General features: G+C 43.6%; 2 protein-coding genes and 1 long non-coding RNA gene across 3 annotated transcripts; 1 reads left to right on the forward strand and 2 right to left on the reverse strand.

Annotated features, from left to right (window-relative positions):
* Positions 1-2,243: 2,243 nt before the first annotated feature.
* On the reverse strand, positions 2,244-10,548 carry PFDN4 (prefoldin subunit 4). Its single transcript, XM_019726055.3, has 4 exons — positions 10,307-10,548; positions 5,522-5,629; positions 4,457-4,597; positions 2,244-2,640 (listed from the first exon to the last, which is right to left on the reverse strand). The coding sequence occupies exons 1-4, from the start codon at positions 10,328-10,330 to the stop codon at positions 2,509-2,511; spliced, it is 405 nt and encodes a 134-aa protein (XP_019581614.2). The 5' UTR covers positions 10,331-10,548; the 3' UTR covers positions 2,244-2,508.
* A 5,024-nt stretch (positions 10,549-15,572) lies between these two features.
* Positions 15,573-27,405, reverse strand: LOC141568256 (uncharacterized). The gene is made up of 2 exons (XR_016018145.1): positions 27,226-27,405; positions 15,573-16,055 (listed from the first exon to the last, which is right to left on the reverse strand). It is a non-coding gene; the product is annotated as an uncharacterized LOC141568256 (long non-coding RNA).
* Positions 25,971-43,290, forward strand: CYP24A1 (cytochrome P450 family 24 subfamily A member 1). The gene is made up of 12 exons (XM_019726108.3): positions 25,971-26,718; positions 26,922-27,112; positions 28,297-28,390; positions 30,253-30,349; positions 32,576-32,667; positions 33,345-33,456; positions 34,550-34,695; positions 38,009-38,175; positions 38,973-39,051; positions 39,519-39,716; positions 39,814-39,934; positions 41,794-43,290. Exons 1-11 carry the CDS (start codon positions 26,461-26,463, stop codon positions 39,922-39,924), a joined length of 1,545 nt encoding a protein of 514 aa, XP_019581667.2. The 5' UTR covers positions 25,971-26,460; the 3' UTR covers positions 39,925-39,934; positions 41,794-43,290.
* The last annotated feature ends 28,799 nt before the right edge of the window (positions 43,291-72,089 follow it).

A 72,089-nucleotide genomic window follows, 5' to 3' on the forward strand; every position in this document is an offset into this window, starting at 1 on the left:
AACTCTACGTACCAGGCAAAGTGCGGTAACATCTGGTATCTCAGCCTCCATCTCTTTGTAGTAAAACCCACCAAACCAGCTGCCAAATTATTTTCAAATACGGCTCCAATCATGTATATCGCCTTCCTAGTCAAAGCCCTTTAGAGACTCCTGTGGCCTCCAGCTGTCAAAACTCCACCCCAAATGGCATTCCCGCCCCTCCTGCCCCTAATTAGTCATGCTTTTGACTAGAGCTCTTACAGCTTGGGACAAGCGAAGTGGTGGTTATGGAGCGGGAAAGACCGTCTGCCGCTCAGCATAGCAGCTCGGTGGACCCTAAGTACAGAGCAAACTGGCTACTGCCGCTTCCCACGAAAGCCTGGACGAGATGGAGCAGATTGTACACCCGCGTTTGCAAACTGGCAGCTTCATGGTCCAATGTGTTCTACAGCTACCTGTGATTTAGCTTGCATTGCTTTAAAAAGCAAAACAACAAAAAGTTGCACTCAAAATAGCGACTGTACATAAAAATCAGGATTCCTGTCCCCCCAAAAAGAAAGTGAGAGGCAATTATTGGCTGAAGTTGCGTCTTCGTTACCTCTTCAGAGGCTGTGTACCAGTCTTCACCGAGCCCAATAAACTTACTAGGAACAGAAATAAGAAAAGGCTGAGGGACACTTTAGAAATAAATGTAAAGTGAGAATCAAATATTTCTGATGTCCTAGAATTTCCCAGGCAAATTAAGAAAAAGTATAAAGTAATAAGCAACAATGTATAATGTATTCCCCCCCCCCCCATGTTTATTTTCTTGTATTAGGCTTACTTGCTAATATGCTGATAAATGTTAAGTCCCGGCCAGTTATACAACATAATTCAGTTTGTGACACAGAAGTCAGATGAGCCTTCATTAAATTCCTACCCAATGGTTCGGCTGTAGTCACCCTCCTCTGCCAGCTCTCCCAGTGGCCCCTCCAGACCCATACATTCACCACCTTCAGGGGCCCTGAAAATCACCGACTTGTATGGACTACCTCCGAATTCCAGCTGAGTTTGGCCAACAGTGACCACCAGCTGGATTCTGGAGTGATGGAGAATGAAGTTGGGGTGACCAGTCTCCCAGCTCTGTCACTGCAGGGATATCACAGGCGAGCTGTGTCCCTCCCCAAAGGCCGGCTTCCTGGGTTCCTGAGTGAAGGGGGTGGCTGGCTGCCCGCTCCCCTGGCTTCTGAGGGTACAAAACCCTCCACCTTTGGAACCTTAGCTAAAGTTTTCTAAAATTATTCTAATTTGAGTGTGTTATGTATTTCCTGCTACAATCTGACTGGTATATCTCCCCAGTTTCACTCCTTTAACTGAACATTAACGAAATGCATGCAAGAAAAAATATCCTTTTCAGAGTCATAGTCTAGGAATTGATTATTTGGGAAAATTTTGCAGCAATTTAAAAGTTGCCTTTATGCCATGAAGAATTTTAGAATTACATATTCTATCTTTAAGCCTGAGTTGTTTCTAAACAGCATGCAATGTTTAGCCTTGAAGGTTAAAAAAAAAAAAAAGACATTTCCTTTTAAAATTATGTATATTTAATCCTAACAATATCCTTATTTTTTTATTACGATCCTTCCATTGGCATTTTGACATATCAGTGCCATCTGCTGGAAAGTTAATACTATTAGGTCTCCCAAATCTCAAAACATAATGTCTTCTGGGGGGCTATAGGGGATAAATGGACTCTTTATTTAAGGGGGGGAAAAAAGCCTTGTTTTTAAATACACAGCTGCTTAATTTCTACATCATTATCAATATAAACCCCAATTAATTACAAAGCACTAAGATAAAGTCTAGAACAGAATTTTTTTAAAAACCACGAAACATTTTTCTCTATTGATACATCTCTTGGTTTTTAAAAGATTCTTCTGTTGCTCTGTTCTATGTTTGTATGAAGCTCAACAAGTCTCAGCATTTGCCGGTTCTTTTCCCGAGATCTATAATATTGATATGTATGTAAGAGATGTGAAATAGATTAGATATAATATACTGCATATATTTAAATAAAATATATACATATTTCTCAGTATACGACAAAGCTTCAGCTGTGAAATGAGTAAAGCAGGCATATGTAGGATTCCATCTTTCTATATGGTCCTTTCTCCATCTCTAATGAGCTACTAAAACAGACATTTATAAAACAACATGACACAACTATTAAATTTTCTTATAAAAATTGCAACAGATATTCTAAATGATAATATAGAAACATAAAAGATTGCTTAACTGATTTTAATAACATGACATAAAACCCCTATACTTGATATAATCGTTATGCAAAATACATAGATGAATACTGTCTTCTTTTAAAAATATAAAATAAATAAGCAAGACATGTGAAAATAGGCAAGTTTCCATTAAATAAATGAAATTTTTTTAAAAAAAGAAAGTTTTGCTTTCCATATCATTTGAAGAAGGGAAATTATCATTTAAACAATATTCAAGTTTATTAAACAAATTTTAAAAAGTATTATAAAATGTTTAACTTTCGTCAGCTTCAAGGTTTATGTTGCTCCCAAATTTTGCATATAACTGAACTTTCAAATCTGCTAACACCTGCTGAATTGATTCCACTCTGGATTCTAAGGCGTCAATTTCTTCTTGCAAATTTTTCTGGAAAAAAAAGTGTTTAAATTAATTCTATTCAGCTGGATGATTGCTGAGTATCTGTGGCTGAAAAAATATTTGGGAAAACTTTTAGGTCAAGAACTTTCTAAACTTGGACAGGCAGCTAAATCCTACTGATAATTAGATCTAAACCAAAAGCCTGAATGTGGCCATTTTTAATTCGTGGTCTGTATTTGCTTATAACATAAATCAAGCTTGTTTGCTCAGTTTTTGCTGATTTATAAAAAAAAATGTAGATCAAAGAAAAATCATTTCTAAATTATCATATCCTAATAAAGAAAGAACCATACATAAATACTTCTGGCATTTCTGGTAAACAGTTTATCACAGATATGGCTTCTGACACAGCCTCTTCCAAACTCCCACAAAAATAACTATGAAACTAGAGGAAATGATAAAAATTCATACTACCATGGATAATGAAGAATAACAACTTATAGTCAAAATCTGGCAGAACTTTTTACTAATTACATGGCCTTTCCATCTTGATTACACTCTCTGTGCATGCAGGGACCAGGCATGTTTTGTCGTCCTGTATCCCTAGTACATGGTATTATGGAACCTGATACACAGTAAGCACTTAATGCTCTGGAATGAATGAATGAATGAATGAATGAATAGCAAAGTAAAGGTTCAATATGGGGGGGGGGGGTTTGGGGAAGGGGAGTGTCCATAATAGTGACAAAAACTTATCTTGAAATACTTCCAAGAAGGGTATTTTAGGACGGTTAAAAAAAAAGAAAAAACTCGAATTACAAATTTTTACTATGAAAGAAAAGATTTAAACATAAGACATACAATGCTTCTGCATGGAAAGAGCCAGGAACAAGTGTTAGTTTTTTCCAAGGTTTAATAAGGTGGGTTTAATTCATGAACTGTTTTGCTTTCTATGAATTTAAAGAGGGGAGACTAACATGTTAAGTACTATTCAAGCTATTGAAGCAAACACTGAAAGAATTAGAAAACATGTAACTGCCATCGGCTCTCACACAGGATGCGACTGTCCCTCTCGTACACAGAGGGAGGCTTTATGCCTCAAACATCATCAGTGAATCCATACTCTGACCCAGTCATTACACCTCTCTGATGATTTGCTTAAAAGAATTTCCTACATGTGGACAAAGGTTTGGGTATAAAAATGCTCACTGCAGAATGACTGTAGGACAATATCAGAAACGAGTGACATTAGTGAGCTGATAAGTGTCCACCGACACGACAGGAAACGGTCATTAAAAACGATGTTTTTAAAGTACGTGTGCCTGGCCCAGGGGAGGTGCCCAGTGAGTCCCTGCTGGATAAATGAACACTAATGGAACGAGGAGATACTCCTCCTAGGATATAGCTGACTAAAACACACAAAGAAAGAGAAGGAGAGAGAACACAAAAGAAATTCATGAAAATGTGCGTTATGGATGATGATCCTGGGTAGTGGGATTACGAGTGGTTTTCCTCGTCTCCTTTATCATATTCTGCGTCTCCCAAATACTTTTCATTTAGAGCCCACGTGCTGGAGTCACGAGCTCATTCCCTCTGCCACTGTGAGGAGGTCCCGTAACCTCTCTAAGCCTCTCTTCTTCAAGTCTGATTGGGACTGACGGTCCCTAGCTCACGGAGTCACTGTTAGGATGAAAGAAAACCACGCTTGCAAAGCACTCAGACCACATGTGGGACATTGTGAGAACCCATTAAATATCAGCTAGCTTCCATTATTTCCCTACACCTGCAGTCACGTGTTCTTTCTGACGACACGAATCCCAATTTAAGAGTTAGACTTCAACACCCGGGCAAGACATCCAAGTACCTTTGCTTCTTCTAACATGTCTTGTGTTTCTTCTTGAGAATGGCTAATGAAAACATCACCGATCTGGTAAGGGATCATTAAACAGTCGTCATCTGCGAGCATGATGTCTTCACAAGCATCTTCTAAATTCTGGAGTTGTTTCTGTCAACGCACAAGGAAACGGCAATGAAAAATGGACTCAATTATGGAATTCCACGATAAAAGCTAAAAGCCAGTTTTAATCTGGGGACACTCACTCAGCGGGACCTGTTCACAAACGTATTAGGTTGGTGCAAAAGAACTTGCGGTTTTTGCAGTGATTTTTAACCTTTTAAACCGCAATTACTTTTGCACCAACCTTGTATTATCACACTAACGTTCAGACTTTCTTACATTTTTAGATGGCATTTCATAGGGAAGCATTTACGAGCTAACTAACACGCGTCCTCTGGATATTTCCAGATTGCTACAAGCACCCTGGGGTACACAGCGGGTATCCGAGGCCACTCAAAGTATCTCCTACTTTAAGTTTCTCACATTGTGAATTCTGCCTTCCTGTAGGGGAATTAAAACAAAAACAAACCTACACTTCTCAGCCATGCTTGATGACAGGATGCAAGCAAATAATAACTTAAATTCCACCCATCAAAACGCACTTGACTGGACTTCAGCTCAGGACAGGTGCATGAGCCTCCAGAGGCTGGGCACAGGCATCTGATTTATAGGGCTGGCAGAGGTGCCAGGGGTGGCAAGGACAGCAGGAGCAGCGGCCCAGAGTTCCTGCGTCTGAAGGGGCAGCTCCCTCTCTGGGACCAGTGGCGACAACAGCAGTTCCATCGCCTGCCAAGTTCTCTGACATGTGGTCCTGCGACCTGGCTCCTGGGAAGAGCCTAGGGTCACACCCCTCAATAAGCCCTAAGTTATTTCACGTCTCTTGAACAATGTCTTTCTTCCTAAACTAACTAGAGTGGATGATGTCATCTGCAACAGAGTCCAAGGAGACATCGTCACAAAGTACTGAATTCAGTTTTAAAACGCTACAGTATAAAGAACTTTTATTTTTCTTAAGATACCTATTTTTAATACCTTTTTTACATCTATTTCCTCCTTCAGCTCTGTGATTCTACTTGTATTCCGTGCAAATTTGTTTATCTTTTGTTGATCTTCGAAAGTAACGTTGACATCTTCTGCAGCCTGAAAAAAAGGTAAATACCAGACACTTATTTCCCGATTTATAAAACAGGGGTGAGAACACTGGGTTATCATTTAAAGCAGGAAAGATATATATACATATGGTTTTAACAAGACCTGCTTTAGGCTCTTTTGCCAAGAACAGTAATGGCTCACGATAACCACACACCCTCCCCTACCACCTGGTCTCCCGTGACCAGTGACGTATGTACACATGGATTGCTCCAGAGTCTTTCCCGAGCGATTTGGAGCTCCGTGCTCAGAATATAAAGGCAGACACCTAGACTTTAGCCCTCCCTGTCCCAAGCTTTCGTCATCTAAGTTTTGCATGCACCAGGCCCATCATCAAAGCCCCAGAGGACACCTTGAAAAAGAAGACCCTTTCCACCATGATATACATAGCTTTGAATGTTCACCCTTGTGTGTCATGTTTATGAATGTGGAAGTGGGGAAACAGTGAACTACACTACAGAAACCAAAGGAAATATGTGCAGATATCCTAGCATTTGAGTCATTTTGCTACGTGAGAATTACCAATTCCCTAAGAAAATAGGGAACAGAATTTTAGGGTTCCCGCTTGCCTGCAGAGTTTAAATGCAGAACCCCTGAAAGCCTGAATCCATATTTATAGATGCATTTGTCATTGTGAAGCTTTAATGGGGCAATCCACATGCTCTCACCCAGCACCGGGCTTGCCAGACACACGACTGAGGCTTAATGCAAGGCTTCTGAATTTGAATCTCAATCACATGATCAGACTGACCTGTACACGGTTTCTGAAAAGTTGTCCCCAAGCTACACCGTTTGGCCCCCGCTTTCTATCTTTCCCAAGCAGGCGTTTCCTCTCGTAGCCCCAGCAAATGGCAGCCCCCACATGCGCGGCCCCTGGAGTTCATTTCCTTAACAGCGGTTTTTCTCACTGGTGTTATGAGCTCAGGTTAGTGGGGGAGGCGAATACGCACTGACTACACTGCGTGCCACCCAGTGGAGCGCTGTTTATGGCAGAAAAGGAAGAAGTCCACACCTTCGTGACTAGCAGCAATGGCTTCCCTTTCAACCTCACGGAGGTAGGACATCCCTACATTGCTGGAAGCTTCATTCTGGCAGGCAGGGAGGGGGTAATTCTTCACTGGGGGCAGGGGGACACTGAGAGGTCCATCTTCCCCGGAAACTGTATGCACAATGGCATGCATTGTATGTGCATCCTCCTGGAAGGGGCCTCATAGTTTTCATCAAGATTCTTAAAGGGATCCACACCCCCAAAGGTCAGGAACTCCTCTTTAAGAGAAGCCACATGTAGTTACCACGGCTCACCCAGCCCTAAGAATCCATGGGGGAAGGAGTTAGTTGGTAGTATTTGAGGCAGCACAGAGTGATGGGAGTAGTAAGTGATGCAAATCCAAGCGAGCAGGGACCATGGCCAAATACTCAGTTCTTTGGAGCCACCTCAGGTTTGTCATCTGTAAAATGGGGGAGCTATTCTTACCTATTCCTGCAGGGCTGGTAAAATGAGCCCCTGGAATAGGGCCTGGAAATGGAGTCACCTCTCAATAAATGATAGCTAAGTGCTTTATTTCCTGAATAACGTTTACCAGAAAATTCTGCTAGGCCTAAGCGAAACATAACTGCTCAAGATTCAAGGTGAAAATCAAAATTCCCTGGACCTCAACTATCCCCTTTTCTTGAGAATCAGTACCTTATGGGATTACGGGAGGAAACTGAACCACACTCCATGATGTCCACACTGAGTTTGGGTACCATCAGCAGAATCTCAACTGACAACTGGGTCTCTCATTGTTCTAACAACCTGGGAGAAGGAAATTCTGGCCAATTTCAATCTGTTTTTAGTTTTGTTTTTCAAAAGTATCTCCCAAGTCTCTATGATATAAAATTTTGCTTTGTATTTTTATTCACCTTTCAGGCATATATTCATTTAATAATTATTTAATGTTTCCTGTGTGCCAGGCACTGTGAAAACAGAGCTGTAGTCCTACCCTCATGTATACTGGCAAGTTTAAATTCTGGTGGAGGAGATGGGCAAAGAACAAGGGTGTTTTTATTAGATGGGGATATACATGACGATGAAAGTAGAATAGAGGTTGAAAGTGTTGGGGGGCTGGGGAGTGAAGGGGGCTTCTTTAGATAGGAAGGTCAAAGATGGCTTCTCTGAGGGACCCTGGGCAGAAATCTGACAACAGACCCCTCGTGGCCAACAACCAGTTCTTAGAAAGCAGAACCTTGGAGACAAGAGCACTGAATCATGTCCTCCAAACATTCTCACCAGAAAAGTCATGACCCGCTGGGAAGTAATGCGCTACAAATGTAAAGTACTCCAAATTGCAAACAATTTGTATTCAATTGGAAGGGCTATTCCTGTGATATTTCACACTCACTCAGTGGCACGCCCACGTTTTCTCCTAGAGGGGTCAGAAGGGGAAAGTGTACATGTAGTTGACGGGTCAGAAATGGTTTATAGCACTGGGGACGTCTACAACATGCTGCCATCTATCGTGCCAGTCTTACTAAGATGAAGAAAATCCTTCATGTTTCAACCACCACCTACCTCTCTAGGTTCTACCATCATGGTTCAATCTTTCCCCCTCTTCCCCCGATTCTCTGCCATCCTGGCCTTCCTTTTACTAAATGCACTCAAGGTCTCGGCAGGAGAAATTCCCTCTCTAGAATACCTGCTCCCTTTCCAGCTTTTTCTTCCCCTCCTTATGTAATCTGATAGATCACACCTTCTCTGATCACTAAACAGACCTTATTCCACCTTCATTTCACAAGTACCTTTCTTTCGTAGTTCTTATCGGAGCTGGACATTTTACAGTTTTCTGTATGACTATTCCATTAATGCCTGCCTCTCCCCCAGGGCATACGTCCTACTATGCTAGGAGGATAAGGGAATAAGAACGTCCTTACTGCTGATCATTTTTATCTCCGTCACGTAAAACTGAGACTGTGCCATACGACACACTCAAAAAGCTTGAGGAATGACTGAAAGGAAAAAATGTTGGTAATTCAGCAATTTTGCAAAGTCCAGGGTTCAAATCATTTTTTATCATTTCCTCAACTCCTTTACTTCATCTCTCTGCACTTTAGTTTCCACATCTGTCAAATGGGGCCAAACCACAACTACTATCTTCCATGGCATTAAAGGCCGTACCTAACAACACAAGGCCCAATTTAAATACAAAATAGAGGGGAAGTGAATCTCACAAAGTGTCATACTTGTCTGAATCACCGTGGCCCTGGACCCCACACTGGTACGCTGTAATAATTTAATGAATGACAGACCAACAGAGAGAGCAGCTCATCCTGGTTTGCCTGGGGCTTTCCCAGTTTGAGCTCTCCTTCAGTCTCACAGACAGGGATGGTTGGTCACCCTACACCAGGCGCAGGTGGCACAGGTGGTGCAGGTGGCTCAGACTATGCAGTGCTGCAGAGGAGAGCAAAGAAAGCAAGTTCAAGTGGCCCTTGAAGTGGAATGAGAGCAAACCTGCACAAAACCTCGAAGCAAATCCCTTCAGCCTGGGGACTCTCTTCAGACACCATGGAGTCAAAACACAGGCTCTGGAGACCCGACGCCTGTGTTTACTTAAATCCTAGCTTTGTCTCTGCTCCGGCTTGCATCAGATGTAAAATAAAGATAAAAACAGTAACTCCTTAAAAGGGCTGTAAGATTAAACGATATAACGTGTGCAACACTCTTAGAACTGTGCCTAGCACACAGTAAAGCCTTGATAATGAGCAGATGTTATTATTTCCTTGCCCTCTCCACATTTTCTTTTTCTTCTATCTAGGTATCTTTAAGCATCTGGGTAGACTTATTGGATTAGAAACCCTAACCAGGCGTTTAGCTTGCTTAGCAGGATAAAAGGTGTGCTTGGGGAGGGAACACCTGAGTTTGAATTCTAGCTCTGATTCTTATTAGCTGAGTCACTTTCAGGCCACTAACCGCTCTGTGTCTAAGTTTCTCCATCTGTCAAGTGGGGAGAAACCCATATCCTCGCTAAGTTGCTGGGAGGATCAGAGATAACCAACGCACGGCTTCTGGACCCTGACCCGTCGTCTCCCCTGTGGCCTGGAGGACGCAGGGACATCAAGTGTGGATGTGGGACACTCGGGGCTGGGCACTGGGCTCTGCGGCCACATAATTCAAGGATGGAGGGTCCTGCTCTGCTCCTTCCAGCTGCGTAACCTTGGGAAGGTGACTCCACCTCTCTGGGCCTCAGCTTCCTTAGCTGCAAAGGACGGTACCAATACTGCCTAACCTTGTGGACCTGTGAGGGTTAAATATGGTAACTCAGGTAAAGCGCCCAGCGTTACGGTCAGATGCAGGCAATGGCACCTTCGCTTCCCACGCTGCAATGACAAGGCCTGGGCCGCGGGACCCTGAGACTCTCCAGGGCCATCCTCAGCCCCGCGAGAGGCAGCCCGGAGCCCTCCGAGGGTCGCAGTCCGTGCTCCCAGCCTTGGTGGGCCAGGGGCCTAAGACACCGCCCAGGGCGCCGGGCGTGGACAGGCCTCACTGCGGGGCCGTCCTCAGGGCCGGGGACCGGGCCCCCGGGCCCCACGCCAGGCTTCAGAGATGAGCACCCCAGCACCCCTCTCCCGGCCCCTCCGCGGCCGGTCGCCCCCCGCAGCCCGAGCATCCCGCACCGCGAGCGCTCCACTCACCGCCTTCTTCATGGTGGCCGCCATCTTGGGACTGGACGACCGCGCGAGGCGGGGAGGGCGCAGCGGCGCGCTTCTCCCCCCTCCCCTCGCTCACTCCCTGTTGGCCCAGAAGTCCCGTAAAATACAACACCGTCCCCACATTCCCTCGTGTTGGATCTCCGACGAAGGGGCTCTAACGTCTAGGACTCATGGAGGAAATGCAACCTGGAAGGAGTTGGTACATGCCAATTAAAGGGACAGGCAACTCCCCGTGGGTCGACACAAACTGGGGGGTGTGGCGAACGGCCGCGGATCCAGCAGCTGACAGCAGGGGGCGCCCGGAGCGGCGGGGCAGGGCCTGGGTTGGAGCCGAGCCGGGGGGCGGGGCCGGGCCTTGAGGAGATGAAAGGGAAATCTTTTCCATCAAGCCCACAAAGGAATGTGAAGAAATCTACCTACCTAAAAAAGTGCTAAGAACTAATGACCTTGGCAATAGGATGTGCAGTTAATATGCCCTGATAATTCAGATGGTATTAAGGGGGAAGTACTCCTACTTATTTATTCAACGACATTATTGAACGATTACGGTCTGCTCTGACATTTGTGCCTCCCAATTCTTTTTTTTTTTTAACCAGCAAAAGAAAGAAGGCCGGGGTACAAATGGAAACAACTGGAGACTGCTGATCAGGAGGAAAATCACCAGGAACCACTTGAAAGTACTATCCCCGCTGAAGGGATGGGAACGGGGATGGGGGATGAGCACATTCCCCTACATCAGGTTGAAAACCAGCCACCTACTGACTGGATCCAAGCCATGTTTTTGGTTTTGTTTGTTTTGTTTTTGTTTTTTGTTTTGTTTTGACCCACACAGTATTTTTCTTTACTTGAACAAACATATGAAAATTAGGAGCTTTCACTCCTCAATATCCGATTTTTTGTTTTGCTTGTGCTTGTAAAATCAGAATCCTGGTGACTTTGATCCTACATTTTTGCACAACAGCAGCTGTTGTTGCTGATTAGTCATGGCCCATTTAGCTAACAGACCCTCTCCAGGGCCCGGCAGATGCCCACCTGCCTCATAGTGTGCTTACCTGTCAGGTGTCCAGGTGTATGAACTTGTCACCCCAGGCTTCTGTTCTAAGGCATTGAAATGAGGGGGTTCACGGTGCAATTGTTTGAAATCTGTACCATGCTAGATGCTATTGCGAAAAGAAGGATGAATTAGATGTATCACCCCAAATCATCGCACCTGAAGCTGCAGCCCTGGGACAACTGCTGAGGGGTCCCCAGGAGGCTCATGTCTGGCTGGAGTAGCCAGTGAAAACTCTGGATTGCTGGCATGTTAATTCGATCAAGAAGGGCATTGGGACTACAGTACAAATAGAATAGACAAAATTCCCTGTCCTCGTGCAGCTTACAGTCTAGTGATGACAGATCATAGTCAAAACACAGAAGTAAATTCTTCAGTATTAGAAGGTGGGTATTATCAATATGTATTATTAATAGCTATAACAAGAACACATACAGTAATAATAAAAGACTGTAACTACCAGCATGAAAACTCTATGAAAAAGATACAACTCTATGAGTAAAATGCTAAGTATGTTGACTGGAAAATGGAGGGGAACAAAAACCCTATTTGAACTGACATGTAAGCTACAATATTGTCCAGACATGTCCCAGCTTAATTTAGATTCTGTCACAAAGCACTAATGAGCTCACCGCATTATTTCATAGTAGTGTGTGCATGAGTTCCCTCCAAAACCCGCAGCATCTGCACCAGGCTCCCGGTTCTAAGCCTTGAAAGGAAAGTCTTTTTTGTTTTTTAAATTAAATTTATGGGGGTGATGATGGTTAGTAAAATTACATAGGTTTCAAGAGTACATTTCTATAATACATCACCTATATATCACATTGTGTCTGTTCTCCTGAATGGGAAATCTTGGTAGCATTACCCTTCCACTTTGGCCATGAGCAATCAGGGACGCGGAGGGGCCCACCCCATCACTGCGTGGTCATTTGCTCAGTGCCTGCAGGGGGCGCCCAAGGACCGCGGTAGTGTTCCACAGACCCCAGCCTTTCAAGTCCACCTGGATATTTTGCTAAAATATCAACAGAACGGTTATTTTCTTAACTTAAAAACAAATCTATTTTAAAACATAGAGTAAGTATATTTTCAAAGGACATTTAAAATCTCTGGTTTAAAAGGAAAACCAGTTTCACTTGCTACAGAAACAGATTTTAAGGGGTTTAAATAGATCTCCACTCCCTCCCAGAGGAAACTGTTTCAGCTGAGATTTGTTCAAAAGGCGCAAAGTAACAGGCCGTGGAATGGGGAGCAGGGCCAGGTACTGCCCCTTGCGGTCCCCCTTACATGTGCCTGGCTCTAGATGCCTGTGTGCTTGACCCTAGTCCCGGCCCCAGAGGGAGGGAATAAAGTGGAGGGAACCTTTAATATCAAATAAAGGTAGGCGATCATGGTGTACTTAAAGAAATGGAAGAAAGGGGATGAACAGGAAAGAGAAGAAGGGCAAGAGATAAAGCTGTGGAGAAGATAATCCTCCTCCGCTGCCTCCCACCGTGGGGGAGGGGGGAGGGGAGGAGTGGAGAGCGGATTCCAAGGCCTGCAGGGGCCGGGTAGGAAATATAAATGAGTGATGGACGTTATAAATGAGGGAGGGACTGTGCGCCATCCGACTGACCGTATCCAGTTTGGGCAGCTCACCTCCAGCAGCTCCTCACCTCCAGCCAATTGTTGCCATGAGGGAATGGGGACCCAGTGCCACTAGAAAGTCCCCTTTTTTCCTAGAAGCCAGTAACCCGGATTTTTTTTTTTTTTTTTTTTTTTTTAATGTGAAGTCTTGTGATGTTGAAACCACTGAAATTTATTTTAAAATAAATTCTAAATCTACTGTGTATACCAACTAGATGGCGCGCTCAGGGCATCCACCCATGTGTGATCTGTGGTAAACCTCCCCAGGTGCACATCTTCTGGAATGTTCTTATGACCAAGTTTTTCATTCCTAAATGAAATGGGGGGGGGGGATCCCCTATGTTTTCTGAAGTAAACCTATGCAAATCAGGGGCTCTCTAATGCAAATCAGGGACTCTTACTGAAAAATTTCCTCTCTAGGCTGTCTGATTACTCTCCCATATTCACCTCCTTCCTGCTCTAGTTCCATGATCACCAAAGTTGCTTCTGTGTCCCTTCATGACTCAAGATTTAATCTGTCCTTTAAAGAAAGCCTTCCTTGGTTATTTATTGGATGAAAGACTTTAACCTCTTTCATCTTTAAAGTCTGCACTTATTACACAGTTGGTATTTTTCTAAGCTACCATTGCACAAGCCTTCTCTCTCGTAGTTCTTTTGAATCTTATTGTGCTGGATAATAGAAAATAGTGTCAGTTTGCATTTGGCTCAACAGTTTTGTAGATGGTTTTATCGTGGCCCTAATTTGAAATTCTTCGTTGTCTTCCCATGCATTGCTCAAAGGTATCATTTAGATTCCTGGCCGAGGTGTAGCCTCCCTCTCTGACCTCATTTCACTCCATCCCTCCCCTCTCGCTGTGCTCCAGCCCCTTGGGCCTCCACTCTGTGAATGTTGCCAGCTTCCTTCTGCCCCAGGGCCTTTGCACTTGAGCAGCTTGCTGTCCTTGGTGCCCCTTTCTCCTGTTTGTTCACCTGGCTAACGTCTACTCCTGACACCCAGCCATCAAGAAAGCTTTCCTTAAACACACCCACCACCCAGAAAAAGCAGCACCCCCCTTTCAACACCCTTAAAGCCCTCCACAGCACGTTTCCTTTTCCCACCAAGGGAAATACACCTGTTTCATCATCTTTGTAATCACAGCACTAACATGGAGGTAGATGCTTCACAAATATTAGCTAATGAATAAATAAATGCATGAATGAGTGACTATGTATTTAGGGATGAATGCAGTAATATATAATACAATATAGCTGTGGGTGAATTAATTCAATAACAATGTGCAAGAGTCCATAGCGCATTTCCATTCACTCCCCCCCCACCCCCCCGCTAGATCGAGTACTACTGTGCGTCTCACAAAAATTCTGATCTTGTGGACTCATTGGCAGAGCAGCCCTTCCTTTCTTCACCAGGTGGCGCTGTGACTCCAGAATCTGACATTTTACTGTCCTTGGGAACTGTCCACGTTCTCTTCTACACTCTGCAAAGCAAGATGGCACAAAATCAAGGAAACCTCTCTGGCTTTGGGCCAAAATATCGTCATCTTCTGCTTGTTTGAATTCTTGCCTTAATTTTTACCTGGCAAAAGGCAAAGCATTTTCCAGAGCCCTCAAATGTACACACTGATTTTAGGCCTTTATAAAATAGACCGTTAACCTGTTTACTGCAAGGTACGTGCTTATAGCAATTTCAATACTGAGAATGAGTCAGAACTTGTTATATGGAGCAATCGCAGCATATCTTCGAATTCAAATATAAATTTCCTAGTGTGATTCATTCAACAAGGATTTCCTCAGAACTTCGTATGTACCTAGCAGTGAGCCAGGCAGACTCTTTCCCACAGATGCCTCTGCTCATAAAAGGACCTGTTGGCAGTGAAGTGGGTATCTTATATATTTGTGATCCCCTAATGTCTGTTGAATACTTTTCTCTATATTTGAGGACACTTTCAGGTCATGAGTGTTGCCATTCCTTTCTAGAAGTCAGAACTCAATTCCCTGGCATCCTTTAAGCTAGGATGCAGGCCACAGGATCTAGGCCCAGCCAATCAGATTCACCAGTAAGAGTCCTGGTCTGAGAGAGCAAGAATGGGAGGTGCCAGGTGCCAGGGGGAATCCATTCCCGTGATGTGGGCAGCCTGGCAGACAAAGCTTGAGTCCCTGAAACAGCAAGAAAATCAGTGCTAGTCGGAGGCCCTGGCCTTGGGGACTCAGGCCCAGAGGTGCCGAGATCATAGCAGCAAGCAGGCCTGCAAGGTCATTTCAATGGCATTCCTAATTGTTTGTCTCCTCTGTGGATTGCTCAGCCCTCACAAAGGGTTTGTGCACATTCCGTCCCCCTTTCCTTGAACCTAGCTACAGGCAACTACATTGCTTGACACAAAGAGCCCAGAAGAGATGTCATTTGTAGAGAAATGTTATTCCTTTGTCATCGTAAATCCAGCCAAGATGATCAGGAAGGGATGGAAAGACAAAATGCTGCTGAACATAGCTGCAGAGGTGAAATTCTGTCTGAAGCAAAAAAAATCCTCCTTGCTACGTTGGCATGGTACACACCAATTACGACTATGGACGCTAAGCTGATTTTCAATGCTTTATATTTTATAAATCACGTCCTCTAACCCATAAGTTACATTTGTGTCAACTTGATACAGACCTTCATGAAGAGACATGGGCTGAGGATGCATCAGAACCACAACAAAGCCAACAACACACCCAAAAACCAAAACAAACACCCCCCACCGGATAATAATCAGCTAGGAGGAATTACACATGTGAATGGGGAAAAAAGCAATCAGCGGGTGAGAGAAATGGCACTGAGGTCTCAGCTGCTGCTTGATGCTTGTAAAGCCTCAAAAGGCATCCTGAGTCATCTCTTTGGAGAAATCTGGTTCATGTTTTTGGCGATAAGCAAAGGGTGTGATCTAAGACGGCATGGGAACCATTGATGTCCATCATTAATGTTTCTATGGTCTTTCTCTGAGCAGAATACCTCGCAGGCACTGAGGTTGAAGAGGGAAATTAAAAAGCAGCCCCCCTGTCTTCAGGCTCACGCTCTACCACCTGAAAAAGAGATGGATGTGTAGAAAGGTTTAGAAAGCAGATTAATAAAATGAAGAAACATTTTTATTGTTTGGAGATTAATTTTCTTTCTGGACATCTAGTCTGAGGAAATAGATCTAAAACCAGAAGTACTCTTTATACAAGAGTGCTTATTAAAACAGTGTTTATGAAAATTAAGCATCAGAAGCTCAGGGTCCGGCCGAAGAGAAGAGACGGGGTTCAGTGGCCCAGAGATCCAGCAATAGGCATTGATCACTTTGCCAGCTTTGAAAAGTAGTAACGTGGGGAAATATGCTGAAAAACAGGTAGGATGCAAAATCAGTATGTCAATTTTGTTTTTAGAAAACATGTTAGCACCAGGTAAGGAACGCAGACTCGGGAAAAGGTGGGACCATGTCGGAGAAGTCAGTTTGGGGAGGGCTTGAAAGCCACAGGAAGCAATTTGGACATTAGTATCCAGACAAAGGGGGTAAATTGAAGGTTTGGAGGAAGACAGTGACCTTGGCAAAGGACACCCTGGCACACTGGGAAAGATCAAGCACCAGCCCCAACTAGTTCTCCTGCAGTAGGGATGGAGGGCGGGTGCTGCCGGGTGAGGTGTGTGGGGGCTCAGGTGCAGGTAAGACCTGCCATCCTGCGATCCATGACAGGTGTTGTTGGTGAAGGTCTTCCTGTACCTACCCTGCCATGGGCAACACTGTATACACTACAGGAATTTGTATTTCCTATCTCTGGGTGCCATGAATTACTCTTATCATATTCTTATCTGTAAGCACTTTTACTTTAGCGTATGTTGTGATGGGTTCAAGTTAATGATTAAAACCATAGGCATCCTCCTCTGAAGATCTTAATTCTGAAGGAGGCATCTCCTTCTGCTGGAAATGCTACAGAGCAGGTCTACTGAAAATGGAAGAAAAGGAAAAAAAGTGGAATCCTAAGGTACATTTCATTTTTAAAAATCTTCACTTCATACTTAAAGGATAATCCTGTATTGTCCAAGTTTACGATACTGAAGACAATCCGTGATTAAGTAATAGACCTTTGTTTTGCATTTTCAAAGTGATTCCTTTTCTGCATGTATATTACAGTTCAATCAATGTTTTCTTTTTACAATGAATCCGGTGAATCCGGTCTTTTTTTTTTTTTTTCTCGGTGGTATGATTGCAGGAGATTTGGGTTGGCTTGTTGTTGGTGTTGCATTTCCTAACTGCCAGGGATGAGCTGCGAAAGCTGTCCTTCTTTTTCTGAGTTCCATGTAAGACTGTCTCCAAAACCAATGACCACGTAATGAATATTTTATGGTACAAACGCTATTTACCTGATGCTTTAGATCAACTGCTCTTCAGGTCGGAAAGGAAATGCCCACCTGGTCCCACACACTGAGGTAACATTATTCTCCTGAGCAAAATAAATCCAACAGTTTCAAAACCTTCCAAGTTACCCAAAACACAACCAACAAGTCCAGCTGCGATCATTTTAAAAGAAAACCGCTTGCTCATTATAAACCTGCTTCCATTCAGTTATTTCTCTCTGTCTTGGCTCCCTAAGAAGTTTGGAGAAGACTCAGGGGAGTTGAGTTCTGTGGGGTCCTTGGTATCCTTGGTATCCATCTGCCCAACACCATTTGTTCTGAATGAGAACCAAGGTGACTTTTGTAAACAATCTTGGGTCTTAAATTCGGGTGGCCAAGAAAGACACCAAAAGGTTAAGTGCACCCAGCTGTTTGAGAAATAAAAATGCCTAAGCAATCTGAACCTTAAGAATTTGGTAAGCAAGAATGTGATTCAAATATGCTGCTGATATTCAAGTGAAACCTGCCTAGTGTGACCCTGGGTGACAGTGTCCTGCAAGGCTGTGCTCACGGGGCTATAGTGCTAGGTTTCTGTTTTGGAATCCTGCCACGTCCCAATCTTGGTCATCCAGCCACACTTTGACAACCCTCTGCCAAATGCCACATATATTCCCTTATTGATTAGAATAGCCAGGGCCAATTTCTGTTGCTTACAAACAAGAGTCTATATTGCTACAAAATTCAATAGTTCAGTCTTCACCAGGAAGCGCCTGCAAATGGGAAATGTTAGGCCATCAGGACCCTCGCTTCCTCTCTCCTCTCTGCTCTGTGCTCAGCTGTTTCAACCTTCTTTATCTCTGAAAATGTCCTTCCTCTAGGGCTTCAGTTCTGTGGGGGGCAAAAGACGGTCTCCCCATAACTAGTTTAGAGACTAGTTTACACTGACAAATGGGCTACTTCCCAAATTCCGAATTGATGCTTCTAACTAAGAATTTGAATGGCCCACTTGGGTCAATTGTCCACCCCTCCTGACGAATCCATGAGCAGAAGCTACTGTCATGTTGTGCCATCATGCCTGCCACGGGCTCCGGCCTGTGGACTGAGGGAGCAAAGCCAGTTCCACACAACGGGGCAGGGATGTTCCCCTTCACAGCCTGGGCAACACTGCTAAAGAAGTGGCTTCATCCAAGATGTCATCGTTACCTTTATAATGAATGTTTCCTGTGATATTCCTGCTCCAAAATGTAGCCCCAGAGAACGTCTCTTCCTTCTCACATTCTACCTCCAGTTTTCCCATGTTCCTCCTAATCCTGACATCTTCATCAATGCAGTTTAATCCCTTCCTGCATTTGTAGAGCTTCCATAAGTGGATTGCTCCCCTGGGAGCATTTCGACTGCATTTAACATGGTTTTTAACAGGGCTCACTTTTCTGTCTTTCGACCCGGGCTTCCTTGAGCCATGGTACTGGCAGGCTTTGCACTGGGGTTGTGATCTCTGTCTGGCACCTGGCATGCACACTCTCCGTGTTTCATCGGGTTATTAGTCAACGGAGACCATAAAGTTCATGGTACATAAAATAGTAGGGGGTAGTCACTTTACAAACTGGCCTTGGTCTTTTGTGCCTTCATTTCATTGTCCTCATTAAAATGTCCTGGTTCATTTTGCCTGATCCAGAAAAAAGGAATTGGCTTATTTATATTTCCTGGGCCGTGGGTATTAAGGTAGCAGAGGGGCATAAAAGAATATTATAGTTGGGGATCAAAGGGAGAATCATTTGATACTGATACAAGTAGTTCTCAAACATTTGAATTTCACATCCCAATAAATATTTTAAAATATGGTATTATCAGAGAGATGCCAACTTACTTTGCTAAGGAAAGATAGGAAACCAAAGCCTAACTCTAAAATCAGCAACATAAAAGCAAAGACTTTACCAAAAAAGAAGGAAGGGAGGAAAGAAAGAAAAGAGAGGGAGAGAGGAAGGGAGAAAGGGGGAGAGAGGGAGAGAGAGAGAGAGAGAGAGAGAGAGAGAGAGAGAGAGAGAGAGAGAGAGGCAGGAAGGAACAGAATAGAAAACAATCCTTCCCAATAAAGTAGTACTGATAAAATTGTTCCAGGTTTTTAAAATCCCAGGACACGGAAGCCATAAACCTCCCATTAACCCTTTCTGGCAAACCTGCATTTGAAATCCACTCCAGAACACGGTTTACCTTTCCAGAGTATTAGTTTAAAATGGAGCCAAAGATAACATCACTTCATTAGAATTCCTCTTTCCTACAACCTAGGTTTTCTACCGAAGTGAGGGCATGTTCTCCCATCCGAGTATGGCATCCTCCTGTGCCATGAAGTTCTAGCCAGCAGCCAACAAAGTCTTATGCGACCTCCTTCCCATCTGCCAGGCCCTCTGCTAAGTGGTACCTCTACGACCACCCACATATGTAGCACTATTCTCCTTTCCACCCACGTGGAAGCCACGGCTGGGAAAGGGACTGTCACCTGCCCACAGTCACAGAGGCTGACCTATTCTGGAGCTGGGCTTTGCACCCAAGCACATCTGGTACCCATGTCCACGTTCCAAACCATCACTTTTCTCCTTTCAGATTCAAACAAGGATTTTGACAACCGAGACACACACACATTTTTGTTTTAGAGAAAAGTTATTTTACGAAACAACTCATTTTATCTTAGACTCCAGACTTGAGATGTCAGCAAACATTCACAGCCCTGGTGCCTGAGTCATGGTTGTCATCTTGCTAAAGAACAAAATATCTGAGTCACTTGGACTTCATGTAGGAAAAAAAAAAAAAAAAGAACAGAAAACCCATGAGGAGCTTTATTTGTGATTGAACGGTTTTGAAATCAAGTCACAAGCTTGGGCATGAGGCTGACATATTTATTTATGCTGGCAAGATAAACCGATTGAGTTACATAAGTAAAAGTGAATGGGTTGACACCCCCAGGGACAGGGTTCATGATAAAAATATGGACTCGTTGATCACAAGACTCCAGAGTAGGACAGGGGAGCCTGCTTGCTGCATGCCAGAAAATGGCTATTGATCTCGAGGAGGAAAAAGTAATTCCCTCCGCCCCCTCTCTTCAGATCCCTCTCAAAGTCTGAATTTAATTCCTCTCCACGCACATGTAGCTTTAACCTCCTCTAGGTGGCGCTCTCATTGAGCTCCAAGAGTGGAGACGTTTCCGCCCCTGAACACACCCACTGACGTTCTGCAAATGCCTCAAATTCTCTTCCCAAAGACAAAAGGACTCTTCTAGAGTTTTCTTGTTTCAGAATTGTTCGCTGGGCCGGTGCCAACCCCCTACAGACGTGTGGGCTTGAGGGGTTCATATTTAAGCTCTGGCAAAATACAACCAGAACTCCACAATGCCCTTCCATGATGAAAGCGTACAACCAGAAGTTAGCCACCCAGAAGAGGCACCCTCACCCCACCATGCTGGCACCCTGATCACAGCCTTTCAGCCTCCAGGACTGTGAGAAATAAATTTCTGTTGTTTATAAGCCAAGAAAAAAAAAAAAAAGAACTCCATAATGCTTCATTTACGTCAATAGCCAAAATAAGATATGTCAAGGCAGGTTCTTGACTTACAGGAGCAAAGCAGAACATACTTTGGGTCCAATATAATTAGTAATAATAATCCTGTCCTGGAATTTCCCTGATTTCCCCCCCGATGAATTAGCCAAGTTATATCATGCAAGAAAACCCAGAACAGGTATCTATGTTGACGATATAATTTTAAAAGTTAATTATGAAACATATAAGGTACCAAAGGAATTTTTCCAAATCAATGGATTTTTTTTATTAGGCCAGTTTAACTTGGCTCTTTATCTTCCAAAATTATTATTAATAACAACTAATGCTTACTGAGTATTTAGCCTATAACACATACTGTTCACAATATTAACTGATTTCATTGATTCGCTCCCTTTTCTGGTGGAGGTATGTGGTTGGTTACTCTACAGAGGGCACAGCTTCCTTCTCCAGACCCCCATCTTCCCAGACATGGTGAAAAACAGAAATAAAGTGTTCCTTTCTATATAAGGTTTGTAATTAAACACATCTTTTGCCAAGAACTGCGTTTTCGCTAGAAACCACAGAATCTATCAAATGGAACAAGTACAGTCCAGAACAAGGAAGGCATTTAACCTCTGTTATTTTGCAATTTTTGATTTGGTGAGTATTTATTGAGTACATAAATTGATCCAAGCATGGTTAAAGGTACCAAGGATGTAGCAGAGAATAAGTATGTAAGACAGACTGTCTTCCTGCCCTTGGGTTGCTGATACCCTGAGGCAAGTTAGAATTCAAGTTACAAGCCTATAACTATAGACTATTATTATAAGTATCATATTCAAATATATGAGAACCACCATTACTCTCATTTCATAGATGACAGCAATGTGAACTGAGTCAGAGTGGAAATAGGCAGCAGGGGAGATTCAAACGCTACAAGAAACAGGTTTTCTCCCCTAAAATGGAAACTAATACTTCCCTTGCAATATTGTTGGGTGGGTAGAGGCAGTAAAAATACCTGGCTCCCCAGTAAGCTACAATTTGTAGTGATGGCAAAGTGACGCATCGACTCATGGGTACACGCTCTATTATTCACGTCCTTCGAAATGGAACACCCCTTTTAATGGTGAACCTTTTCAAAAGTTCTCCACGTGTAACTGCACTTTGGAGGATGTGAGATATGTTTTTCCATAATCTATATAACTTTAACTTGCCAACATGACTGAATTCTATTCAGAAATGATCAAGCAAGTACAGGAGCCAAACAGATGTTTGTGAAAACAATGGTTAATGGTGTTTCACGTGAGGTTTCAAGTCTCCATCTGAGCCTTTCTCACATAGGCACAGTAACCCCCAATGTTATGACTAAGGAAACTACGCTCAGAGGGGTTAAATAATAACTTGCCCCAGGCGACGCAGCTTCAACTCAAGCTGCCATTGGGACCCAAACTGTTGTTTTTGTTATAGAGAATCGCTTCCTATATGCCGCACAAATAAAACCCTCCAGGAGTGACCAACAACTTCTTCCTCAGAAAACAAAGCATGTATTCATGCTGATCGTTCTCTTTTCACTGGAGAATGAGGAAATGGTCAATAATCAATTGCCTATTATTTGCGCTGTTGGGGACTGGCCAAGGTAAACAGCACTGTCTCCTATGCTCTAGGAGAGACAAAAACAAGGAGACAGTGTCCAGAATTTCAAGGCTTTTGTCTAATTAGGCAGAGGACCCCAAGACACATGTAAGAGAGACGATGACCTGAATTATTTGAGACCCCAATTCCTGTAGCTCATAATAGACATCAACAGTGACATGTTAGCGCCTGTACTACATGCCAGGGACTTCCAAGGCTTTGTCAACCACAGAAAAACCCTCCTGGGTGGGTACCCTCGTTATCACCACTTTAAGATGAGGTACCCGAGGCTGACAGATCGGTAAGTTAGCCCTGGTTTCTCTGGCTACTATTTCTTTGCTAATCTTCCTTTGGCTTTATCCAATTATACTGTTTCCTGAGTCAACATGACAACATTAAGTTGAACACAAGGTATAATAGTCGAGACATCTAAGTTGCCTCTCTCATATATAGTTTGCAAAAACCAAGGCGTGTGTCAATATGGTCGCACTTTGAAGTGGTGTTTACTGAACATTCCACCGTGCTAAGAACTGTACGCACGTTGTTCCCACAGCAATCAGTTATCCTTACTACTCCTCTTCCCACGAGCTTTGAGCTTTACTGTGAGGTTGCTTCCAACACTGTCCGTTCGACAGCTGTGGAAAGTAAGTACCCCAAGTTTCCACAATCAGAAGGCGGGTCTAGGACTCAAACCCAGGCTCAGCCAAAGCTTGGAAGCACAGAACTATATTCCTATTTGGTATCTATGAAAGAGTTTCGTGTTGTTCAGCACAGAGAAAGCAGCCGTCGCCCGCCGAGGGACTCCTGCAGCCCATCCTCATTACACATGTAAATGCACACACACTTTGTCATCCGTGGTAGCTTGGTGTGAGGTATAATTATCCATTCAGGATCTGGTAAGATTTCCCAGAAGCAAACAGAGAGCCTGGGCCTGTCTCAGTAATGATGGGGGGTACTTACAAGGCGCTTCAAGCTCTCTCATTAGTAATTCCCAGCAGGATCCCTGTCAGGATGAGTCACTAAGGAAAGAGCAAGGGAAGTGGCCAAGTGAGGAAGAGTGACTGAGCTGCACCTGGTCAAGGATAGGTGGGTTGAGGTCTTGCTTTCCTCTGCAACCCACTATGAAAATGAGTGGGGGCTGTCTCTGCTGGACATGAGAAACCCATTTCCCTGAAATGGGAATTGCCTTGCTGGCTGTGACGAGACTAATGATTGCCTGAACGTCCACGTATCTACTTGGCGTTTAGAAAGCAACGTAGTGCTCAAACTCATATGGAAACCCAGCAAATCTGAAACGGTTTCCCTTTCTTTCTCAGCACACCTGCAGAAAGAGACAGAAAGAAATAACAAAGGGGGAGGGTGATAACTCAGCAGGTGGCATAACAATAGGAGTTATGATTTATTGAGCATTTATTATGTACCAAGCAATATACCGCAAGCAAGGCACACACGTGGTGCACTAAATGGATCTTCTATTGGGGGCTGTTCTTTTTCACCACCATGAGCACATAAAACAACATTTCCGTCCATCGCACAGCCCCACACATGCTGATTCCACTCAACTGCCCTTCTGGAGATATTCCCATTTAAGGAATATTTCCAATACTCTGAGATAATCCCGGTGTAAGAAGAGGTGACGTAATGTAGCATGTTGCATATCGATGTATAGATGAAAGGCCCAGGTTAGAATCAGAAAATCTGGGCCTGAATCCCACATGAGCCAATAGTAAGTAAGGTCTGTGACATTGGGCAAATTATTTAACTCTCTAAGCTTTAGTTTTATTTATTCACTCATTTTTTGTCATTATGCTAACTAAATGGGAAAATTTATGTAAAATGTCTAGCTAAGTGGCTGCTTTAGCATAAGCCCTAGAAAGCTCTCATTTGTATACTATGTAACATGTTATACAAGATATAGTGTATATTACATATAGTATATAATCTATGGTATGTGCTATATAATATGTACCACATACTGTGTATATACCGTGTTTCCCCAAAAATAAGACCTACCCAGACCATCAGCTCTAAATGCATCTTTTGGAGCAAAAATTAATGTAAGACCTGGTCTTATTTTACTATAATATAAGATCGGGTCTAATATAATATGATATAATACCTGGTCTTATATTAATTTTTGCTCCAAAGACACATTAGAGCTGATGGTCTGGCTAGGTCTCATTTTCGGGGGAACACGATATAAATGGATACCTACATAAGTAGATATGTACATTACATATAAGTACATTATATATAAACTATATTAATATATAACATATAGCTATTACTTTTTATTAACATTAACAGTAACCTCTCAGGACAAATCTGACAGTGTTCAAGCTCAAGTTGGGCTGCAAAAGGTTTTCAACAAACAAAGAGTTTACAATAAAGTCACCAGGGAAAGCTTTGCCAACACTAGGGTCAAAAAGACCCTGCCAAGAGACTGAAAAGCCGGGAGAGGAAACAGAACGTCCCTCAGCTCCTCTCTGGCCGGCGGGAGTTCCTGTATCGGTTCAGAATGAGAGACAGGAGCCAGTTTAAAACAATCAACGAAAAACTCCAACTTCTCTTCCCGAATTAGTAAAGCGAGTTCTACTATTGCCAGCCATGATGATGATAGAAAGTGTGTGTGTGTGTGTGTGTGTGTGTGTGTGTGTGTGTGTCCCCAAGCTTGCCTAGGATGCAGTTCATAGGGGTTGGTGGGGATGCTGCCGGCCGTGGTGCGGAGCTGCGTGTGCCTATCCTTTGCCCAAGGTGGCCCCCCAAAAGGGAGGGGAGTGATGGACATGGGAGAGGTAGCCCAGCCCAGACTCAACGGCAAGCCAGGCTTCCACAGCTCACCTCCTAACTGCCTGAAGAGGTAAGTTGAGTGCTGACTGTGGACTATGCTTTGCCAGCATTAATGCATTCAATCTTCATGACAACCAGAATGGAGTAGCCAGGGAGGACATTCTGTGCATTTAACTGGCCCTCTTTGCCCAGGACCCAAAGGTGAAATCCCCTTTGGATGCATTTCAGTAGTCTCAACCCGTCGCCACCCTGGGAGGCGCAGTAAGTCAACCTTCCTCCCAAAAGAATTCCGTCCAGGCTAGCATAAACTAGCTTCCCGGAGGCGCGCGGGTTCCCGAGGCCCCGGCAGGCGTCGGCACCCTTCCCGGGCCCGCACTCGGAGACCTCGCCCGCCCAGCAGTGCGATTGTGCAAGCGCGGGGCTACAGCCGCGGGGCTGCCACTGCCGGCTCTGCCCGCTGGGGGAGGGCAGGGAGGCGCGCTCAGCGCACACCCGGTGAACTCCCGGCACAGCGCGCCACCCCGGGGAGGGTTATCTCCGGGGTGGAGCAGTGCACCGGTCACCCGAGTCCCGGACGCCCTCGCTCACCTCGCTGACACCATCCGATTTCCAGCCCCCCCCGCCCCGCCCCACCCGGGTCCCGCGTCCCTCCCGGACAGGCCAGCCAGGGCCCACTCCGCCCCACTCGGCGTGCTTATTGGCCACCCAGGGCCTGCCCTGTCTCCATAAATACTTAGTCCGCCGGCCTGGATCATGGAGAGCGCCCGGAGGACACTCAGCTCCCGCAGCATCTCTCCTACCCTCCTTGACACCTCCACTTCGCGGCTCCAGGCCTGGAAGTCAGACTTGCTGACCCACAGGCGGATCCACATCCCTTCCCTTCTTTCAAGAGACACCCAGCCCCCTGCTGCCCTCCTCCCGCCCCTGCGGCCAGCGCTCGGCGGGTACCGCGCCCTGAGGGTGCTGCGCGGTGCAGCGTCGAGCATCCTCGCCTAGGTCCTTTCTGCTCTCTGTCCCTCTTCCGCTCCCTCCATCACACCTGCTGGTCCTCTTTGCCTCTCTTTCCCAGAATCGTCCAGTCCCCAACCCGGCCGGCGCCACTTGAGCAACTCGCGCTTCCCGGTCCCCGTGCGTTCCCACGCGCCCGGTCTCTCCCGCACCATGAGCTCCCCCATCAGCAAGAGCCGCTCCCTGGCCGCCTTCCTACAGCAGCTGCGCTGCCTGGGACAGCCCCCCAGACCCGTGACATCGACGGCGTGCGCGCCCCCTCGGCCGCGGAAGGTGCCCCTCTGCCCGCTAATGGAACGTGGCGAGGCGCAGAACGCTGCCGCCCTGCCCGGCCCTACCAACTGGCCACTGCTGGGCAGCCTGCTGGAAATTCTCTGGAAAGGGGGGCTCAAGAAACAGCACGACACGCTGGTAAATGCCTCGTCGAGCCCCAATTCCCTTTCCTTTCCCTGCCCTGCCTTCCAAACCCTCCCCGAGGCGCGGGGCTCCGGCGCACAGTGCGCTCGGGTGTCCGGGCAGCAGCGGTCCCCGGGAGGAAGGAGGCGGGGGGAGGAAGAAGCGCTATCGGGACTTGGGATGCGCGCTGACTTTGCACTCTGCCGGGCGGGCTGCAGGCGGAGTACCACAAAAAGTACGGCCAGATTTTCCGCATGAAGTTGGGTTCCTTCGACTCGGTGCACCTGGGCTCGCCGTACCTGCTGGAAGCGCTGTACCGCACCGAGAGCGCGTACCCCCAGCGGCTGGAGATCAAACCCTGGAAGGCCTATCGCGACTATCGCAAGGAGGGCTACGGCCTTCTGATCCTGTGAGTCCACGCGGCAGGATGTGGGCCGGCGGCTGGGGCTGATTCGTTTAAAAATGGGGGAGAGGTTCCCTGGGGTTGGACCCTTCTTATGCAGGGAACGCGAAAGCCCTTACCCGGTGCAGTCGCGAACTCTTGCCTAGATGAGAGGGGTTTGAACGACAGCTGCACTGCGCACCCAACGCTTGCGTTCTCTCTGGCAACTGGGCTGGGGCCATGCCTTTCCATCAAAGAAATGCCAAACAGCATTATACAAATTGGGGTGTTCAGACTCTTGGGCAGGAAGAGGTTCTGAAGTCGGCGTGCCAGACAAATGAGTTATACAAACAAAATTATCTCTTAAAAGTCCCTGTTACCGCTCCCCCCACCCCCACAAGCTCCAACGCCAGAAATGAACTTCCTGAGCTTTTGACAGGGACCTCTCTTTCTGGGGGGGAATGAAAAGTTATGACCTAGGTGCACCCAAAGGTGGGATGGGGGGGGGGGGGCGTTAAGGTTGCAGACAGATAAATGCTATACTCTGATGTTATTCCTTTGCTTTTTAAGTGTTAGCATTTAACAAGTTCACACTTTTTTTTAACCTTCAAATTGTAATGCGTAATAGTTGTATTCTTCAGGATATAATTACTGGAATTAAAAACCATATTAAATGATGGTGCATCACAGGCTGTGTGGCCAGCTTTGGGGCAAAGGCAAAGAGGTGCCTGATGGGAGGGAACCGCTTTTTACAACTCCAGTTCATCTTGACTGTATGTCTTTATTGGGAGGTATTTTGTGAATGTGACTTTCAACCTAAGGCAATGGGTTGCAGGAAGACAAGCTTTTTCCTCAAACAGATCTGGGTTTCTGTGGAAGGGAATGTTCACGGGCCCACGCTCACTGCTAGGAACTGAGGCGCCTGGCCTCCCAGCTCAAACCCAGCAAGAACACCTCCACAGCCCTGAATCCAAATTATATGGATGTCACCTTTCTGGTGCTTTCTTTGGCTGAGAGGAAAGATGCTTTATCATCCTATGGTCAAACCAGCCCCAAATATCCCAATGCCAGTCGTCTTTGGACATGTCTCGGCATGATTCTCCGTGTTCATTGCATGATACAGTTCATGCAGTGGAACCGCTGGAGGTCTCTCTGCTTCTGCCTTCCTTTCTTTTCAATTTGCTCTAAATATACTTCTGCTTTCCTTCCAGGGAAGGAGAAGACTGGCAGCGGGTCCGGAGTGCCTTTCAAAAGAAACTCATGAAGCCAGTGGAAATTATGAAGCTGGACAACAAAATCAATGAGGTTTGCGGGCTGGGGCCAGCTTTCCTGGATCTCTCTGGGAGGCAGGGATGTTTCTGGAGCGTCATGTCATGGCTGCAAAGTGCAGAGGATACTCTGGATGATTCAGGGCTCTTTGCTTTCTCCTCATTCCCCCCTTATCCTCTTCCTCCAAAACCCTTAGTCTTTCACCCTCTTTTAAAATAATATTGCTATAAGGGAGCAGTTACAAGCGCAGACTTTGGTAGTACACAGCCTTGGATTCGAACGTCCGCCTTCCACCGTCTGGCTACGTGATGATACTACTTAACTTCCCTAAGCCTCAGTTTCCCAGTCTGTAAAATTGGAGGAACAGTTCTCACTCCACAGGGTGGCTGTGAGGATTAAATGAAATAATGCTTATAAAGTTCCTTGGTAGAGACATTTGAGCAGGGTTTTGCAGGATGAGTAGGAGTCTGCAAGCCAGAGATGGTGGAGAAAGGCATCCAGCCTGCTGAAACTATGGAGGCATGACATGTCATGATGGTGTGTTTAGAGAATAGTACATTCAGAAATGGGCTTTCTCTGAAATGATGCTGGACAGACGGCAGGTCTTGTCAATGTTTTTGTGCCATGCTAAGGTATTTAGACATTATCCTTTAGCCAACAGGGGGCCAAAGAGGAAGGGAGTTAAGTATATAGTAATCTCTTTTTACTCCCATTCACTCGGAGTATTTATTTTGAACTGAACTTGGACCTACATAAGATTGTATAAGAGAAAGATTGCAAACTCAGACGCTTCCAGGGGCCGGGTACTCAACATACATGTACAAGGCAGGTCCAGTAAGGGTTTCAGCCAACAGAATAGTACATGCCCTTTCTAGACGGGACAGCTGCTCCAGCTCCAGCAAATGACTGCCACGTGGGAATGCAGACCCGATGTTGCCAGATCCTATTATTATTATTAATTATTATTATTATTATTAGTGACTAGTAGTGGAAAATTCATATATGCATGCAAAATCCCTGAATTTTTTGATGGTAACTAATTCAAAGTACTTTTACGTGCGTATGTGGCAAACTTTACGTGCCCATTGCTTCCATGGGTGGGCTTGGTAGTCACACGGACTTTGTTCCTGGTCCCAGCATGGCCATATCTCAGTGCTGTGTTCAATGGCGAGTGCCTTAGCCTCTCTCTAAGCCTCAGTTTTCTCACCTGCTACCTAGGAAATGGGAATTGTGACAGTACTTTCTACCTCACGAGGTTGTCGTGAGGACCAGCGAAGACAATGCACTTAGTACAGAGCTTGGTACTTTCTAGGCCTTGTTAAATGCGAGGCACCAGTCATCGACAGCCCTGGTTTGGGAAACTGGCATCTAAAGTCCTTATATAACTTGTCCAAGGTCACAGAGCTATTTAGTGAGGGAGCTGCCTCCAGAATTTACAGATTTCCTGGCTCCCAGTCCAACACACTTAACACAATACCCATCAGTAAAGAGATGTTTGCTTGCCCAGACACGGAAGTGGCAAACCTCAGGATAGTTATAGCGTCACAGACCTTGAGATGTTTTCCCATCAAGGGACACTTGACTGATTTCTCCTTTGTGGTTTATTCCCCATTCTGATTAGAAGAAATGTTTTCCTTTCTTTAAATTTAGATCAAAAGCTGAAACTTAAGCTTTGGGGTGGCTGCAGGAAAAGCTAAGGAAATACCCCAGGACAAGGCCATTAGGGTGTCAGGTGGGCTTCCAAGGAGAATATACAATTACTAGCATTGCCTCAGAGGGAACAACCTTATGGCCAGTGAATACACAAGGTAGCAAACCCTGAAGTTGGCTTACTGAGCTTTAAATTTTGTTTTCCCCCAGTGACTGGAATGTGTGTTTTGTGGTTTCTTTCTTTGAAGGTCTTGGCTGATTTTATGGGTAGAATAGATGAGCTCTGTGACGAGAGAGGCCACATCGAGGACTTATACAGTGAACTGAACAAATGGTCATTTGAAAGTAAGTTGTCTTCACAGTCTTGTTCATTTGGTTTTGCAAGTGAGTCAGAGGATAAAACATGGCTCTGTGGACAATTTCAACAATCATAGACTACTGCTGACGAGGAATGGCCATAGCAGCCTGTCTAATGCTCTCAGGCACTGAAGTTATGCTTTGCACTATGAGTTGTTTGTGTAGTCATTCAACAAACAGTAATTGAACAGCTTCTATGTGCCAGGTACCAGGCCAGGGACTAAGGATACCGTAGTGAACAAAACAGGCAACAGCCTTGCTCACACAGAGCTTAGATTCTAGTAGGAGTGATAACCGACAAGTCAACACACTTCAATATACACTCTGCCTAGGTGTAAGGGAATCAGTAAATATTAGAGGGGCCTAGCTAGACAAGGCAAGTCTGCTTTGATAAGGAGACATTTGAGATGAGACCTAAAGGAAGGGAAGGAGTAAGCCACAGGGTATCTGCTGGGAGATTGTTCCAGACAGTGAAGATAGGAAGTGCAAAGGCCCTGGGGCAGAAGCATGAACAATGCCTTGGAGGAACTTCGAGGATGCTGGTGGGAGTGGATTGCAGGGGGAGGGAGGCGAAAGAGGAGCTGAGAAAGATCAAGCGAGGGCCTGCAGGACCCAGCAAGAACTTTTAGTTTGAGTCAGATGGGAGCTGTGGAAAGTTTCAAACAGAAGAGGGCGCGATCACGTTCTTCAAGGAGCACTCTGGGAAAAAGAAGCAGAGCCCTGCCTTGATGAGCTTGCTGCCCAGGGGAGGTGCAGGCAAGGGACAAGGCAATTTCAACAGAGTGTGTGAGCACCTGACTAAGGGGATTCAAGGCTGCGGGAGAATCCCAGAGGGCTGGCTCAGCTGAGGATGGTCAGGGGAGGCTTCATGGAGGTGGTGCCATCTCAGCTAAGGCCTTGTGGATAAGTAGGAGTTCGCCAGGTGAAAGTAAGGGAGGAATGCTCCAGGCAGAAGAACAGAGATTATGTTGAAGGAACAGAAAGGCTTTCAGAATGACTGGAGCATATCTTGCACGGGAGGGGCAAGGTGAGGGCAAAGGATGGGAGGAGAGCAGCAGCCAGCTGTTATAATCCGTATAAAACCAGGGATGGGAGTTGGGCTTTGAGCCTGGGAGTACCTGGGAGTGAGAGCAGAGTGGTTTCAGCAGGAGGGTGGCGTGGTTCAATTTGATGCAAGGGTCCCTCTGCCTGCAGGTGTGAGGGGTGGGAGAGGGCACCCCCCATGGAGGCTTTTGTCCTGACCTGTCTTCTCCATCAGAATAGCCTCAACTTTATAGACCCGTCACCTTAGCACATTAGAAAGCTCCATGCAAATAGGAAATCCACAGAAGGTGTTAAGGGAAAGAGAAGTAGAGGGAAGAGAAGGAATGATTATAGAGGAGAAAAGAAGTGTATGTTTTGGAAACTGTCCACTGTAAACACCCAAATTAAGGAGTTTCAAATGCGATTCTTTGCAAGTCAGTGAAAACCTGACTGCGTGGGCTTAAAAATTCCTGTCTGGCATTACGAGACGTCGAGAGGAAGGCAGTCCACAGCTGGCCCTCCGTGTCATTGGGGGGCCAAGCTCATCGAGTATTTCTGCTCACGCATCCCCTGTTTGTTGGCTGGTTGAACAACAGCTACGGACCCCCTAGCCTCACGTCTGCGTTTTAGGCAAAACAAGAAGGAAAAAAGGTACTGGTCACCTTTTAGCTCAAAAGCAAAAAGATTACTTCCTTTTGGTCTCACTGTCCACACCAGGGTCTGCTCTGGCTGCTGCAGAAACCCCGGGAGATCAGGGAATAGGTTTGCCACCAGTTTTAGAGCAATCCTGATGTATTTATTGCTGGAGGACTGATAATCCATACCCTAAATAAAACCATGGTTTTCTTAAGAACTGGGGGGGAAGGAGTATTGGGGAGGCCCCTCCCCACGTCTGCTACACGTGACACCAGTGATAACCTCAGACAAAAGCAAGACGTCACAGGAGAGATTCATTCATCTATGAAAATGGCTACATTTGCACAGTGGCATTTCTGACCAGGAGGTTCTGCAGGGGATGGGTCACTGAACCCGGAGATGATTTCTGGAAAGAGCTTTCAGACTCTCAGGCTTTTCACCCTTCCTCAGTTCTTAGGAAACACCTCAGTTCTAGGAGAGATGGAATTGAGCTTTTCGTAGGCAGCTAATCATAGACTGCAGATTATGTGACAGTGTGATCATTTTCATTAACAGGCATCTGCCTGGTACTCTATGAGAAGAGATTTGGGCTCCTGCAGAAGAACGCAGGGGATGAAGCTTTGAATTTCATCATGGCCATCAAAACAGTAAGCATCCCCTAGGGGAGAGAGCAGCTTTCCTGACGGTCATTCACAGGACTTCACAAAACGTGGGTCGCTGTGTTCCCCCAAGAGGGGCTTGCACACGTATTCCAACAATAGTTAAGTGTTCATTTGTGTTATGTATTTTCATGCATGGATGTGCCCATATGCACATATAATAAAGAAGCACGTGAAATCATTGTTTAGGCAAAGTTAAAGTAGCTATTTCAGCTAAAGGTCCGTTGATGACAATACTAGTTTTTCAAAGTCTGTTTTTAAAATGCTATTTTTAAAAGAAAAATTTCAGAATGTGAAATGTTTGAACCGTTTAGGTCGTCTGTGGACATAGTAAACACGGTGAAACTGGTAGAGACATGGACGAAGTTAGGCAACTATTGAAAAGGGAAGTGAATATGAAGATTATAGTGGTCCTTTCTGCTTCTTTTTTTTTTTTTTAACATTTAGGTTATAAGAGCCAATTGGTTTTCATTAAACACATCCAGCAGAAAATCATCCTAAAGACTATTTTTGTTATGTCCCTGGGGGGTGGGGGGAAGGGGGGACTTTGAATTCCGGCGTTTGTGGGGCACAGGGTACGGTGTTTAGAATGCTCCGATTCCACAGTCAGAGTGACCTTTGAAAGACAGAGAAAGCGGATGAAAAGGCGTTTGTGTTCCTCACAGATGATGAGCACCTTTGGGAGGATGATGGTCACCCCGGTGGAGCTGCACAAGAGCCTCAACACCAGGGTCTGGCAGGCCCACACGCTGGCCTGGGACACCATTTTCCAGTCAGGTAGCATGGCCTCCCACGCCCGGCCGCCCTGCCCCTGAGCTGCTGCCCGCAGGTCCGGAATGATTTTCCTGGCCTGAGCACCTTGATCCATCGATGGAGAGGCTCCTCCTGATTCTTTCAGGCTTTGCAAGCATGAGTGTGGGGGTTGCCCTGGTGTAGACGGATTGTAAGGAAAAGGCGGGAGTCGGCTTTCTGTCGTCTTCGGGAGTTAGGTGTGGTTAGAAGCAAGGGCTTTGGAGTCAGAGATACCTGGGTTCGAGTCCCAGCTCTGTCCGTGGTGTGGCGGGTTGGCCAAATGTCCTATCTGCTTTTCATCTCAGTTGTCTTGCCTCCAAAATGGTCTAAGAACCAGAACAACAACAACAACAATAGTACCTACCTCAATGCAACTGTTTCAAGGTCTAACATAGATAACGTGAAAACCTGGCATATGACACTATCTCAATGGACGAGAACAATTTCTGCTATATTATGGAGGGAAGCTTTGGTACTAGGTATTGTCCTGTGTTATAATAGTGTATTATATATATTTTGCAAACACACACACACACACACACACACTCATTTAATTTCCACCAAAAATCCTATAAGGCAGGTCTTTCTCTTAGCCCCAGTGACAGAAAAGAACTAAGGCACAAAGAAGCTAAGTAACTTTCTCAAGATTCCTGACCATATCAGCTAGACACCCGATTCTGACAGTGGACCCAACTCCCACCTCTGTCTCATGATAATCTCCAAGCGCTAAGCTTTTACTGGTCAAGATCTGACCTGTAGCCCAGCAGAGCAGCATGGCCCGGGAGCTTGTTAGCAATCCAGACTTCCAGGCTCACCCCAGACCCTCGACTCAGAATCTGACTTTAAGATGCCCAAGCGATCCTTGTGCACGTGAAAGTTTGAGAAGCCCAGCTCACGTGGGCACCCATCAGTCCTTGCCGTCCCAACAATAAGTGCCTATTAGCTAATTTAACCACGTCAACGTCCCTGAAAAGCCCCTCCTGATGTGGCAAGGGCGATTTCATCTTAGGCTCCCTTTCTTTCTTTTCCTCATCCCAGCGTTCGACTGATTTCCTCTCCCTTTTCTCTTCTCCAATAGTCAAATCTTGCGTCAACCACCGGTTAGAAAAATACCGCGAGCAGCCTTGTACGGATTTCCTTTGTGACATTTATCACCACAATCGGCTTTCAAAGAAGGAATTGTACGCTGCTGTCACTGAGCTCCAGCTGGCTGCGGTAGAAACGGTAAGCCTGGGCCTGATTTTTTAGTGGGCTAAATAAACAGGTTGTAAAATCTTTTTTAATGAAGAGTTTTAAATAGTCATTCGACGCACACATCCCACATGGGTCAACTGAGCTCTAGCACAAATGAAAAATCCCATCTGCGGTGCTGTGGGAGACCTAACGCACAGCCTTTGTGCTGAAACGCATGATGGGAGGAAAGTTCTCCCAGGGATTCCTATCCTAGTGACAAAACCCAGAGCAGGACTCAAGTGCTGTGATATGCAGGCAAGCTGCTGCAAGAATTTGGAAGCAGTGAAATTCCGCACTGTAGCAAGGCAGAGGATGTAGAATTTTTAAAAATGGGAATTATTTTAGGTAGTTGTGCATGTTACTTAACTGGGCTATCGTTTATTGTAAAAATATTGGAATACTCTCTGCCAGTCCCATAATATTTTCACGCGTAAAATGTAAACATAGTACTTTTGGGAAACGTTGATTTCAATTTAAGTGAAATGGCTAATTTTAAAGATCAAAATCTTGCCCCTGATGTAGTGGGTACTCCTACCTTGTTTCTCCGAAAATAAGACCTACCCGGACAATCAGCTCGAATGCGTCTTTTGGAGCAAAAATTAATATAAGACCCGGTCTTATAATAATTTTTGCTCCAAAAGACGCATTACTCCAGAAGAGCTCATTGTCAGGCTAGGTCTTATTTTCGGGGAAACACAGTAGTAGGTACTCAGTACAGTCAGACTCTTAACACAAATACTGATAGGCGTCCAGGTGGGTGTAGGGGTCTTCCATTCATTTTTCCAGCTATCATTGGAGTGATGTATATTAAGATTCCCCAAAGGCCCAGCATTTCATACACAAATAGGCTCTGTGAAGAACATACACTAGTTCATTTCTTTTCCACATTTTCCCCCTTTCTGTAATGTTTCTTGTCTGAAGAAAAAAAACTAGCGTTTTCCACATTGGGGAAGAGCAAAGCTCTGATTAGCCTCATGCTCCAGAAGGCTGTCAAAAGCGGGAATGTGTTTCAGCTCACTGTCCTAGGGAACCATTCATTTGCCTGGTAGAGGCACCTTACAGTGATAAAAGTAACACTCCACCCGTTTTTTTGTTGTTGTTTCCCAACTGGAATGTGAACTCCATGAAAGTGACTACTTGGTTTTGTCCCCGGCTGTATTCCCAGGATGTAGAATAGCACTTGGCATCTAGTAGGTGCTCAAGAAATATTTGTTCAATAAATGAAAGAATTCAGGAACTACTGAGTGCCTTCTATGAGACAGGCACTATTCCAGATACTTGAGAGACCACCAGGAACCAGTTTCCCCTCATGGAACTTAAATGGTAGTGGGGACCAGACAGGAGACATGTAAACAGACAGATGAGATCATTTCACACAGTGGTATGGGACATGGAGGAAGCCATCAGGGTGAGGTAACAGAGAGATGGGGGAGGGGTCCCTCTTTGAGGATGTCATACTGGAGCTGACACTGGAATGAGCCAACCATGGAAAGATCTGGTGGAAGAGCACTTGAGGTAGAGGAACCAGCACATGCAAAGGCCCTGGGGCAGGAAGAGGGATGGAGCTGCAGAACTAGTAAATGTGGTCAGAGTTGAGATCGGAGAAGTCCATGGGCCATGTTAACCAGGTGCATTTCACTTTTATTATACCTGTGATGGAAAGCTCTTGGAGTATTTTAAGCAAGGGAGTAACGTGATCAAATTTTTGTTTTGTAAAGTGGGCTCCGACTGGTGGTTGGAGAGTGGAATTAGCAGAGAGAGAATGGAAGCGGGAAGGCCAGCTACGAGATGGGTCTCCTCCACGGAGGTCAAGCCAGGACAGTTTGTGCCTGTGAGGTTTCTCAGGCCACTTCCCCTGGATTTAGCCCCTGCAGTTATCCTAACAGACCTTGGGCTGTCTTTCACAGGGCTTTGGTGAAAGCTACAGTTATCTGCCTTTTGGACACTCTATTTGGTACTTGTGGTAAAGGACCCACTGATATGGTTAAATCTGTTTCTGTTTTAGTCCTGGCTATTCTGAAAGTCACATTTGGAAAATCAGAGAAATTTGAAAGTATCTCTTATTTGGCGGCTACGCCCTCTTCCTGTTTTGTAAATTGGACTCTTGTAATAATGCCGTGTACAGTTTATTTGCAGCCAAGGCTGCCAGTCCTGGGACATGAAGAAGACTGCCTTAGAGACATCTTCTTCCAAAAATAATAAACGCCATTGGCTCCAAATTGTCTTGCACTTTGCTCATTTATGTGAGTGGCACATGGCACTTAGCAAAAGCGTCTTGATGTCTGCAGCTGGAGAACACAATGACCATTTTTACGGGAATATTTGGTTTCAATTAGCTTAAAAAAGGCCTAAAAAACAAATACTTATGACTACCAGTGGTGAATATTATGAAGCTAAAAGCTACACTGGCTGTTTCCGCCAATGTATTTTCTCTTCTCATTGCCTTTGGAAAAGAAAAAAAGGATGCCACTTAAAAGGCCATGAGTCTTTGTCAGAAACTGTGGCTGGTCCCTTGAAACTCTCAACTCAGTGCTAGAATGTCTTATTTTGGTGTTGGCACCCTCCTATGAGGCTCTTTGCATGTGGCTGAAACCCTGAGTATAGATAATGCCTTTATATTTTTGTGGTAACTTTTTAGGGTGTGGCAAAAAAAAACAACCTTTCTTTTAAATTCCAGAAATGCAGTTTCTTGTGCATTAACACTGTAAATTTTTTTAAAAACTTATGAGTAGCACTCATAAGATCTCCATTTCTCTCTCCCCATTCAATTTTTTATATCAACTTTTGTATTAAATAATTCTTTAATTAAACACTTCTATTTTGAGATAATTCTAGATTCACATGCTCACAGTTCTAAGAAAAAAATAGAGGGGTTCCTTTTATCCTTCACCCAGTTTCCCCCAGTGGTGACATCTTGCATAACAATCAAACGTTACCAGAACCGGAAGTTGACATTGATACAATCCACCCACCTTGCTTTCCTTTCACCAGTTTTACAAGTGCTCGTTTTGTGTTCAAACCAGTTTTGTACAAAACTATATTTTAAGTGTCCTCATGCAGCAAATTATTTACGGGATTCTATTTTGATTCCCTCAATCAAGAAACTGTCCTTAATTGATAAATTCAGTAAAATAAATCTGACTTTATGGTATTTGTTTGAGGCACAGCAAATTAAGGATATGTGGAAAGTCCTCACTGATCTATTTGCAGAGCTCTGTGGGAGGCACTGCCTTTGGTTCAGCTCAAACTGATTTTAAGGCAGCTTGTTTGCAGAAACTCAAGTTTGGATCTGTTTGTTTTTCAGACAGCGAACAGCTTAATGTGGATTCTCTACAATTTATCCCGTAATCCCCACGTGCAACAAAAGCTTCTTAAGGAAATTCGGAGTGTATTGCCTGAGACTCAGATGCCACGGGCAGAGGATTTGAGGAACATGCCATATTTAAAAGCCTGTCTGAAAGAATCCATGCGGTAAGGGCACGTGCCTAAGCCTGTATGAATATGTTAGAAAGCTGTTCTCTTAAATACATAGTAAGGGGTCTCCCCCATAGACAGTTCCCACAGTTAATTCATAAACATCTACCAGCTGCAAAGAAAGCGCTGTAGGACCACATCCCTTTTCTATTACTCATTTCCTAAATCATTTGGGAAAATGCTGTTACATCTTGGAAAGTCAATGCCCTCCTATATAAATCGGTAACAATAACACTCTAATGAATACCAGCCAAATGCACTAATTAAGATTCGGGGCATGATTGAAGGATCTGAGATGAAAGCTCAGCAGTATTTTATGATAAGACATGGAGACGTCTTTGTTTTTGAGCCTCTGCTATAAAATGTTCTTTGAAAATCCTTTTGACATCCTTTCTGGAAAACAAAATTCACACCCTCTTAGGATTAGATGGAAATGTCTTGAACTTCATAAAGGGTAGATGGGAGAAACCTAGAACAGACATTAAGCTTCAGGGCTACGCATGAAAAACATACACATTTGCAATCTAGAGTGAAATAGGAAAACCACTATGAACAGCTACTAAGCAGGCTGGTTCTGGGGGGGTTAGCCAACCCAGTAAGATAAGGAATAAAAACAAGAGATAGAAATATCGGGAAGAAAGAGACAAAATTTCTTTGTGAAGGCTTGTGATTGGGTTCCCTTTTTGAGCATGACCTTCTGTAACAATTTATTTAAGCAGAATCTGCAATCCCACAACACTTGAGCTAGAACTTGGTCTGTGCCCCCCTTTACATCTTTGATTTGGTTTTTGCAGGCTTACCCCAAGTGTGCCATTTACAACTAGGACTCTTGACAAAGCAACGGTTCTGGGTGAATATGCTTTACCCAAAGGAGTAAGTAGACTTTGTACATTTTGCACCTTATAGCGCTTTGAAAGACACTTTCCAAATATTCCTCCGATTCCCCTGAAAATTTTTACAAGGAAAGCATTCATTTTGCAAATATGTAGATGGTAGCGCATAGTTGATGTGTTGCAAAGTATAGTACTAGGAACAATGGTTATGCAGACAGAGAGATTTGGATCCAAGTCTAGCCTTGAGTGACTTACGTAGCCTCTGTGAGCCTCACCTTTCTCATCTGTAAAATGGGGTTATTGTGAGCATGTGAAACAAAACTTTGATGTTCTTTACCGTTTCACTACCTGGCACAATTCAAGCCCTCCATACATGTGGGCAATGATCGTTATTATAAATTTGTAGGTTACTTTTATATTTGTAAGGTGATCACTGCTGTAAATTTTGCTATTCAAATGTCTTTCTTCTGGTTATTTTTAATGCTCTGTGTTTCGGTATGTTTTTAGACAGTGTTGATGCTGAATACCCAGGTGCTGGGGTCCAATGAAGAAAATTTTGAAGATTCAAGTCAGTTTAGACCCGAACGATGGCTTCAAGATAAAAAGAAGATCAACCCGTTCGCACATCTCCCGTTTGGCATCGGGAAAAGAATGTGCATCGGTCGCCGGTTAGCCGAGCTCCAGCTCCACTTGGCTCTTTGCTGGGTAAATTCCTGACTGGCTCTCCGAAGCTGGGTTCTGTGCTACGCCCCCCGGCAGGAGAAGAGGGCTAATGCTGCTCTTTTGTGCGCGTGTGTTCCAGATTGTCCGCAAGTATGACATCGTGGCCACGGACAACGAGCCCGTGGAGATGCTGCATTTGGGCATCCTGGTGCCTAGCCGGGAGCTCCCCATCGCTTTCTGCCAGCGATAAGAGGCCTCAGGTGATCATCTGGGGTGCAGGGCATGACCAAAGGGGTGAGCCGAGCTCGGAAGTCAGCCAGACTCTTCACTGATTCCCTGGATGACCTTGAGCAATTACATCACTGTTCTGCCTCCATTTTTTTTTTCTCCTAAATGTGTAAAATGGGGACCAAAGTAGTATCTACCCAGAAAGCTGATATGAGTACTACCTGCTTAGCCCAGAGCCTGGTATTCACCAAGTGCTCCATAAATGCAAGCTGCTGTTATGGTTTTTGCACATACATATCAGGGATGGACAAACTTTTTTCTGTTAAGGGCCAGTTGGCCGATATGCTAGGTTCTCCACGCCCTACAGTCTCTCTCACATCCACTTAACTGTGCCTGGCAGCTTGAAAGTGGCCTCAGCCAATTCGTCAATGAATAGGTGTGGCTATTCGATTAGTTTTCTATTGCTACCGTTACAAATTGCTAAAACAGATGACTAAAACCTAGTTAAAGAACACAGATTTATTATGTTACAGTTCAGAAACCCGACACAGCTCTAACCAGGCTAAAATCAAGGTGTGGGCGCATCTGGGTTCCTTTCTGGAGACTGCCGGGGAGAATCTGTTTCCTTGCTAATTTGGGATGTTGGCAGAATTTAGTTTCTTACTAAATGAGGCCCCCATTTCTTGCTGTCAGCTGAGAGCCGCTCCCAGCTTCCAGAGTCTACCTGCATCCCTTAGTTCGTGACCTCTTCCTCCATCTTCAAAGCCCGCCAGAGCGAGTTGCGTTCTTCTCCATACTTCAAATCTACTTCTTCTGTCGCATCTCTCCGACAGGCTATTTATTCAGGATAATATCCCCAATCTCACGGTCCATAACCTTAATCACCTCTGCAAAGTTCCTTTTGCCACCTAAAGTAACAGATTCACAGGTTCCGGGAATTAGGGCACGGACTGTTTTTGAGAGCCGTTATTCTGCCCTCTAAGGCTGCATTCCAATAAACTTTATAAAAACAGATGGTGTGTCCTATTTGAACAGGGCTTTGGTTTACAGACCCCTGGCACATAAGTGTATATTTTTAATATATATAATCTCAGCCTGTATCAAATACAACGTAATACTTTCCCTGCAGTATACCACTCACTATTAATTATCAAGCGATAAAAAATTAGCCAGAGAAATCTCTAATATCTTATGTGGAGACATGGCATTTCCAACACATGGCTTCATAGAAGTATATGTCAGTATTCAAACTCACTTTCAACAGCATCTCCTAGAATTTGTCTAGAGTGAACTAGCCGCTACCGTGTTTCCCCGAAAATAAGACCTAACCAGAAAATAAGCCCTGGCATGATTTTCCAAGATGCTCCTAATATAAAATAAGCCCTACTGTATTTCCCCGAAAACAAGACTGGGTCTTATATTAATTTTTGCTCCAAAAGACACATTAGGGCTTATCTTATATTACGAGCATCCTGAAAAATCATGCTACGGCTTATTTTCCGGTTAGGTCTTATTTTTGGGGATACACGGTACAGGTATTTGCTAACTGCAAATTAAGGGGCATTTACTGATAGGTGGTTAGTTAAGGAAACATGCAGTTCACAGATGAAATTTTTGAATGAGGCCTAAATGAATTCCTCCCCAAGTGTCTGGTACCACTAGGCAATTTGTCAAATTCTGACATCCCAACAGCATTGATTCAAGAAGGATAATGAAGGAATTCTAGCTTCATTTTGAAAGACCCAGCATTCAGCAAAGATAGCAGGGACAGTTAAGGTGGCAAACCACACCCCCGGCAAGAGCCCATGGCAAGTTTTGGTTTCAGCATTTAGTTTTGCTGATAATTCTTCTCATTTAATTGTATATAATCGGGATATACTTTATTTTCCAGATTTTTTTTCTACCAAGACCTGGAGCAAAGGCTTTGTTCCTCCCAGAAAGGATGGTGCTTATGGCTCTTCTGCATTACTCGGAAGCCAACTTTAAAAGCCAGAGCATGAAACAGCACCTGAAGAAGCCTGAGGCACAGGTGTTTATATTCTGTCTCCTGTACAATTGTTCCAGAAGCAGCACTGTCTGTACAGATCATGGTATTTATTAAGACTGTATCTGACTCAGGGATGCGGATTAAGTGTTGGAATACCAGGAATCTGCAGGGTACACCGCTAGCTGACACGTAACCGATGTCAGTGCCACCCTGACCTACACAGAACGGCCTGTGATCTTGTTTCCTCTTGCATTTTCCATGACGTCATAGGGAGGTTGGGCACTTGTCAGTCAGGTAAAAGTCTCTGAATATTTCTGTCCCTGCCCTACCAAATTCACCGCTTGAATGTTTTTGTTGTTGTTGTTGTTGTTGTTGTTGTTTTTTCAATTCACCGCTTGAATCTTTCGTTCTCAAACGTAAGTTTTTATTTACTTCACAATGAAAGTCCTACCATAGCTAAGTTGTCTGGAGTTTGCAATAACATCAACAATCCATTTACTGTAACTCGGTTTAATGTCATATTTGGAAAAATACTTGCATAATAATGGCAGCAAAGCTAAATGTTGGTGGAAGTTATCAGGTCCCTGTGACGTTCCACTTTTCCTGTTTTGAAATAGAAACATTGTTGGGAAATGAGAGAATACCTCTATTTCAAGAAGTACTTCAATGAAGCCGAAACCTCTTGTCTAAGAATCCTTTAATCATTTACTGTGGCATCATTTTGTTAACGGACCTGAAAGTCTTTGTTTAGTTAATGTATTTCCTCTATGGCATTAAGAAGTGGACCAACAGTTTTTAAATTGTATACTTATGTGTGTGTATTCTAATGGCAATTTGCTTAAGTCGTTGTTTTTTTTTAAATACATGTGGTATTTGATTTAGGATCTTTGGTTTAGGGCAATGTTCTAAAGTTTAGTCACAGTTTTAAAATATTCACTGACTTTTCGTGCCTTAATCTATAACATAGGACAGTAGTGGAGTGTGTATACATTATAGATTAACCATATAAGCTGTGTTATGTGACTTGAACTCCTTGGGGAGATATGATTTCATAAGTGGAAAATGCATAAAGATTTATGTAATACTTATAAAACTTTCTTTAAAAATTGTGTTTACATGCAGTTTATTTACACACATTTTTTACTACTATTTTTCCTAAGAGCATACTTTGTATTCCCGTATATTTGATAGTTTCCTTTTTAGGTTATATTTTTAGAATATTTCAGAAGTATACATTTATAGCTTCATATTTGAATAAATATGTACATATTGCTAAAATGAGTATATGTTTTCCTCCCACTGTGAAATTATTTTTAGAATTATAAACCCATGTGTTACCAGTTTTCATCTGTCTATCTTTTGTGAATTCTCTGAAAGTAAGAATACAGGTTTTAAAATATTTGAGAGATGTTTCTTCTTCATTGCGTTTGTTATAACAAAATATAAAAAATCAAATCTTGTCTTAGTAGAAAAATTTCTCACGTGGCCATTTTACGAGCTCTGAATCACAAAATCTACCTTTACAAAAACCGGGACTTCAATGGCACTTTTACAGGGAGAGGATCATCTGAATGGCAAAATAATTTTCCTTTGTTGTTGTTGTTGCTTAAATATTATCCCAGCCCATTTACTTCTATCTTCACCGCCTGGGCCATGGTGGAAACTGCCAGCTGCCCTCCATCTTGTCTCTCCCCAGTCTGTTCTTCAGACACTTGACAGAGAGGTCTTTTCAAAACCCAAACCTGCTGGTGTCTCACTCCTGCTTCTGTGGCTTCCCATTGTTCTTACATCAAAAGCCAATTCCTTAAGCTGGACTTCATTGTCCTGTAAAGTATGGCCTCCCTGACCCAGAGGTGCCAGCCCACGTCACCCAGGCCCTGAGTGCCTGCGGACTCCGATCACACGGGCTTCTGCCAGTTCCTTCTACTCCTTAAATGCTATCTGCCCACAGTTGTGGCGCCTGCAGTCTTTCCTCCTGGCACTCTTTCTTTACCTCTCCTTCTCCCTCTCCTCCTCTGCACCATTCAGCCCACCTCAAGCTTCCTGGAGGAAGTCTTCCTGGAGGGCGGGGATCCCCAGAGACTAACTCTGGGACCAGGATTCATTAAGGAAGTGATTCCCCCAGGGGACTTGTGAGGGAGTGAGGGCAGCAGGAGAGGGAAGGAAAGGAGTCAGAGGAGGGTGCGATTTTGGGTGAGTTCCAGACTCAGCCTGATTCCTGGGGAGCGTACATGACAGCACTGTTTGCTCGCCTCGTGGCAAAGCCTTGGGCTGCATTATGGGGATGTACGCTCCCAGGTACCTCTAGCTCTTAGTGTGTCCATGCAAAGTGGCTACAGCGGCCCACGGCGGGGGTCTGTGAGGAAGGCAACAGGTGCTAGCCAGTGGGAGCGAAGCATGTAGAATTTGGGGGGAGGGCACCCCCACAGGTGAAGGGTGGAGGAACAACAACGCCAGCTCCCACTCGCTTCCCTGAGCAGGTCGCCCAGAGTGGACATTGACCCACAGAGTTGTAATCATAACGATAATAACTAATATTTATTGACTGCTTTGCCCCAGATGTTCTTGTGAGCACTTGATACGCCCAGACTCAAATCCTCACCACCCCCTGTACAGTGGGTGTTATAATTCTCCCCGCTTCACACCTCAGGAAACAGAGAGGGTCAGTCATCTGCCCAGGATCGCTGGATAGCACGGACAGATGCCAGGCTTGCAGTGAAGGTGGATTGTCTCCAGGACCGGTGCCCTTCCTCCTATGGCACATCCATCCCCATGATGGCACGTTGACGCCATTTGTGTGACTGATACTCCACACACACACACACACACACACACACACACACACGAGGACTGTAGGTTGGATGAGGAAAGAGGCACGCTTGCTACTGGCTAAGAGCTCATAACAAGCTCTCAGTAAATATTTCTCTTCATCTAATTGCACTTCTTGGTAATGGCTGCTACCTCTCACTGCCTACCATCCTTCAAGGGTTCAGCTGCTCCTCTGCCTGTTCCATCACCAGAGAGAGCAAAACATACTTCCTTATAAGACAGGTGATAATGTACAGACATCTTCTGAGGACTGCAGGATATATATGAAGTGATATGTAACATAAATATATTATAGAAATTATGAAGTGTAACATAGATATGTAAAATATAATCATATAATGCATAATAAAGTATATCTGACATATGTAGAGTTTTTCCACCCTGCGTTCTTTCACGAGTCAGGCCTGCCTTCAAATATCTTAGCTCACTTGCCTCTGGCAACAACTGTGATGGTTCATTTTATGCATCAAAATATGGTGTCTGTGGTTTGGCCCTTTCCTGTACTTTGATTCAACCACTCCTCACACAGCCTTGCCAGGGACCGGGGAATCTTCCCATGTTTTAAAGGCTCAGAGAAGTCAAGTATCTCACTCAGGGAAACACAGCAAGCAGAAGAGTTAGACTCAAACCCCGATCTCTCTGAGTCCAAAGCCCTTGCTCTTCTCCCTACTCTTTGTGGCCAGTTAATCTATCAGCAAGTATTTAGTATAAGCCTGGAGAATAACTCTGGTTGAAAGCCAAGGCTCCATTTATGATTCAACTTAATTTGTTGAGCTTTCTCTAATCTCCTGCATTGGACATTGATCCAAATGACTTAATCCTTATTGTTGTCCATGATTGTTTTGTCCTGCAAACATCCCTTTATCAGCAAAAAACTATTTGCGGAATTCTTAATCATCAGGATTCTTGCGGGGCCTCCCAAGTCGCATCAACTCCCAAGTACGGACGCTTTAGAATTCATTAAGATTTATACCAGTGGACACTTTTCCCTCCCTACTTCATTTGGCTTCAGTGAAAATGAGTGTGAGATACTTTCCGCACACGTACAGCAGCAAGGTGAGGTGATGGGGAGAAAGAGGTCTGGAAGTCCAAATTCATATTAAGAGTTGATTACACATACTTGAATGATAAATGTTTCGCAATTGTTTTTCCGTTTGTATTTGTTTTCTTTTTAATAAGGTGATTTCCTCTGTCGGTTCATTTATTGTTAATTCTTCAATTATAATTTGCCCAGATCTCTTTACACCAGGTGACATCTACCAGAGGCTAGGAGATGTCATCTGGTGTGTGCCACCCATTGATGGGTGATGGCTCCCTGAAACACAATACTGAGGAGGATTCTAAAGTTGAGTCTAGACACAGCGGGAAGAGAATCAGAATTAACCAGCAGTGTCTGCAAACAGCCTGTGTTATATTTTTGCCTATCCTATATACAATATATTCTGAATACCAAACTTACACGTATGGAATGAGAGTAGCTTACATTGATTAAGCACTAACTGTGTGCTTGGCACTGCATTAAGTATATTACATTGATTTTTTTTTTCAGTGTTTTCATTAAGGGTGCATATATACCCCTCACAATATATATGCAAGGTGAATTTTGCAGATAAATAATTTTCACTTCTGACAATGTGTGTGTTTACAGTCAACTCCCAGTAATATTAGAAATTCTTTTAAAATTTCTAGTGGTATTACTCAATTGCTTTTTAAATAAGTTGATTTAAATTTTACAGGAGAGATTTATAGGAAGTGAATGATATTTCATGAGGCATAGAAATTAGGCAACAGTCTACTAAACTTATAGACCTTGGGTTCAAAGAGGATTTTATGAATTTGACCTCAAAAGCAAGAGAAGTAAAAGTTAAAATAAATGAATGGGACTATATCAAACTAAAAATCTTCTGCAGAGCAAAAAAAGCCATCAACAAAACAAAGAGACAACCAACCGAATGGAAGCAGATATTTGCAAAGAACGCCTCCAATAAAGGGCTAATATCAAAAAAATATAAGGAACTCATACAAATCAACAACAAAAAGGCAAACAACCCAATTAAAAAATGAGCAGAGGACCTGAATAGACATTTCTCCAAAGAAGAATGCAAATGGCAAACAGACATATGAAAAGATGCTCAACATCACTAATCATCAGAGAAATGCAAATGAAAACCACAATGAGATATCACCTCACCCCAGGCAGAATGGCTATCATCAACAAGACAAACAGTAACAAGTGTTGGAGAGGCTGTGGAGAAAAAGGAACCCTCATACACTGTTGGTGGGAATGCAGATTGGTGCAGCCGCTATGGAAGGCAGTGTGGAGGTTCCTCAAAAAATTACGAATAGAATTGCCATATGACCCAGCAATCCCTCTCCTGGGTATCTACCCAAAAAAATATGAAAACATTTCTCCATAAAGATATATGTGCTCCGATGTTCATTGCAGCTTTAATTACGGTGGCCAAGACATGGAAACAACCAAAGTGTCCTTCGATAGATGATTAGATAAAGAAGATGTGGTGTATATACACAATGGAATACTACTCTGCCATAAGAAAAGATGAAATAGTGCCATTTGAGACAACATTGTGGATCTTGAGATTATTATGCTAAGCAAAATACATCAGAAAAAGTGGAGAACCATATGACTTCGCTGATATGTGAGATATAAAACTGAAAGCAACAAAGGAATAAGACAAACAAAGAAACAAAAACTCATAGACACAGACAATAATTTAGTGGTCACTGGACGGTAAGGGGGGAGGGGATTGTAGAAGAGGGTAAAGGGGGTCAAATATATGGTGATGGAAGGAGAACTGACTCTGGGTGGTGAGCACACAATATGATACATAGATCATGTATTATAGAATTGTACACTTGAAAACTGTGATTTTACTAACCATTGTCACCCAAATAAATTTTAATTTAAAAAAAATTAGGCAACAATCATGAACATGGCACCAGCATGACAGGACATTAAGAACTGCTGAAATGTAATCACCCTACAGTGAAGGTGTGAGTAGACTTTTCATTTTACAGTTGAGGAAACTGAGGCTTGGAGATTAATAAGATGCTTAAATTTCACGGACCTAGTTAGTATGCAATGGGATGAGGATGAGAACCCAGGAAGTCTGATTGTGGAGGTCACTCAATCGGCCCATGTTCCCCACCTCCTGAGAGTAATTTCTTGGTGTAACCTCCCCTCCCCACGACCTTGATATGGGCAAGACCTTGCTTCTAACCAATAGAATATATCAAAGGTGACAGGATGTTACTCTCCTGATGATGTTACAGAAGACTGTAGCATCTGTACTCCCAGGAGACTCTCTCCTTTGCTGGTTGCGATGAGTAAGTAGCTGTGTTGGGAGAACCACATGGCAAGGAACTGAGGGTGGCCTCCTATGACAAAGGAAAGTCCAAGAAGAAACCTACTAAATCTTGAATGAACCATCAGAACCAGCATCATGCACTGATTTATCCAATATCTATTAAATCCTTATGTATTCAAGTGTATACTCATTAAAGATAGAGGCATTCTGTTCTCATAGTACAAGAGTTGTTCCTGATTCCCACTTGGACATTCTCTGTTCTCCAGTGTATTTCACTAGGCGGACAAGCTCATCTTACCTTTCAAGCTTGGATTTATTAATACTCAAATTGTAGGAAATTATCTTACTCCTCATTGAAAATGAATAAATGAAAGCAAGGAAGAAAACATGAAAGTGAATAAAAAGAGACGCACTGTTGTTTTTGAGACATCAATGAAGTAGCTTCTGGTTTTCATGAAATAACAGAAGCAGATAATTGATTAAAATGAGCAAGTAATCATAAGGCCACAAAGAATAGCTAGCTCATGATTGCCTTCTAAACATGCAGTGGTGGCTAGATCAGAACTACAGAAACAGCAGAATAAAACACATATGTTGCCATTACATTCTTAATGAGATTCCTGAGACTAATTCATCTATTTTTTTTTTTTTTTCTGACAGTTTCCAGAGAAAGGCGCTGAGTATGACTTTGGATTTGGACACACATTAATTCAATTTGCCAAATCTTTCCAAGGTTCACCAGCAAGTGACCTGGAAAAAAATACATATTAAGGCTTTAAAAGTTTACAAGTTCCGGAAGAGCTTAAAATAGTTAACTCATCAACTAATCCAGAATGAACTCAGGATAAGCTTGTGTAGCATGTTCTTTGTTGGGACCAGGGAAGAAAAAAAAAGCAGAAAACAACTTCATTTGAGAAAAAGACAATTCAATTTCAAACTTCTTAGGTAATGAATGACTGTGGTAGTTATTCATGTTCTGTCAGAGCTGATGAAATCCCATTTTATCCCTAAATTTCTAGATAACTTTGATCAAGAGATCTTGGAAACTCACAAAGCTACATTAGTCTTCTAAAATGAACTAGGCAACTTGCCTTCTTTCCTGTTTTCCAAAAAGCTTTGGATTATCAATAACTTAAAAGTTAGTTGTAAAACTCACCTATAAAACTATACAGGTGTGGACAGGACTGGCTCCGTAATTTGCAGGGTCCAGCATAAAATGACCATGAGTAGCTCCTTGTTTAAAATAATAAGAAGAGATTCAAGATGCTAGAACAGCGTAGGGCCCTTCTAAGTGTGGGGCCTCATGTGACTGTCCCCGTCAGACCCCAGACCAGCGGAGCCAGCAGTAGAGCCAGCCCTGACATGATGTGTGACCACCACATCCATTTGTTTGATGGGTACTGGTTTATTCAGATTTCCTTTTTCTTCCCGGGTCAGGGTAAGTAATTTACATCTTTTCTAGAAACTTGTCAATCCCATTTAGATTTAGACATTTATTGACCCATAGTTGCTCAGTGTAATTCTCTCACAATTGTTAAAATAGTTACTATATAATTGTAGGATTTTTAAATTCGCATCATTATTTATTTGTATGCTCTCTGTATCGCACCAAGAATCTATGTCATTAGTCTTTTCAAAGAACAAAAGCTCTGGTTTTTCTTTCTCCATTTCACTAATTGATGATTTCATTTCTATTATTTTTTTTACTTCTACTTTTCTCTTCCTCTATTCGTTTCCCCTGACTTCTTTAGCCTTAGAACTTAATAATAGGGCTTGGAATCCTGCTCTTCAAAAAATCACAAGTTTAGAAAACATATTTTTAGTTCCAAAATTTTTGGTGCAAATCACGTGACTTAGGATGGAGCAAGACCTGAGAGAAGACACATCTACTGTGTTCACATAAGGTGACACAGGTTCCGAACTGGTGCCAACTCCTTTCAGAGGATAAATGCCATTAACTTAACAATTGCTTACATTGGTGAATATCACTTGGGTGCAACATTTTCTATGTAATTAAAAGCAAAAACAATTACGAAAAATAAATTTAAAAAAACAACACTTTTTAAATGCTTGACGAGAGTTATTGAGTTCACAGACTTGAGTGAACTTCTAATAAAACTTTATTTACAAGAACAGGTGTCCAGCCTGGGCACTATAGTTTGACAGTTGCATTTTTTTTAATATTGCATTAAAATATTTATCTTGACTACTAAGCTTTTTGGAACCTCCTTAAATTTTGTCATTAGAATAAGAGCCTTACTCGCCTTACTCTAGTCCCAGCTTTGATGAGTGACAAAAGCGGCATAGAAAGCAGAAGGACAAGTAAACTGGGAAATTATTGACTAACTGACATCTACCCAATCCCACAATATAAATGACATATTTCTAATTCCAACCTCAACAAAATGCCACAGACCATGTATCATGGACTTTTGATTCATTTCCAAATCTTTGAATGGCAAAGGAGTGGATAGAAATATAGAATTATTCGATTCAAAACAAACACCGTACCTACAACATAACATCTATTTATTCCATAAACATTTATAGAGCGCTTGTCCCCAGCCACTCATGGCACTAAGCATTCTACAAGTTTATCTCTTGTAATTCCCACAGACCCTTATCACAAAGGTGCTATTGCTGACCTAGAATTAAACAATCAATGCTTAGACATGTTACTTGGCTAGAAAGTGGCAGATCTAGGCTTCAAATTCAAATCTACCTTGAGGTGAGGTTTCCAATCACTGCCCAATCAAATGGCCTGTGATTGTACTAACTGGGAAGACGCCTCTTTCCCCAAGTCTTCATTTCTTCACAAAATGAAGCAGGAATATCCTTCGCCATCCCTCTTTTCTTCTTTGGACTACAGGGAGACAACCAGTGGGTATAGAAATAATGTAAGTTACTTATATCAGTCATCTATTGTTGCATAATAAATGACCAAAACTATAACGGCTTAAAAGAATTTACGTCATACAGTTTCTGTGGGGCAGGAATTTATTCCTAGGAGGCTGGGATTCAGATATTGGCTGGGGCTGCAGTCATCTGAAAGCTCAACTGAGACTGGGGAACCTGCTCCCAAGATGGCTCCCTCACAGGGCAGGCAAGTTGCTGGTCGTTGGTAAGGAGACTTAGTCCCTCACTACATGGACGTCTCCGTGGGGCTGCTTGAGAGTACTCACAACACAGCTGACCTCCCCCGGTGAGAGCAATCCAAGAAACGGCAAGGCAGAAGCCACATTTTCTTTTGGGACATAAGCTTTCAAGTCACACATGTCATTTATTTTGGTTATACAGTCTTTTATTGGTTATACAGGTCTGCCCTGCTCAGTACAGGAGGGGACAGACAACACGAGGGCTTGAATACCAGAAGGTAAAAATCATTGGGGGACATCTTGGAGCATGCTGCCACTGTACTCTACACAGAGAAGCTAATAATCTATGCATTACTAACTGTCATTTACTAAAGTGCTTACTGTGTGCCAGGAACGTGCTCAGCACTCTGCATATATTGTTCCATTTTATGCGACAGCCACAGCAAGCAGGCATTGCTATTATCAACCCAAGATACAAATGAATAAACAGGTTTGGATAAATTAAGAAACTTATCTGAAGTCATTTGCCTGGTAAGGGAGAGCCTAGACATGGAGCTAGGATATGACTGTAAAACCCAAGGTCTTAAAAATTAGATTTTATCACTTCATTTAGTGTGAATGTTTTAACAGAATTATTCAGACCAACCCCAGTGGATCAAGGTATCTCAGCCCCAGCATGAGCGACATTTAGAGCTAAATAATTCTTTGTTGTGGGTGGCTAGCCTGTGCATTGTGGAATTTTTAGTAGTACTCCTGTTCTCTACCTACTAGAAGCCCATACCAGCCTCTCTCAGTTGTGACCACAAGAGATGTCACCAGAAAATAGCCAAATGTCCCCTGGGGAGTGAAATCACCCCAGATTGAGAACCAAGATATCTTTCTAGATATCCCTCTCACTAGAATTGTTCTCTGTTGAGATGCCATTTAAGTGCAAAATTTCAAGCATTTAGAGGCAAATTCCATTCATCGAAATGAGAATTTTAAAGGAGTGTGCATTCACTCCACAAACATTTATTGTCTCCCTAGAGACCTGTACACACAACTTCAAAAATGCCTACCCTGGCAGTCGTGAACTTTCTGATATGTAGGAATGAGTTATTAATTGTTAGAGATTAAAATCTGCACTATGGAATAGCAATGGAACAAAGAATTGGCTTGTCAGGCCAGATTAGGCTGACCAAATTATGAACCCCAGGAGCAATTGAGTTAATTATAACAAAAGGTACAGTTTATAGATGCATTCCATTTACCCAGTTCAGAAGGAATTTCAAATGTCTGAAGCAAAGTTTAGGGAACGTACACATTTCCATGCCAGTGTCGAAATTGCTTTGAGAATCTATGCATTACTAATGCATTGACCTTGCAACGTAAGCAGCTGCCCTAGATCTTGTATCAGGACTTAGAAAGTCAGTTGAGAAAAATGACTTGCAATCATAATATCATTGCTCAAACCATGTTGTTGGTAATTCAGTTCTAGACGATGACTTTGGGAAACACATTAATCTCAATAAGTTAATGCATTTTTATCAACTGTTGAATAATTAGGCAGCTGATTAACTGGGTATAAATGTTATAGAGAAAAAAATAAAAAATTTCCCCCTGTCTACCATTAATACTAATTATTTGACTATGTAGGTGGAAATCCCTCAAATTTATAGCAGTTTCTGGCAACTTGTAGAAAGCTAAACCCAGAATAATAAGGGCTACGTGTTCAGTCTAGATGTTGACTTAAATTTTGAACACCGTGAGAACTGGGGTTCAGGCAGCTACTTTGTTCTCAGCTACTTTGCCAGAACCTAGCCTAGTATCTAGTACATAGAAAGTACTTAAAAACCTTACTTGAAAATGAATGATCTTGAAAAGTTCATTAGCTTCCTTTCCTAGAAGACTCACAAGAAATTTAATTTTGCAATGGATTTGAAATCCTGTTTCTTATCCTCTACCATGTTCCAAATAATCTTTTAACACTTTTTGATATAAATACCTAAGTCATCAGCTCATTGTTTGACTTTGAGAGTTGATTAGATTTTGCGTTGGGGTTGAACTTAGCTGGCCCAATGCCTGCCTCAGAGCCCATCTGAGAATGAATGGTGAGGCTGCCAAATTTTCCCATACCAAAGGGGAATTTTTTCTATTACAGGTCTGAGCTGCTGGCATCCTGAATATGCGTTACAGGGACTTGTAAGAGCACCAGGTCCGCTGTCCCTCCAATAGAACCTGATGGCACACTGGACTTCCCCCAAAGCATTAGCAGATCACCAAACTCTATGAAACACTTCAAGGAGTAACTGCATTTTGTAGTTAAAACAAAGGGGGGGGGGGGGGGAGCAAGGGCAGTGGTTGGTAACATATACTAAGAATTTATGTGCCAATCATTATAGCTAAGTTTGTTATAAACATTATCTCACTTTAATCTTCACATGGATTGTGAAGTGTGTGGCAGGATTATCTCCATTTTTTCAGATGAAGAGACAGAAGCTTCAAGAGGTTAAGAAATGTGCCACAGGTCACAGAGCTGTAGGGAGCCGGAGCATTAAGGGTTAAGAAAATGTAACTTCAAGCAGAATTTGGGAGGATCGCTAAGGGGAACTCCGATAAGCATAAAGAACAAACAGACACCTGCTACCCTGGGAATGGGAAAATATCTAAAGGTCTAAGAACAGTCAAGGCCAAACTTTTAGAAAACATAACTAATCTGTACTTGCTGCCTCAGCCGCTTTATGTAACCTTCTTGTTTCTGTGTGTATAAAAGAAAGCTGAAAAATAAAGTAGGTGCTGCAGTCTAATTAGAACTGCTCGCCCTCCCGATCCCATCTTTGTCTCTTGTCTATTTTTTTCTCAATCCTCACTCCCCACTTCAGGAACCGTTCGTCTCGTCGGCAGGCTGGGCAGGCTCCGACAAGTGGCGCCCGAACAGGGACCTGAATACTGGGGAATCAGTGAAGGACACCGCTTGCAAATGAGACGCGTCGAATAAGGTTGGTGAAAGCGGTGAGATACCATTGTCGGGAGTAAAATAAAATGGGACAGGGGAACAGTAAAAGGCTGTTTACCCATATGTTAAGGAGCATGCTAAAAACTAGAGGAATTAAAACCAGTGAAGCACAGTTGCTTCGATTCTTAGAGTTTGTAATACAAATATGTCCCTGGTTCCCAGAAGAAGGGACTTTAAACTTAGAAACTTGGGAAAAAGTAAGAGAGCATTTGCAGGGATATTATGATGCTCATGGACCCTCTAAAGTACCAGTAGATACTTTTTCCTTATGGAATTTGGTTAAGGATGTGATCGATCCTAGGCATGAGGGAATCACACACTCTGAAAATGACCAACCCAAACTGGATCCCCCTTGGAAGCAGAAGTGCAAAGATTACAAGCCGCACTCACTTCCCTCTCTGTTCAAATGCAATTAGTTCAGGCTCGACAGACTGGGCCTTTATTAGAATCTCAATCGGAATGGAAGCCTAGATTGCAATTAAGTTCTCCTCCAAGTGTGATTGCAGGGCTGGATCCACAGCCTGAGGCCCCTGTTGTAGCCCCTGTGACAATCAGACAATTACCAGGCGTAATAGATCAGAAGTCCCCCCTACAAAAGATTTTACAAGCTGCTAGTACAGGAGCAACTTAAAAAAGGACACATTGCTTCCTCCAATTCTCCCTGGAATTCTCCCATTTTTGTCATTAAGAAAAAATCTGGTAGATAGAGATTATGACAAGATTTACAAAAAGTTAATAAAACCATAAAATTAATGGGAGCCTTACAGACAGGCTTGCCCTGTCCTGCAGCCATACCAAAAAACACATATAAAATTGCTTTGGATTTGAAAGATTGTTTTTATACTATACCTTTAAATCCTAATGACTGCCCTAGATTTGCTTTCAGTGTTCCTTCTGTTAATTTACAAGAACCTTTTAAGAGATATCATTGGCTAGTGCTACCTCAGAGAATGGCTAGTAGCCCTACATGATGTCAAAAATTTGTATCAGCTGCTATAAAACCTACCCGAAGGACATTTTCAGATATTTACTTCATCCACTACACGGATGACATACTTCTTGCCCACTCTTGTGAACCAAAGTTGCTTGCTGCTTTTGCTCATTTACAAAAGAAGCTCCACAATTATGGGCTGGTTATAGCCCCCCCAAAAAAATTCAGCAAGTGCCTCCTTACTCTTATCTGGGATATTGTTTAATGCCTCAGGCCATTGTGCCTCAAAAAATACAAATCCGGCGACATTGTTTAAAAACATTAAATGATTTCCAAAAGCTACTGGGAGACATTAATTGGATTAGACCTCAGTTGCGGTTGACAACTGGTGAATTACAACCTTTGTTTAAAATATTACGTGGGAAAGCTGATCCTACTTCTCCCCGCGAGATAACACGGGGAAGAGGCTTTGCTTGTATTTCTCCAGGTCCTGAAGAAAAACCTTTGTGAATTCCTGGTCGGTGTTAAACCATACCATGAGCGACAGCCCACAGAAGAGAAGACATCTATAGATACCCATCCACGCCCCTAGGGTGTGGAAAAGCTCTCACTTTCCGCAGCTGCAGAAGGACTTTCCACTTCAGACCCTGTTAAATGGAGAAAGACTTTGGGTAGAGGGTTTGCTGGGGATATTGCTATTCTGTTTATTGTTCTGTTTGTTTTACATAGTCCTCAGATGTGGACAAATAGCCCTCCAACGGGCTGTAAATGAAACAACTGCACGTTCTGTGTTTCTCATACTTCAAAAACAAAAAAGGGGGAGATGTAGTCACACAACAGCCTAGCCGACAGTCCCCCCATGTCTTTCCTTAAGGAAAGAAGAGTCTGTAAGACTGTGCCTTTCTGGGACTCTGTTCCATCCTTGTGTTTACACCTTATGTCTCTCTGTCTGGTCCCCAAAAGATGGTTTGCAGCCAAAGACAGGTAAGATATCTCACGGGAGATACAACCTAAGCCAGGCGGAACCGAGTGGGGACCCCCAATGAGCTGCCTTAGAAGACCCAAAAAGGAGCCTTTCCTCCCCTTCCCCCTGCCTGGCAAAAGCCATTGCTGTCTCTGGCTTTCCTCTCTCACCTGATTGTGACAGAAGTCATGAGGGCAATGAAGATCAGTTCTCTCCACTTATCTCAACAGAACTGTTACAATATGAGTGACTTGACTGAAAAGGTAAGACATCATGGGACTTTATGCTTCGGCTGTTAACAGACAAAGGGTGATTGGAATAAACATTTTTCTGCTATGAGGTATGAGTCTCACAGACCGTGTAAGAAAAAATGTTACTCTTGATCTTATCCAGTTTCATAAAGAGGTCTTGACACTACAAGAGACCTCTCCTTTAAATACTGATATAGATGAGACGCTCAACAAACTTGTCTCTAGCTTTCACAATGTATTTCCATCATACTCTTCAATGCTTCAATTTATGGCCCCCCTTGTAATTCCACTTGTTGTGATCCTCCTGATACTGTGTTTCCTCCCCTGCATCACAAAAGCTGTGATGGGGATAGTCACAGATATTTATGGAGAAATTCACAAAATAAGGCTCCACATGGCTAATAAACCAAAAGCCACTGCCCCTGTCTAACCCCAAAGGAGATCGGTAGCCAATGACGGGTAATGATCAGTAAGCGTTTTTACAACCTAAGACAGGAGTCGATCGCTTTGAGGATCGATATCCAATGACGGGTAAGTAAAGGCGTCTGTACTGACTACCTAAGCCAGACACGATCTCAAAAAATAAAAATAAAAAAGGGGGATATGTAGGGAGCCGGAGCATTAAGGGTTAAGAAAATGTAACTTCAAGCAGAGTTTGGGAGGATCGCTAAGGGGAACTCCGATAAGCATAAAGAACAAACAGACACCTGCTACCCTGGGAATGGGAAAATATCTAAAGGTCTAAGAACAGTCAAGGCCAAACTTTTAGAAAACATAACTAATCTGTACTTGCTGCCTCAGCCGCTTTATGTAACCTTCTTGTTTCTGTGTGTATAAAAGAAAGCTGAAAAATAAAGTAGGTGCTGCAGTCTAATTAGAACTGCTCGCCCTCCCGATCCCATCTTTGTCTCTTGTCTATTTTTTTCTCAATCCTCACTCCCCACTTCAGGAACCGTTCGTCTCGTCGGCAGGCTCCGACACAGAGCTAATAAATGATCAACATGGACTTTGAACCCAATAGATATAGATATAGATACAGATACAGATACAGATACAGATACAGATACAGATACAGATACAGATACAGATATAGATATAGATATAGATAGATATAGATATAATCCTTTTTTTTTTACTCGAGCCTGGGCTTACCACCACAATGATTTATGTCTTCAAATGAGTATGTGAAAGAAAAAAACACATCAAAATAGTAGACAGCACATAAGTTTGAGCTCCTGTCTAAAAGGGACGAAAGACCATTGTGTGGTCCCTCTTCTCCCACACTGAAGAGGATGACCTGTGTGATCAATAGATATCACGAAAACAATGGTGTGGCCCAAGGTTAGATCCTAAGCTACTTTATGATGGATGGTGACTTTCACCTTGCACTCTCTGCAATCACTCTCTCTGGGAGAAGACAGCCGCCCTGAGGACACTCAAGAAGTCCTATGGAGAGGTCCACGTGATAAGGTACTAAGGACAGGCAGCAATCAGAGCTAACTTGCCATGCACCTGAGTGAGTCAACCTGGAAGGGAACGTCACATGCCGGGTCAAACCTTCCGACAACTAGAGTGCTGGCTGAACCTCCTCACTGCATCTCCTGAGAGACCCTCAGCCAGAACCATCCAACCCGGCCATCCTGGATCCTTGGTCTACACACGTTGTGTGAGCTAAAAAATGCTTCCTGTTTAAAGCCACAACATTTGTGTGTCCTCGGTTACACAGCAGTAGATGACAAATACAAAAGGAAAGGATATTTTCGAGGGAGCAATGACGAACTGTGGAACCTAAGATAGATAAGGGGGGGAGTAAAGAAATGGGGGACGTGCAGAAACAGTTGGATGGACACAATGGAATAAAAGCACAACGCCTTACGATGGACTACAAAATGGGGCCCCCAATACTCTTGGGCATAAAATCCTACTCATCACCCTCTTGCTCACGAAATACAGCCACACGCTGATTCTGTGGGTGCTGATGGGAATTGTTACTTCAATAAACCAAGCTCTTTCCTGCCTGAGGACTTTTTCAATTGCAACTCCTTTATCTGGGACACTCTTCCTCCAGGTCAGTACATTGCTGGCTCCTTCTCATTCGTTGGTCTCACTATAAAAACCACTTTTTCGGAGAGAGGTGCCTCGTGTAATAGTTCCGTCCCTCTACTGCCACGTAGCTGTGCTATAACATTCCCCTCGTATGTTCTTCATATTTCTTAGCACTGTCTAAAATTATTTCATCTGTGTGTTTGCTTACTTATGGCTACCGTCAACAAGAATATGAGAGAACAGGGACCTTCTCTATCTTGCTCACGGCTGTGTCCCCATCTTCTTAAATAGTGCCCAGGCTATAGCGGGATAATAGTAAACTCTACGGAATGGCTGGATGCATCAAAAGAAGCAAAGAGAAGGGATAGCTTGAATCCTAACACAAAAAGTACAAAGTACTGACAATAAGGAAATGCCAGTTAGATGGTAACTGAGATCGGTGAGGGAGCAGCCCTCCAGAGGCTGAGCAAGGACACCTGTCCCCTTGGAAGATGACAAACTGCCATTCACGACTGGACTCTGGGAAGGGAGCCAAGCACAACAAAACCAGATCTTGGTTTCTGAGTGGAAACGGCACTTTTGCCACACTAACGACAGGCGAGGTGGGAAGGACTCCTGTCCTTGGCCAACCCTCCATCCCTACACTGTAGCTGATCCTGTCTTTAATTCCTTGTGATTCCTTCAGCCCTCTGAATACGGCCACACGGTGAAGTCGCTGCTATCTGGGGAGCCATTCCTCCAGTTTCATAGAACACATCACCGCTCCAAAGAAAATTCCACCAAAACATGAGTAACCTTGTACTCCCCTTCTTACTGCACATTGTTTTACGTTCCACCCTAATTGGGCTCTCTGAACCTGATATTAACGCATTACTGGCAACTAACGCCACAGCAGCCTCACCCCAATTATGAATTTACAGGCTGTTGACACATCACATGAAGGCATTTTTAATCATTGAAGACAAAACCAGGAACAGTTTGCATGTTATGCCCAACTGCATCTTGCTCAATGTCTACAATTGGGCAACTTTTGACTTCAAAGGGTGTGAAACCCATTTCTCTGTCTGTTTGAAACACTATTCCCTTATGTGGATCTCGCACATGGAAGGGCCATTAAACACACGTGTGATGTCTTAACCCAGATGATAGATTTCTGAAAAGAAAACAGCTTTCCCTCTTTCTGAGGAAATAAAATCCACCTTCAAATCTGGAAAATGGGGTGATTAATAACCAATCATTCTTGAGAAGAGGCTGATTTGTTGGGCATCTTGACTAGCTCACAGGCATTGTATGTAGCAGCTGGAATGCCTTCATTTCATCCAACCTGAAACACAGCCTTGCAATGGGTTCCGAAAGTCATTTAAGTGGTGTAACCAATGCTTAGCATCAGAAACTGAAAACAACACACAAAAAAATGATGGTTAAAGGAAATGAGGAAATGATCACATTCTGAGAAAAGATTGACAATGTTTATGGTGTTTTTCTTCTTTCTTTTTTTTCCTCTTACTACATCATGTATATTGCACTTATTTATGTGAACGAACTTGACCAAACGAACTTGAACTTGACCTTTTGATAATAACTTCCAGTGCTCACATCCTGAAGATAGGAGTCCTGAGCAATTCTTCCAGTTTCAAAGTTGCAGCTGTCCTACTGAACCCTCCTGCCTTCCCCTGGAAAAAAAAAAAAGCTCTTCCTGGTTTTTCGTGGAAGTTTAGGACCTTTGTTAGGCTGAGAAAGGCTCCCAGAACAGGAGACACCCCCTGCTGAGCAGGAAAACAGAAAGACTAGGAGAGAAGATGAAGAATGGCAACATTAAAGAAAAATGAAGACTAGGATTGCTGCTGAGCAGGAGAAGAGACCAGCCAGGACAGAAGCCAAACAAAGTCAAAGCCATTCGTGTGCTGAACGGGGGTGATTTCATTGAGTGTGAGAAGACCATGCAGCCATGGCCGGGGTAAGGGCTCTGGAGAAAGGATGTCCTAAATTGCCAGCTCCTCTGGCCTCATCGCTCTGACCCATCTGTTTGTGTCCCCAACCAGATGGACCTTTGCCTTCCTCTATTCCTGAGAAGCTGACCTCCAAGAACCTCCAAATCTTTTGCCAGTGGCTGCATGTGGGTTCAGTCAATAGGAGGCAGGCATGAGCAGGATGGCAGAGGACAGGAAGTGAGAAAGGTCGGAGTATTGTTTCCACATTCCTCTGGCCACATGTCTGCCACCGGCTTCATCACACTAGACTACATCTCCTTCTAGATAGCCCCTCCTTCACCGCCTCGGCTCTCACTGGGCACCTGCAAGAAATACTTCTTCTTGTGCTCCTTCAGCCTATAACCTTAGTCCTTAGCACAGGTAGCCTTTCAAACGGGTTTCTCAAGTGAAAGAACCAAATGTTTTTTTCTGATAATCAGGGGGGAGTATATCCAACCATGCGCCGACATGAACTCATTTCCCCTTGAAAAAAAAAAAAGAATTACTATCCTTTTCCTATAGTGGCAAATAAATGGCATCATCCTTACACACTAGTGCCAAGCTAACAAACTATTTCCTTTTTCTTTTTTTTAAGTAATGGCAAAACATTGAACCAGACAAAACAGAAAGTCCTAATACCATTTCTAGAAATGACGTCTAAAAAGAAAGAAATGACTTTTTTTGTATGAGAAAACACCTAGAAATAAAGCCAAGGAATGGACTAGAACCCCAATCTAAAGGCATCGTCTAGAACTACTCCACCAAGCTTAAGTGGAATCCCAGGGCCCTTCTCTGAACTGCACACACAGACCAACATATGCACTCACTGCTCGAGCTAAGAAAATAAGCCATCTAGAAAGAGAAACTAAAAGACCGTCGATTTCCTCTGCTGAGCATTTTATTGCCAAAGTACATAAACCAAGGGTCTCCAGGCACACTGGCAAGATATGTTCTCCTACACATTTGGGCCCAGAGCCCAGTTACAAAGCTCCTGAGGTAAATTATGGCCCAGGAATCACCCTCCCCAACAGGGGTTGTGATCAAACTGCTGGGTGAACTCATCTGGAGCTCTGTGTATGGAAAATAAAAAGCCTAAATGAGGAACACAATGTCTTATGGTAGATGGGGCCCAAATTCCTTCTTATAAACACTTAATCACAAGATACATCACCTGGTTCCCATCAGCCACATCCTGAACTAACGCTGGGTTTGATCACTTGGCTTCACAACATCAGCGATTTAGGAAGAGTTTATCATCCCATGCTGGTAACTTGGAGGAAGACATATAACAATAACCAACTGAAAATGGCCAACTGGCCTGCAATAAGTGGTACAGAAAACAGAGGAGAAATTTGAAGGGAAATAAGGTAACTACTTCGGGAAACAATTTTTTTTTAAAGGCTAAATATGGCTCTCTGGGTGGAAGACTCTTATGTGTCAGACAGAATAAGCAACTGAAGGGCTTGAAAAGATTCTGATTTGACAGTAATACTATTTCTCTTGAAGCAAAAGGCTAATGATAGATTGCTACACACAAGAATCTTCGAGGCCTGCTTCCCAAAGCCAGTTATCATGGGCCGTAAACTGAGATTGTGGGATAATGTCATGGTGTCTGGGGCTATTTCTTCAACACAGATTGGGTAATTGCAGAGTATTATGTGAGTGTCCTGAAACACCTCGAGTGAGGAATGCTGTGCCTATAAAACCAGCTCCTCCAAGGAAACCCATATAAGGACATCCTGTCTGGTCTGGGAGCATCGAGATTCCTTTGCTCCTTCCTTCTTGTTCTCTGTCAGTACACCTGGGCCAACGCTGGAATATTCCTCTGGGGAGAGGAATTCATTCTTGACCTAAAAGTGATGAGTTCACAGGATGACATAGGTGAGACGAGCATCCCTGCCTTGTCTCACTCTTCTTAGCTACCGGCTGCGTAAACAACCGCGGGTGACGTAGCCCGTTGCAAAATGCACCCAGAGCACTTACCTCCCTGACCTTCTGCTAAACCCTGTCACTTAGGGAGGTGCCCTTTGGGAGACATTTTTCCTTCCCTTTCTCCTCTGAGTGTCCATCTTTTGACTTTCAGACAGATCTTGGCTATAATTAAAACACACACATCAGTGTTTTCTGTGGCATAGAAATTAGAAGGTGCTAGTTGGAGCCCTTGTTTCTCTTTCTCCTTCCTCCTTCAAATGTCACAGTCTTCCAAACTCCCATGCTGCTAATGACATTACCAAGATCCATTTTTCACATTGTTAAAATAAAGCATGACCCTGTTTCGTCAAACTGAAAATGTGCGGGCCACAAATTGTTTGAGTCAGGCTTGACACGCTTACCAGTAATTTTTAAAAAATTACACATACTGACACACACATTCTCCCTTTCCTTGATCCAAATTTCTGGATTACTTATTTATTAAGAAGATTACCGAAATCCCTGTAATGCTAAAAATATAAAGGGTATAGTACATTAAAAATAATGAAAAGCATCAAGTCAATGCACATCTAGACAGTATCATATATCAGAAAATGGTCACATAAAAAGGAAGCACTCCCTCCGTGTGAAGCAGGTACTTTCATTATCCCCATTTTACAGATGAGGAAATCGAGGCACCAGCAGAAATAACCTACCAGAAGGTAAGTGACAGCTGGGGCTCAAACCCCACCAGGTAATGACCACAAACTTCAGCCACACTGATGCCTTACTCAAGAAAAGTGGTAAATTACAGGATTTATTGAGAACTCACTATGTGCCCTGCACTGCGCTTGGTGCAGGGGATGTAATATGGGAAGCAAAAGCAGACACAGTCCCTGCCCCCCGGGAGCCTCGTCTGGTCGGATCAGGAGTGGTGTGTGGAGGTGTGAGTGCTTGAATGGTGCCTTGGTTCCAATGATGGGTGATTTACACCTGTTCCTACAGCCCTCCTTGGAGGATGGCATTTCTAAGAGCACCTAATTTGCCCAAATTCATGCATTATTTAAAGCACACACTCCTCTCAGCTCAAAGTGTCCCTTTCAGGATCTTGGTGCACATACTCGACCTCCTTTCCATTTTTCCTGCAGGGTTTGAAGCAGGGGCGTTCCTTCCCACCCTTCACAAGTCAGCCAGTTACCGGATGGAACCACCCTGGTTTAGGACTACATAAAATCAAGTCTGTAACCGCAAGTATATAAACTCTGAAAACCGTGGGAATTGTCGACCCTTAGAGGAACCTCAGGCATGTGTTCGCTTATCGATTAGGCCATAAAACATATACGCCCCTAAAGGTTATTATTCAACTCAGCGACGTTAGAACTGTTTGAATTAGGAGCAGGCTTTCACAGGGTCTGAAAATGGTTGAGACTTGGCAAAAATTGTTTCTGACATATGAAAAAGAAACATGAAAACCACATGTCATAGATGTTTCATTAAATATCAACAGAATATAACACAATGTCAGTAATTGACTTACTCAAATTAGTGCATACATACAGACGTACATATGTGTATGTAGGGGTATGTGTGTATACAGATGTGAGTGTATATGCATATATATAAAACTATGACAGTGTGGGATGTGGTTGACGTTAAATTTCTTCTGGTATGTGGTAGAACATTCCAGAACCTGACTGTGAGGAAAAGGAATTTGTGGAAAATAGTTGGAGGGGGTGTCGGAGATTTAACAGCAGTTTGACTTAGGCTTCTGAAGAGCAACCCAAAGCGATTATTTTCTCTTTGCTATATATCAGATTTTTTTAAATAGTTCTTTTAATTAATTGTCTGAAATGAGTGGCCCATTATTCATGGCACTGAATCCATCTTTCCTGAGCGCCTACACTGTTGAATGGCAGTCACATTCCTCTTCAAGACTTAAGCCTAATCAACGTCAACAAACCCTCCTGGGCTTTTCTCTGGCACCAAGAGACGGGAGATGAAATCAACAGTGTCTTCTTGACTGACTCTGTGGCAAGAGACAACATGACTTCCCTTCCCGGTGAGGGTGCGGAATGTTACCCCGTGAACCTTTTAACCTCATCTCCTTCCATGTGCTCTGAGTGACTCAGAAGGAGACCTGCCCTGCTCGTTCTCCTAACTGGGTTGGGTGAGCCGGACAAACACCCAGCTTGCCTTTTGATGTGTCTAGACACAGAAGTGATTCAAAAGGCCCCTCTCCTGAGCTCCTAAAAGGTGCGCTGAAAAACCCAGGAGGCAGAGGGCTGTCTGCTTTCTAACCGTTCCTGCTGCACCAAGCTGGCTCCCGCCAGCGGTGGACGCTCCTCAGTCATTCACTCCCTGTCTTTTTCTGAAGCAACCAGATGATGGATGACTCACCAGCTTGAAAGATCCTGTCCTTTTCCTTCCTAGTAAACAAAAACAAAACTTTCAAGCCCCGGGAAAATGTTCCCTCCATCAATACTTGTATATCTATTTTTGTTGCCATGGTTCAGAAAAGATTTAAGGCGTCCTGACAACGACGAAAGTGGTTTGCATACATAAACACACCTTTCCATGTCTCTTTTAGGTGTTTGCTAGACAGAGGTTCTTAATCTGGGAGTTAGAAGATGGGTGCAGAAGAGATCTGTGAACCCCTGAAAGACCGTCAAAATGTGGGTATATGTGTGCCTGGGCATTTGGGAGACAGGGTCTACGATTGGGGCCTCCAAAGTTAAGAATCTGCCAGCTCTCCAAACTGACTGAGCTGGTATAGCTCCCGTTTCTGGAATTGGTACTTGGGGCCAGGCACTGTTCTAAGTATTCATTTAGTCCTCCCAACCAAGTTACGAGTTGGCACCGCAACTTTCATCATCCCCACCTTACCAACCCCAAATTAACCAACCAGTAAAAGCGGCACAACCAGAAATCAGACCCAGGCACTCTGGTTCCAACGTCTGTGTACCAGACTGCCTCACAGACGTGAAATAGGAAAGGCGACGGATGTATTCTCATGTTAGCTGTACGCAGTCTGAGTGGGAAACTAGGGGGCGGAAGGTGGATCCGATAAAAAATAAATGATGAATTATCTGGGCTGTTTGTTGATTCAAATGCAAGGATAGTTAGCATACTTTCCTGTGCATTGCAGGCATGGCTTATATGCTAACTCATGAGCAGCAGCTGCCTATGAAACTCTCCTAATACCCAAGGAACTGTGTTTCTTCCCTTGGGCCTTTGGTGTCCCCAAACGGAGATACTGTTTCCCCACCAAGTCATTTCACAGGGAATCTATGCTTTGTTGGGATGCACACAGCCAGTGGTCTGGGTCTTTATAGGCTCAAACATTCACATTTAATGAGAGAAACATTGTCCCATGTTCACCACTTCTCTCTCCCTACATGATAATGCAGGTAGACTCAGGATATGAATTTTGTCACATCTATCCTGGTCATTGGCTATGATGGAAGGAGTATGAGCTCTGGAATTGGGTAGTTCTCTTTGCATCATTTAGTGGCTGGAAACATGATACCTGTACGAACAGTAGTGATGGAAGTAGTGGCATTAGGAGTGCTTATCGTTTATGGCCGTTTTCTGTTATATATGCCAGATACGGTGCTATGAGCACGACATGGTTATATCACTTTATCTTCACAACTATTTTCTGAGGGAGGTACTATTATTACCTATGTTTTTTAGAAGGAGGAACAGAGGCAAACAGAAGTTCAGTAAGATGGCTAGAGCCACACACAGATCATAAAACTCAGAGCCATGAAACGAACTATTCACACTAAATATTTGCTCACTGTCTTGTGTCATGAAAGTGTGTGTGTGTGTGTGTGTGTGTGTGTTATATAATTTGTAACCCAAATTTTAACAGATGAAAACTCAGATTTCTATCCCCCATTATTTTATTGGGAGGTACTTTCCTCACCTAAGTTGGTCGAAGCACGGTGACTATTTCAGCGGTTCTTTGAAAGATGATGTCTGCTGAATGGTATTACTGATCAGTATTGTAAAGAAAACATGTTTGCTTTCCACTGGATGGTAAAAATTATAATCTGGGTGAAACTGCCTAGTCTTAAATGAAGGGTTTTAACCTGAAACTGAAGTTCATGGCTTTGCGACTCGCCTCTGACTCACTTCCCCAGTTTGCATGGAAATCCAGGAGAGAGACTTATAATCGAGGTGGGGGTTGTACTGCTGTTTTTCTTGTTGTTGTCTTAAAGATGCTCAAATGGCACTAAGAAATAGAAGCAACAGTGCATTAAAAAATGGCATCAGCTTCCCAGTCAGTGTCTTATTCCAAGAGTAGCCACGGATCCAGTGGCTGCTTTAGTGAAGGGAAGGAGTATTTGGGCATTAAAGATTTACCAGATTGTATTTTTGCAATTCTATTTTGGGGCCAGGCTGAACATAAAACCTGCACCTTTGAACCTGGACTCTGGACATCCTCTTTCTAGTTTACTATAAAAAGAAGACTCTTTAATATTAAAACTAGGGCTGGGATGAGAGTCTAAAACATTCTTTAGGTTTTAACAGCCTTGCTGGTGGTTCCTGAATTTCTGGCTGAACACGCAGAAATTTCTGGTGAACGGTAGGGAGGAAACAATAGTGAAATATTGTCTTTATTTAAGGTCCTTATTCAGAATGAAGAGTTAAGGAAATCACCAAGGGTCACACCAAGGGTTTCTGACTCAAGCAAGCAGTGCTGCTTTGGAAGAGAAACCACTTGACAGGAAATGAAGTGAGAACCACGTTGTCAGGAAATATGTGGGGTGCTGGAAGATTCTCGAACACAAGTCCCAAACTGGCCGTTTTCAAGCTAACTGTGGACCTTAGAAATGCCTTGCTTGATTTGCATGGTGTTTTAAACTGTTGAATTAGTCGACAACTATTAAAACCCAGGAGGTTTAATTATCAGAATTGGGATTTTTCATTTCTCTTCAAAGGTTAGGTCTGTCTGCTGTGGGCCTGCTTCCTGTCTGGGAGAGCTGCCTACAGCTGGGTAACAAAAGTCCCTTTGGGCAGGCCAGGCCCGCTCTGGTTTGCCCCAGTCTCCACCATTCCCTGTTACCTCTTACCCTGGTGTAGTTCACTCATTTAAGTCCCTTGCCCTACCTTCTATGCTTTTGGGTTTTTTGCATGTGCTATGGGCAAGTCCTTTATTTAACTCCAATTCCTATTTTAATTGCCTTTAAAATGAGAAAAACAAAAGTCAAAAAAGTAAAGGTCTCTTTAGTTGTCTTCAGCTATAAAATTCTGTAAGAGAAGTACCTCCCTCCACTCTTGAAAAATCTCACTGGGAAAGGTAGGGAGAGAAGCTCAACACTACTTTCCTGGGGATTTCTGGGTCTAGGAATTTCTCTGGAGTGCTGGGAGTTGCAGCTCTGAAGTCTGTGTTCTCTTATTTCACTTCCCTTTTTTTCTTTCTCCTGAAAAAAAATCCAGTGTCAAAACTCTGTTCCCTGGATCCTGCCTGGTCCCTAGCACACGTTTGCCCTGTCGTCTGAGTGACATCTTCAGGTTCCCAGACTCACATTTCCAGCAAGCATGTCAGACTCGACTGATTGAAAAATGCCTTTTTCACTTCCATGAGCTATATCCCAACAGTAATCCTCCAACCTCATCCCTAAAAGCATAGGGATTCTTAGACGGCAGGTACTTCTACAAATGTTACCAGGGCACCTACGAGACGCGCAGACCCTAATGAGATATTCACTTTCCATTTCGAGCAAATCCTAAACTAGTCAGCACCTGGCCTTTCCAGCTCGCAGATGTGCTGCATTTGGCCCACCATGTATTTTTAAACATTGCAATTCATTGCTGACATATAAATATAAATGAGACCTGTCACATAAAATCCAGATTTCTGGCCACTTTTTATATCAGAAGATGGGTCTAATGAGAACCCACACCCCCATTTGGCAGGAAGTGGCCAGGCTGAGCAGGGCTGCCCTCTCCGGCCTGCCAGAGTCCCATCCTGGCTCCTTGGCCCACTGGCACCACTTTTCTAGCTCCAGAAAGCAATAGAATCTGATTCGCAAGGTCCTGTTTGGATCTGAAATGCCATCGCACTTTAAAAGTAGAATGCAAACCCAATCCTGATGAAACACCCACACATCACTGAGGTAAAAGTATACTCTACTATTATTCCCATTTTACAGATGATAAAATTAGGTTTAAAGAAATGAAGTCCATTGCCCAAGGTACATGTCTAGTAAGTGGACCGGGCAAGGCACATCTGACTCCAAAGTCTGTTTACTTAACCAAATTGTGATGCATTGCTCTTTTCTTTCTTTCCCTTCCTTCCTTTCTTTTTTTCTTCCTTCCTTCCTTCCTTCCTTCCTTCCTTCCTTCCTTCCTTCCTTCTTTCCTTCTTTTTCTTTCCCTTTCCTTCTCCGTCTCCTTCCCCTTCCCTCCCTCCCTCTCTTTTTTTTAAGAATAGTGTTTATAGAAATAGTGAATTGATTCAAAAGAACATTTGGATTTCTGGCTTCTTTTCTAAACTTATAAAGGTTGCCACTCTGTCAATATTGAGCCTTTATTCTCTGGCCTCTCCCCACTTCCCCAAATAGGAAAGAGCTGAACGGGAGCTGTCCCCTGGAGGAGGGCCCTGGCTTCTCCAGGCTGCTGTAACTCCTGCCCGCCTCATTCTTGTCTGACTTCCTCCTACTGCCCAAAGCCTCTGCCACCAGAGCGGGCTTCTCCATTAGGCACAGTGCAGGGGTCCACAAAAACGTCTTAAATTTAATCCCTGGTTTAGCAGAGTTCCAACTGTTTTTCAGAGTTTCTACGGATGCAGTAAATTGACTACTTTTCATATGGAGATTAAAAACACTGGCTTTGGAACCAGATTATCCAGGTTTGAAGCCCGGCTCTGCAACCTATAAGCTGCTGACCTTGGACAAGTTACTTCTTAACCTCCTCATCTGTGAAATGGGGATAAAATCATTGCCTCCTTTTAGACTTGTTTAAGGAGTAAATGAGCTCATATATACAGAGGATACCAAAAAAATGTATACACATTTTAAGAAAGGAAAAACCTGTATTAAAATTATAATATTCAATATATACTGATAACAAAAGATGAATACAAACCATGTGTATACATTTTTTGGCACCCCCAGCATATCTATATATATCTATATATATCTATATATCTATATACCTATATATCTATCTATCACTTAGACAGTAAATGCTGTGTGTTTAATCTCATTCATTATGTTGTTATGGGCTGAATGTTTAGGTCCCCCTCCCCCCACCGATTCATATTGTAAAGCCTTATCCCCCAACGTAATGGCATTTGGGGGCATTGGGAGATAATTAAGGTTAGATGAAGTCATGAGGGCGTGACCCTCGTGATGGGATTGGTGCCCTTATCAGAGGAGACTAGCGAGCGTGTTCTCTCTCAGTTGTGTGGGGACACAGGGCCAAGGCAGTCACCTGAAAGCCCAGGACAAGGCTGTCACCAGAACCCGACCATGCTCAGGCAGGATCTGGGACCGACAGCGTCCAGAACTAAGAACAAGTCTCTGTTGTGTAAGCCACCCAGCCTACGGTATTTTGTTACGGCCGCCCGAGCTGACAGAGACACATGTCCTAAAGAGTTTTCTTTAGCTCTCAGCGTTCGGTGGTAACCACTTGACCCTTACCTGACTCGGGACTTCTCAGCCTTGGCACTATTGACGTTTTGGATCAGATATATGTTTACTGTTGGTGTAGGGTCTGTCCTGAGCATCGTAGGAGGCTGGGCACTCTCCCCGCCTTCTACCCTCTAGATACCAATGGCTCTTCTTCTGTCCCCAGGTGTGACCGCTGAAACCGGCTCTGGACATTGACATATATTCGGGGGGGGGGGGGGGAAGCAAAATTGTTCCTGTGGAGACCCACTAGTCTAACACATTTCGTGTCCTGAAATCTTTGGCCTCAGCAATGAACAGAGGTCAGTGTCCCTGGAATCCATCTTTCTTTCATTTACCAGGAGTCCAAAGAGAAAAAAGTTATTCCACTCATTAGACTGTTCCACTCATTCCCCACCTATTGGCAACAGGCATTCTCACTGATACATGTGTTAATTGATACATATGTTAATTCCTGTGTGGACAAGCTTCCTGACCTCTCATAGTGTTATTCTCCATTATTAAAAAGCAGTATCATTAAGGTCTCGCTTCAGGAATACAAAGGGTCGGGTTTTAGGTTTACCCCTCAGCATTCCCATTGTCAATGTGGAGTAAAGGAATCTGAGGGGACCCGGGAGATGAGCCAGCACCCCTAAATGCCCTCCCACCCCCAAAACAAACAGACCTTCTTGTCTTGTATGGCTTTCCAATGTGCCCTTTGAGATAACACTCGACCTGCACATTGCAGGCGATCAGACCCCAGCTGCCCAGCATTTATCGAACACTCAGTGAGAAAAACAATGGACCCAGAGGGTCTGGGCTGCTCAGCTCATTTATTGCTCCAGACACATTCTTTAAAAAAAAAAAAAAAATAGCTGGAGACAGGGTAGTAGAGTAGTTAGGGGCTCAGCTCCCCCGTCAGAAAGATGAACACAAAGGTAGATAACCTTACCCCTACTCTCAACCTTCCAATGGCTCCTCCATCAAACGGGAACAACGTAACACTCACCCAGCAGGATGGTTGTGAGAATGAGAAACAATTAGGCATGCGATGCACTTAGGCCTTTGACTACAGCTAATCGTCATGATAAGAATAGCAAGTCATAACCAATGTTTACTGAGCACTTGCTACCTGCTAAGCTCTGTTAACTGTTTTACACGCATAATGACATTTAACCTTCACAACAGCACTATGCAATAGGTACTGTTATTACCATGCTTGTTTTATGAGAACCAGAAACAGACTCAGAGACGTTGAGTAGTTTTCCTAAGGTCACACAGCAATTAAGTATTGGAGCCAAAATTTGAATCTAATGTTTGTCATCTTAAGCACACTGCTATTTACTAGCTTAATGTTCATGAAAACTTTATGAAGTGGATCCTATTAATAGCCCCATTTTACAGATGAGGAAACTGAGGCATGGACAAATTCATTAATTTATCTCCGTTCCCCTAAATCAGGGAGTCTTTTATCCATTGCCCTGGGTGCCAGGCACTATATAGAGTCCTCTGTACACAGTCCCATTCGACCTTTGCAAACACTGTAAGAAAGGAATTATTACCCCACATTATTAACCAAGACACTGAGTCTCAAAGACACAGCATAAATTCCTTCTCGTTACACAGCAATTACACCGCATCACTGAGATTCAAATCTGGCTCTGGCTGACCACAGCCCGTAACTCTCACAAAACCCTGCCCCAGTGGCCCAGATCTCAAATGTCCACTTCTCTCCCTCTTCCAGGCTTCTATTTCCCATAAATCCAAAAAATTAAGACCTTTGAGATCTGGCCCAAACTGAGACTGAACCTTCACCTCAGGAACTCATTTAAAGGTGACAGCGGCAGGTCTGCCAATGATTGCCAGTGGAACTTCATCAACTTGATGACCCACTGCGAAGTCATTTAGTTCACATATTGCAAAATCGAATCAGACACATTTTCTTTTATTCCTCTGGGGGGACAAACAAACGATTAAAAAAGTGCTCTCTCACCAAATAACTATACTACTCAAAATAGAACCATATTTGTTCATTTGCAAGCTTTTCTGTCTGTTAAAATGAGCATCATTGGTACCCAAATAGCTAAAACGTTGATCCGTGATATTTATAAATTCACCGAGAAATTTTAATCGTTTTCCCCTAAAACTGAGAAAAGTTCAAGACGCTCCAAGGTTGATCAATACTCAAATGCAGTCTGTATCATTCTGGGTTTGTTCAGAGGAGCAGAACCATGCTGAGGGGCATAGAAAAGGGATTTAT

The sequence above is a fragment of the Rhinolophus sinicus genome, chromosome 13, assembly GCF_057876585.1.
Source record: "Rhinolophus sinicus isolate RSI-liver-muscle chromosome 13, RSI-T2T, whole genome shotgun sequence".
In the NCBI taxonomy this organism is placed as follows: Eukaryota; Metazoa; Chordata; class Mammalia; order Chiroptera; family Rhinolophidae; genus Rhinolophus; species Rhinolophus sinicus.

Excerpts from the sequence above, each read along its gene's own strand:
- PFDN4 (XM_019726055.3), bottom strand. The coding sequence starts at position 10,330 with ATGGCGGCCACCATGAAGAAGGCG. Across the intron at positions 5,630-10,306 it reads CGGCCACCATGAAGAAGGCG|GCTGCAGAAGATGTCAACGT; the intron begins GTGAGTGGAGCG and ends CCTTTTTTTCAG. Across the intron at positions 2,641-4,456 it reads ACATGTTAGAAGAAGCAAAG|AAAAATTTGCAAGAAGAAAT; the intron begins GTACTTGGATGT and ends TTTTTTTTCCAG.
- CYP24A1 (XM_019726108.3), top strand. The coding sequence starts at position 26,461 with ATGAGCTCCCCCATCAGCAAGAGCCGCTCCCTGGCCGCCTTCCTACAG. Across the intron at positions 34,696-38,008 it reads AGCTGGCTGCGGTAGAAACG|ACAGCGAACAGCTTAATGTG; the intron begins GTAAGCCTGGGC and ends TTTGTTTTTCAG. Across the intron at positions 38,176-38,972 it reads TGTCTGAAAGAATCCATGCG|GCTTACCCCAAGTGTGCCAT; the intron begins GTAAGGGCACGT and ends TGGTTTTTGCAG.